Source organism: Lytechinus pictus, chromosome 14, assembly GCF_037042905.1.
Source record: "Lytechinus pictus isolate F3 Inbred chromosome 14, Lp3.0, whole genome shotgun sequence".
Classification (NCBI taxonomy): Eukaryota; Metazoa; Echinodermata; class Echinoidea; order Temnopleuroida; family Toxopneustidae; genus Lytechinus; species Lytechinus pictus.
The window spans coordinates 8485669-8557757 of record NC_087258.1 but is presented as its reverse complement, the minus strand read 5'-3'; the positions used below and the strand labels follow the sequence as shown (position 1 = coordinate 8557757).

Below are 72089 nucleotides of genomic sequence, written 5' to 3'. Positions count from 1 at the left end.
CATATGTAAAAGCTGTGGGTGTATGAGTGTATTTTGCAAAGCCCTACAGCTCCCCCTCTAACTCTCAGTATCAATTATGTTGTAATGTTCCAGAAATAGTAATACCTACCACAGATCACATGTGGAGACACATGACGCAGTCCTGATGAAATCCTGTCCAATATATCTTTGATATACCGTAATGTGTGTCTGTGCATATTTTTAGATTAATGATGGAGAGTATGTTTAAAAATTTCTTGTAATAATGATCTAAAAAAATTAGTTTGAACAGAATCCTATAAAAAAATGTGCAAAATGATTCCCTAGAAAACATGTAATTGCTGAGAAATGGACAAAATAAGCATGGCATCCCAACAGGGTGTTTGAAATCTTTTTCCAAGCACTGTCCCAGATATAGTTATCTGTGTTGGTTGTGAGTGCAATCAAGACATTATGCATGGCCATGAGATCTGAGGGAGGTCTCTTTGAGTGTGTTTGTCATGGATTTCCATGAAGCTCAGATTGTTTTCATCTTCAGTGCTGATTGTGTGGGCTTGTTCATACCATAGAGCTACTAACGGAGTAGCTCCATGACATACATGTACCTAAGGTATAATGTTCAACACTGATTGTGCGGGCCTGGTCATATTTATTCTCAGATTGAAGTGTTCTAGGCAATTGAAATTTTCAGCACTGATCGAGGGGGTGTTGTTCATACGCAATCCCCATGCACTCAAAACTTTTTTACTATCTTCATGAAGAAATATTGTGGAATGTTTGACAGTGCACAAACATGTAAACTGTACATATATGCACGTGTCTAGTTACTGTTGGGAAAACAACTTCAGTACAAAGTTTGGTGAGGTTAAGAATTTTGACTGACTACTGTATTGCCTACAATCATGCTCAACATTCACATGTACATGTATCAGTAGTCATTCCAGCATTTTTACTCGCAAATTGATATTAATCAATCTGTTAATACAAATAAATTCTAAGTTACAGCTTTTAAGCTGTATCATCTCTCTTATCTCAAAGTGTTGTGGTGTGATAAGGCGTGTTAATGTACCCTTTCAAGAGAAGCCTCTTCTACATGTTTTGAAAAGATGTGTTGACACCGTTCTTACTACCTTCCTAAAACTAGTTTACTGGAAACTAGTTTTAGAAAGCGTAATGAGAACGGTGTGTTACATGCCACTCTGTTCTCAACCCCAGCCTTTGAGACACTAGGAGATAAACTGTATCATCCTTATTTTGTCAAATAGTGTCGTTGCTAGAACAGCTCTTCTACAAAGAAGAATTGCTGTATTCATGTTTTTAAGAATAAATGTGTATTACGTCCTTATGCTCTTGAAGTGTGTTTGCAAGGTGAACATATTCCACTTTCACTCCAACAGGGCATCAGCCAATATTTTACTGTATCAGCATGTGGTTGCTTTATCAGTTAAATATTGATGTTGAGTTTTCTGCAAAAAAATGAAAGAAAAACAGAAGTCATACATGTTCATGAATATTCATTTTTTTAGCCCACACGGTAGGGCAATATCATTGATCTAATTTCTCTAATTGAAAATATTTACTGTAGTGCAGCTATACAGTATGGGCATGTATGTACTTTTTGATATTCTGAAAATCCTACAAGTATTCCATCTGTGCTCATTGACTTTGAAGGATAAGACACATAACAAAAGTGCAATGAGAAGAAGGGCTATATTTTACTATCTACGAATTTATATTTGTCCTATCCATGTAGCTCTATGTTGTAAATTGCAATATATAAATGCACTTCTTATATTTTTTTTTAGTAATAAATAGCTCAATCATTACACTTTAGTAGGAGGTTTTACACGACCTGTTCTAAATGGAAATCTTGACTGGTTCAGTTTAGACAGTTCAAAACTGGCCAAGTATGGAGCAGATGCTGTTTTCTTGAAATTACATTTTGCACTGTCTAATTTTGGATGAACAATGGTAAGTATAAAACTAAGAGCTTTGCAATGAGATTTGAGAAGACAAGTTTATTGCTTTGGGTTGATATGAAAAACCTCTGCCCTTTTGAGAGGTACTTATAGATGATGACACAAGTTAGAAATAAAACAGACCATGGCTTTCCACAGAGGAGTGCTTTCTTATATGAACTTTTTTTTGGTTATATCATCAAGCCAGTGTTTCGAATTTATTTCAGATCATATATTTTTTCATTATTATTATGAATACACTGTATCTTTCACAAATACCATTCAATACATTTTCAATATTTCAGTTTAATCTTTCATTTCAATTTATTTATTCAAATTCATTCATTGCTATTTCATCTCATTCAATTTTACTTTCTATCAAACTTTAATAGACATAATAATAATGATGATGATGATAGTAATAATATAATGATGATGATGTTAATGATGATAATAATAATAATGATAATAATATTAATAATAATAATAATGATGATGATAATAATAAGAATAATGATGATGATAATAATAAGAATAATGATGATACTACTACTACTACTACTACTACTACTACTACTACTACTACTACTACTACTACTACTACTACTACTACTACTACTACTACTACTACTACTACTACTACTACTACTACTACTACTACTACTACTTACTACTTACTACTTACTACTTACTACTTACTACTTACTACTTACTACTTACTACTTACTACTTACTACTTACTACTTACTACTTACTACTTACTACTTACTACTACTACTTACTACTACTACTTAGTACTACTACTTAGTACTACTATTATTATTATTATTATTATTAAAAAGAAAAGAATTGGCTGGCCAAAGTCTTTTTACAGATTTTCCCAAAACGATTGTTCAAGTTATTGTGACCATTGTAATATCATGTATATGCAAGAAGAGCCTGGCTTGGGAGGCTACATCTTGACCTTGACCATGCTCATCATTCGTTAGTCGCTTCTATGCAGGATTATACTTTGATCCTGAAGTTGTGTTTCTAGACCAGGCCGCCAATCAATATCATCAATATTCTGACACTGTCATGCTTTCAGGCTTGACCTGGGGCTCTTCCATCCCGCCATTCTTTTGTATTTCTGTGCAGTCTTATCCCTTGGGCTTTATATATGCATGCATTTTCCCTTCTTTCCCCTGGGGATCGGGATGCGTTGGAATTCATATTAGCAGCAATCTGATGGCGCTTTGATGGGAACGAAAACAACAAGGAAAAAATGAAGTATTTTCTTGTCCTTGAATATCTAGTCATTGCGAGCCTGAAGTGTATGGAGAAAATTTGACGCTTGAAAAACAAATTTGTACTGGTCAGTTCGTAAGCTGTTTGAAGTCAAGAAGACTGGAATAAATAATGATCAGGTTGTAGTTGTTTTACAGGTTTTGAACCATTTAAAAACATTTTTTACCAAATTTCCTAGTCTAGAGGTACACGTATAACACACAATATTCACAAACCAAATTGCAAACACAAAATCTGTTATTTTAGGAGAGCATTTAAACTTACTGTTTCCTCTTTTTTAAAGACCACCCACCACATTTCCCATATCAGTAAGTTGGACCCATGAAGTAGAGATCAACCTTGGAGTGTGTGTAATAAATGTCCAAACCGGAAGAAGGCCCATTGTAGAATCATGTAGGGTCCATGGCAGAATCATGATTGATGATCTTCGTTTTGCTTAATCGAACTTTTTAAAGAATAGGAAAAAGAGAAAATAGTTGAAAGACAAGTTTGGAGGAGAGAGCAGACTTGAATGCAAATTGATGGGCACATATGTTTTCTTTGAATGTGCACATGCATGCACAATGTGCTTTTCTTTTTAAAGAAAATAGTTGAATGTCCTTTCAAAATCCTTCTTTTTTAGAATTTCATATGTAGAAGATGTCTAATTTTATGACAGATGAAAAAATTGATCAAATGCAACTATGGTTAGAACAAAATGTCTTTGAAAATCTTGATTCTGTTGATGGTACACAGCCCAAAAGGAGATTTGAAACAAGCATGAACGTGTCCCCACCATTACATTGTGCATGCATGTGCACATTCAAAGAAAATATCTGTGCCCATCAATTTGCATTCAAGTCTGCTCTCTCCTCCAAACTTGTCTTTCAACTCTTTCCTGGTGAGGAGACTCTGTAGAGAGTTTGTTCTTTGCAAATGGTTCAAGTTTATATACAGTATATACTCTATAGGATTTGCAGAATAAATCTCTGATTTTGGAGAATTCTGGAGAGAGATTTTGTTCTTTGCAATGGATCAAGTTAGGATTTTTAGAATAATTCTTTGATTCTGGAGAATTCCCCTCTTGCATAAAAATTGTTTATAGAATTAGAAAGTACAGTTTCTCGCTGAAATTGAGTCGTTTTGTAAGCCAAAAGAGAATGGAAAGCCGGTTTGGAATCCCTTGTTGATTGTATCTGTAAACATTTCCAGCGGATGACTGATGATGGTTGCCGCAGATCATGGAAATTAATTCTGTATTTCAAGGAAACAAGGATTTAGGTACTAAATGCTACACATGAGGAGACAGGATTTCAAGTGTGGTTTAGTAATTGATGTGTCGAATAAAACAAATAAAAGGACATGCCATCCATCATGGTTTTCCAAAAAGCCATAAATTAATGAAGTGTTTTCCATTAAAGTGATTAAATATTCTACAAGCATATCCATTAGACTGTGCTGAAGCGACATACATGTACTGTATGTGGCAGCTCACAATGATTTTACAAAGTATGGCATAATGGATTTGAGTGCAGTGATACCAAATTTGGCATCAAATCAAAGCGTGATCTTTCTCCCTGTCATTTCTGCATTTATACTAACATGACTGTGCGGTTAAAATTGAATAATATTTTAGTATAAAATTCAAATACATGTACATGTAAATCAATACGAAAAATGATAATATGAAAATCATGAACAATTCCTGTATGAGATTACTTACCCTAGATTACCTTAATCCAATGCTTGCTTGCAGGGCATTAATCCTTTTGGATTAAGGGATAGTTTGCGCAAGCATAAGTTCTGAAACCAATGAAAGTTATTCGTACTAGATAAATATGCATAATAGGATTTTATCCATCAATTGAATCCAATCATCCTTCTTATGCTTGAATGGAAACATAATGGTATATCGTCTTGGAATAACCGCTTTGTTTGACAAATAAATTTCACAACAATACTTACAGTCAGCATACATGTACATTCTTGTATTTTAAGAAATCTTGATATATCGTGTTTAATTGCTGTTCAAATAATTTAATACCTTGGCCAGCCTGCATGATGATGAAATTTTAATAGATAACATACATGATGGATGCTTGTCACATGTACGTGTTTCAATTTCAATGGAAGTAAAGCTAATATGAGTCAGCAGGCTTGAGTCACCAAGTCCTAACTTCTCATTCTGGTCCTTGTTCCTATTAATCTGACGGTAATGAATCATTTTGGGTCATTTCAGTCTCGGTCTTAACATTCCTCTGAATTGAAGTTATATCATAAGCAGTAATGGTTCATGCCTATCTCTACCCAGGTGGCAAATGAGTTCCTTGTTGGAAATGAAATCCAATGTAGTATGCCTGGCATTTGAGCTTGCAAGCTCTTGCTGGATTATCCTCAGGGAGTGGAGAAAGTTGGTGCAGTAGTTTGTATTCTTTTGTGAGCAAGTAGGAATCTGATGATGTATCTGTATTGCGGGCTAAGGGATGTGGCCGTGATGTAGAGTACTTAATAAAAGCAAAATATCATCATCATCATCATCATCACCATCATCATCATCATCATCATCATCATCATCATCATCATCATCATCATCATCATCATCATCATTACCACCACCACCACCACCATCTCCACCACCACCACCATCATTGTCATTGGTTATTGCATTACTATTTTGTCACACTAATTATTAGTTTGTATTTTTTCTTCTTTGTAAATATATTTGTAGAACAAAATAAGATAGAGAAAATATATCCTTGTAAATTGTTGATGACGTCTTTTTCAGCTCAAGTGCAACATGACGCAAGTACATAGTTTATGAAAAAACACTTTCATATGACTGAGTGTATTGTTATGGAAATCGTTGTTATATAACATGATGCTGCACGTACATGCCATCTTAATCATTATCAAAGCTTGGCTGCTTCCATACAATATGTTTCCATGCCAACTATTTATGATCTATATCTCAAAATGCTTGCAGTGATCTTCATTTTTGGAGCTCAGCTGTTGCCTAGGCGATTTCAATGAATGGAAGCTGTAATCCTTGTTTGAATCTTTTATTATTGTTACATGGGGCTTAAACAGATTTGGGTGAAAAGAGATGAATAGAAGTATTTTCTATATGTTTGCAATATACGCTATTTGAAATAAAAAGGGACTCGTACAAGTATAAAATCCTTAGAAAAGTAGAATTGATCACTATTGAAAAAAAAAACCCCAAACAAACAGCAATTTATCTTGTATTAACATTTTTAACAAAGAACAATGTTGGAGAATGAGAAAGTGGGCCATAGTCATGTACATGGGTGGTTAATATGCTTTAATAACCAGGAGTAAAAGTTGCTGAAATTCACATATTTTCATCCATGAAATGCCCACCTCACATTTCCGAAAATGTATTTTGATTTAGTTGGAAAATACCAAGGATGTTCTCTTCCTTCGTTACTCTGAAAATTTATTTCTAGAAATTAAGTTCATATTACATGTAGTTAACTTTTACATTTTGGACAAGATACCATCCTGGTATTGCTCCACAATTTTCATCCTGAATCTCATAAAATACATCACGTAGGCGTAAAATACATTTTGTGCCAATGCCAGTGGTAAAATCCAAAAATAAGTTAGGGAGTCATTTGTTTTGAGCTCATGACCCTTTGGAAGTGTCCCCAAGATGAAACTGGACCAAAATTAGAAATTACCTTCACTTTGGAGCAAGTACCTTTTTTTATTGGTTTGCTTGTCAATTTTTTTTTCTGACCAAAATCAACTCCATTTTGCAGTGACACCTTTTTGTTTCATGTTTTTCCTCTAAACCGAGGCCCTGTTTGAGCTTACATGTATTTATGCTATTGAGCTCCTTTTTTGCAATTTTAATAGACAAAGAAAGATTTAGTCAAATTTAAGATGGGGACATAGGGCATTGCGGGTGTTAAAGTAAATGTTAATTGACTTGCCCTACGACTCCATCTCCTCAAATCCTGTGCCTACATTGCCCACTCTCCCAAGTGAACTGAACATTAATAAATAATTATTGTTTGAAACTGCAGTTTAGGCAGCTTTAATTACACTTTATAACATCTGAAAGGGGTCAATAATGAATGCATGCATTTGTCACAGGGCTCTTGCTTTTCACTTGCCATGGTTTGATATTGGCCACTGTCCATTTAACTTAATCTGAATAAACAATGAGACCGATTGGCGAGAAAGGACAGTCTCAACTCAAGCTATGGCAGCAAGTTGAGAGTTATAGCGCCCTGTGACAAAAACACACATTTATTGTTGACTCTTCTTTACCTCAGTGTTTGTACTGAATAAAAGCTCAGATATCATCAGCCACTATTTCAGACGAAGAATTAAAAATCAACTTTGACCTATGATTTGGAAAACTGTTCATCTTCAGTAGATGTGAAATTATTTTGGAAAGTTTTAATGATCAGCCTTTGTTGAAAGGATCATTGCTCCCCAGGAAGTGGAAAATGTGCATACACATCACAGTGTGAAGGCAAGCCTGTATCTGATGATAGGGGAATCAGTAAAGACAAAAGACATTTGATGTCGGTCACTACATAAAAGCGGAATTTCATTATTATAGTCATTGACCTACTTAAACTATCCTTTAATTCCTTTTCTTATTCTTTGATACCATGAAGTCCCTGATACTGATCCTCAAATTGGCAACAGAACTTTGAATTCATGGACATTGACTGTTCTGTCAAAAGATGTCTTGTACCTGGCTAGGAACCCTTTTACTTGAAATTTCTTGCCAATCGGACTTGCTCTATATTTAAATTAAATTAAATTCGAATTCAACTTCAATTCAGATTGAAATGGACAGTGACCAATTTCAAACCATGGCAGGCGCAAAGCAAGACCATGTTGGCCCTTTTGCATTGTACAAAGTAAATTGATCATAATTAAAGTTTTAAATAACATGCCTATGACTATTTTTAAAACCAATCTACAGTGTTGGAGGAAGCTACATACTGTATATCAAGCAGCAGCATTGGCCAAAAGACTCCTCTTTTGTTTGATCTTATTATTTTGTTGTATCCATGGAGGCCTCTTCTACCTCAGTTTATTTTTTCAACTGTTGGTATATAGGTACGGATCCAGAGTTGAGATTTTATGGGGTGCTACAGGATCTAGGAATTTTCAAAAGGGGTACCATATTTTACCCGTTGGAAATTTGACAAGCAAAAAAAAAAAAGATGAGGTTTTCACCTTTATTTATAAAGGTTAATTCGTCTCTCTTTTTCCTTTTCTTAAATCCTACGGAGGCTCGCGCACCTTCAACCCCCCTGATTCCGTGCCTGGTATACATTTAGATTCATCCAGTGTAAAACATTTGTGAGTTGTGTGCTGACATTTTAGCGATTTTTCACTTTTCAGGTTGCATTTTTCCGCAAAATATGGCCATGCCATATAAAACATTGACACAGTTTGTGCATAAAGTGGTCATGTACCTTTGTCCGTTGTCAGAGTCCTTTAACACAAAATTTAGCTATTGATCAAATGGCTTTTTTACGATTGATTTCATTAATATCTCTATGTGCAATCAATGTTAGAAATCAGCCCTATGATTAATCACTAAACCTTATGTTATGGGGTCCCGGTATTTATTCAACAACGTCATAATGAGGACTGCTTCTCACTCAACCATTAAAGGGAGAGTCCCTTCAGATGGAAAATGAAAGGGCAATGTCTGACCGAGTCCTTTTAGAAAAAAAGAAATCTGTGGTTTCTTCTTATGAAATTAGGGAATATCCCTTGTGGGGGATTTTCTTTAACGGTGCGGATTTCAAAGCTTTCTGTGGTTGGTGTTTACATATTCATGTATATTGTGGTATAAAATTAGTATTGATTTTCTGACGCAGCTGAATTCAGAGCACGGGCCCATAAAGGGCACTGTTTGTAATGTGATTTGAAAGCACCAAATAATTGTATGTAGCCTTCCACCATCCCAAATTATTTGTAATCAATATTTAATGATGTACTTTGTTCTCTGTTATTTTCACGTGCAGGTCCAACAGTGTTTGGGTTCTCGATGTACAAGATATGAGCTGGAAGGAGATAGAAACAAGGAGTCATGATAAACCAAGAGAAAGATATGGTCATGAGCAGGTCAGTTATGATCGATTTTATATTTAGAATTTATAACAAGCACATTATAATAATCAGAATCTAAATAAAGATGATGCAATTTATTGAAGATATTTGGCTAAAATGACTGATGTTTTGGTGAAAATAATCTGGGAGTTTTTGTACAGAGCAGAACAGTTTCACATTCAACAAACCAACAACCTCTACTCTTCTCACACCCATTCGTCTGCCTATGTGTGAAAACAGGCCCAGAAAAGAATCCTTGAGAAGGTTCCCAACACTTTGCTACCATAATGCCAGCCAAGTGAATGTTTCATGTACTGTTACGCGGATATTCCATAATACTAATGATGGTGACAAAAAGTCAGATTAGATTAATCAGCCTTCCCTCTTTTCTCGAGCATCATTTCCTTGTGGAGATGGCATTACAAGACGGTCTTAAGACGATCTGTTTAGCAGTGCTCAACGTAATCATGTTTGACATTTCTAAGATGCCGCTAGCTCATGCACATGACACTCTACCCATAGGCAAGCTTATAGCCTTGGGACCGAAAGAAAGAGCAAAGATTATAATTTGATTTACAAGTGGTTGGCTTCGTATTTGTGATGATGCGTGTGGGGGGAAAGCATTACTAATCAATATTTTATCTAGGACACAAATCTTGCTTACAGTCTTTTGTTTTGCTTCCCTTATTCCGAACCAGTTGACAGTGACATAATTTCATCTACATGTATCGTCACTTTGTACAATGTTAAAGGACAAGTCCACCCCAACAAAAATTTGATTTGAATAAACAGAGAAAAATCCAACAAGCATAACACTGAAAATTTCATCAAAATCGGATGTAAAGTAAAGAAAGTTATGACATTTTAAAGTTTCGCTTAATTCCACAAAACAGTTATATGCACATCCTGGTCGGTATGCAAATGAGGAGACTGATGACGTCATCCACTCACTATTTCTTTTGTATTTTGTTATATGAAATATTCTAATTTTCTCTTCATTATCAAGTGAAACAACGATTAATTCCTCCTTGAACATGTGGAATTAGCATTGTTTAATATTATATGGTTTAGTCAAGTTGGTCCTTATTGTCAAATCTGTGAAAAATGGAATATTGTATAATTCAAACAATAAAAAACAAAAGAAATAGTGAGTGACAGACCTCAAATCTCTCATTTGCATGCCAAGTTGTGCATATCACTGTTCTGTGAATAATAAGCGAAACTTCAAAATGCCATAACTTTCTTATTTTACATCCAATTGTGAAGAAATTTTCAGAGTTATGCTACTTTGTTTTTTCTCTATTTATTCAAATTAACATTTTTCTGGGGTGGACTTGACCTTTAAACGTACCAGTTGTGTTATACATGCACGTGCATGTACAAAGAAAAGAGGAACACATTTATTTTCTAGAATATTTCATTAAGTTTATGTGTTAACAGTATTCATTTAACATGCCTATGTTTTATATCATGGGCTTGACTAAAACTTGATAATAATTGGATAATTTGCGAATATTTTATCAATTATTTTTTAGATGGTAATCAATGACTGTCATGTTCTAGTAATCAGAGGCTAAACTCATAATACTGCATAATCAATCTTTTGTAAGAAGCATGTTCTATTAATTGGAGGCTATATTCCACAATACTCTATGATCAGTGTTTTAGTTGAAATCAATGACAGTCATGTTCTAATAATTAGAAGCTACATGTAAACTTACAATACTTCATGTTCAATCTCTTGTGGGAAGTATTTTCTATTCATTGGAGGCTATATTTCACAATACTTTGATCATTTTCTTAGGTTTTCAATGACAAGCATTTTCTAATAATCAAGGATCTAATTTTCACAATACTACATGTATATCATGATAAATCTGCTTGTAATCGATGACAAGCATGTTTTGCTAATTATTGGAGGTTAATTTCACAATACACAGTCAATCTTTTTATTAGGTTGTTAGAAGAAAAAACCAACAAACATAATCTTATAATCAGAAACTACAGTAACTTCACAATCCACTATTAATCAGTTTTTTGAGGTTGTAATTAATTACTTGAGGCAATTTTCACATTACTCTATGATCAATATTTTGTAGGTTGTAATCGATGACAAGCATGTTCTAATTATTGGAGGCTGTACCTCGTCTCAGGAGGTAAGTCATAATCAAGTAAGTATTCTCAAAGACTCTCTTGTAATGTCTGCTCTATGTCATGTCTCTTTGTACTACAATGTATCATAGTGTCTATTTGTCTTGTGAAGAGTACTGTTTTGTCTTCCTGTTGATGCCCGCAATTAGAAGAATTATTTATTATTATGGCAAGTTGATTAAGGAAGAGTTATGTCCCGCAATTGCCCTCTCCTTCAAGCTAGATCTAAATCCCTTTTATTTTTTTTATCAAGTTCATTTGAGGATTTGTCTTTCTTGTCCTTTCACTAATTTGTTCTTCTTGTCAGAATGCCTATCCAGTCCATTTTGTTGTGTTTGTGTTGTTTTCTTGTTTTTCCTTATTCTATTTATTTGTCTCTATCTGGAGTATGATTGTAAAATGTATCTATTTTATTTTGTTTTCCCCTCCCTCCCCTTTTCTTTTTCTACATTTTGTTTATGGTGCCAGATGACCTACGTATCCATCTAAGTTCAAAATTTTATTTTGTGTTGTTCTCTTATCTTGTTGTTATTCATCCAATATTGTGTGTGTATTGTAAGTGTTGGCCTACATGTATGTGATCTCTTCTATTTTAGTGTTTGCTTTCTTGTCCTTTCATTGTGCTTGAAACCTGTCAAGTGATTCACTTTAGTCAATTTTATGTGTTCTTCTATGGTACTTTTTCTTTATTTTTATTTCTCCCTTTTATAAAGTAAAAATTCTACGTACATGTAGGCCTAGGTCTTGCCCATTTATTTTTGGTGTCCATCTAAACAAGTTAATCTAAACAATTTCTTGCAATGTACTGGTATGTGTGTGATTGGGTTGGTATGATTGTACATGTATACCTTTAGCGCTCTGGTTTCGGGGGTTACCACGTATGTATGGAGTTATATATTTCATTGGCTCCCTGTTTGGTGTAATGGAAGAAAAATGCACTGATTTTTTTTATTATTCATTGGCTAGTCGCTGATTTGATGGGATAGTACCCATTTACTGTGAGTGATGGGTTCTCCCATTGGGTTTGGTTATGTAGGATAATAGTCGTTTTGGGGGTTGCTTATTGGAGCCGATTGTCTACGATGAGAGACATCCACGGTTATTTCATTGCAGGATTCAGTCTCCCAAAATACTGTAGTATGAAGGAGATCTTAAATTTGTTGGAAAGGTTAAAACAATTATGAGCTTTCATGCTGTTTTGGTTTTAGGTTTTGACTTTAGCTCATTGTTGCCTTGGCTTGGATTAAAAGAGAAATGCTCATATTGTTCCCCAATGTCTAAATGTAAATGCCAGTTGTGATAATGATGATCTCAAAATGATTTTGAATGAAATCCAATAGAATAATCACCAACGTGTTTGTATAAAATTAAAAGTAATAAAAAAAAAAAAAAAGGCCCAACGTCTGGCTGAAATGTAATGCTTATTTGGTCTATTTTTCATTAACTACTTATTTTCTACAGAATCATTTGGCATATATTTTTTATTCACACATACAAACATTTGGGTGATCAGTGCCTTTAATAGTGATCACTTATTGGATTTTGTTTGAACACACTTTACATTAACACCACAACTGGCATTTATCTTTAATGACGGTTAAAAAAAAACTGTGCCTGTATTCCCAGTGGTTCGGAGAAAAATCTAATAATTCTGCGACCGTACAACTTCATCTTGTCGGCTCTTTTCCCAAGAGATGGGAGGCGGTATGGTTATAATCACTCACCTTACACTCAAGAAGCAGATAATGGGCACTGCCCAAGCCACTTAGAGCAAACCCTCCTCCAGATTTATGTTAATTCAATACAATTCAGACAGGTAGCCAATGCCCGGATCTGTGTTTATATAGGACTCATTTGTCAGTCAGCGCTTCAAAATTGTTCAAAGTGATGTCAAGTTTGTAAAAGAGCTATTTGAGAGGTTGGGCAAACGTGAGCCGAGCATGCGCCGCCTGAATGTGCAGTTTGCATCAGGACTATTGAAATTATATACAATAGCTAATATGGGGCTGTGTTTATATAGGACTCATTTGTCAGTGAGCACTTATGAAATTGTTCAGAGTGATGACAAGTTTATGAAAAGGCCATTTATTTGCTAGGTTAGACTATTAAACATGAGCCAAGCACGTCCTGGCGAACACCATGTCAAATATGCAATTTACATCACGGCTATTGAAATAATATAAGGAAGAGTAGGTCAGAAGATTCAGATTTACCGCGGCACATTAAAGAGAGGTGTGCGTGCTGACAATGGACTATTGCACATATCACATTATAGATGTTGTCTCAGTCGATTATGGAGTACAATACATGATTTTCTTTTGCATCTGAATAGTCTGCACATATACTAGTGGTCTTCCTTTCCTGCTAAGTAACACAAGCTCTTGCATACATTTAACATCGATAAATAAGCCGATTTTGATGAAATTTTCAGCATTATGCTTGTTTGATCTATCTCTGTTCATCTGTTCATTCATATCAATTTTCTTCTGGGATAGATATGGCCTTTAAATGAATGAAAACAAATTAAAGGAAGAATGATATTAAACTCAATACTTCATTGTTCATTTTGATATTGTTCTGCCTATCATGCAGTTAAATGGTAAACAGTGGTATTAAATTAATCATGATACATCTAATTCATCATTTTTAATACTTTTTAATACATTTAATACTTTTCCCGTAAATCTCTTCCTTTTTTATTATGACCACGCAAATTAATAACTAAAAAGATTACTATTCCCATGAAAAAATAAATTCCTCTGTTCCTGTTGAAAAATTCTGCAGTGCTTTCACGAGTCTGCAAGCATTCCTTTGAGGGGAAACAAATTACACTGTGTCTCGGGCGATTTTGGCACGAAATGCTTTAAAAAAAGAACACTTCAAAATCCCCATTCACAGCAATTTTAAAGCTTGTCCAATGTTGCAGATTTAGGCAGATGGTTGTGAAAAGTAGCCCCTGAAAAATGAAAGATTTATTTTTTGCCTGATCCCTTGTGCAAGTGGGGTCACTTGTGATTTGCTCTTATTTTGTTTGCAGTTATATTTTTATAGTCAAGACTGCAGTGGTTCAGTGGATAAAGAATATAATTATTATTTTATTTGGCATTTCAAAAAACAAAGAATACAAACAGATCAGAGACAAGATCAATCAAAATTGTACATAATAAAGAAAATATTAATTGATTGTGCATCAATAATGCATACAGTTCATGAACACCTTGCTGATAGTGCTCTCTACACAAAAGCTATTTATTAGTAATGGAAACAGTATGACCTGGAAGGGATGTGTTTGTGCGAGTATTATAGAGTCAGACGTTTTAGGAATTTGATCTTGTTAGGGATTTACGAACGAAAAGTGAGATATGAAGTCTGATTTGATCAACTATTTGGATGGAGCGAAGACACGTTTTATGGTAATAAAGTGGATCATGATACTTCTTGAGATTTTATTCACCTTGATATCTGTATTATTCATGAAGATGTATACTGTGTCTAAGCTGGACTCTCTATATGCATTCTCTTCCTCTATCTCGTATTTAGACCCCTATGGGATGAGGGGGGCGGGGGTCTTTTCTCTGTTCTAAAAGTGTGATACAAAGTATGATTTTTTATAAATTTTTAAAGCTACATGTATACTCCAGTAGTTGGAGCAGAAATGGTTTCATGAGAAAATCTTTGAAATCAAGGTGAATCATTGTCATATTGTCTTTATTTAGCATCTTATGGTAAACCTAACTTTGTTAAAAAATAAAATCTAAGTTGAAATGCCAACACAGAAACACACATGTGGGCACATTTATAATTATGGCTTGAAATCCAACAAATCAAGAAATTTAGATCAAATGTATAGTAAGAACATTCTAGAAAAACTAGGATTAAGCCTGACATTTTAATTTTTGCTTTCTCAGTCATTAATATTAAGAAAACTTGCATGAACCAAACAAAGGGCGGGGTTGGGGTTTAATTTTGGGTTGAAAACTGCTTCACTCGGTTTCTTTAGAAACTTTCATATTTTCTTATTCTTGTAATATCAAGAAAATATCAGCATTTTCTTTTTTGGAGATAGAAATTTTACTCCCCAATGTTCTGAATTGTTGTGCTTCAGAGTTGGCATGCACACTTCTTTCCCTTGGAGATTTACCAACAAAAAATTGAGATTTGAAGGCTCATAAGTTGATTAACTCTTCACAGACCCTGTAACATAAAGCTTAGAAATTGATCGTGGGATGATTTTTGCAATTGATCACACACAATAATCAATGGAATCAGTTGTAAAAATCGGCCCATGGTCAATTGTTATGCTTTGTGTAATGGGGGCCAGGTCTTTGAGTGCTCTTGAGTTACTGGAGAGGGTCCTATGCAATGTGAAACCCTTCTCAGACTTCCTGTCTTCCGTCTATTTCATTATTATCTCCCGCTTTGCTCCATCTCACTTCATTTCTCAGAAATTATGGAGATCACCATTCTCCACTTACCCGTCCACAGAGAGGTCGTCCTGAAATTTGAAGGAGAAAAATGAGAAGAGATTTGGAAAGTGAACAGACAGTTCTTCCCCTTCAATTGGGTTCAAGATATTGAAAATATTCCTTTAAAGATTTTCATATATCCTGTTATAATTCTTAAAGCATTATTTCAAACATTTTGATATTGTGATTCTATGCATTCCTACATTTACATTGATAAATTAACTTTCTTTATTTATTAACTCATTGCAACCATGACAGTTGGATTATTGACAATGCAAAAATTAAAGTAGTACAATCAAATACACTATTACATATCAAATAAATATTTAAAAACTAGTGAGAAATATGTAACAATATACACTGTACATTAATATCAAAACAAAAAGGGAAATAATCAGTATAATGAATAAAGAAAGACCAGGGAAGGCATGCAAGGAAAGAGGAATATAATTTAAAAAAAAGGAAAAAAAAAGAAGGAAAACGGTATATGAAGAATAAGCAGGGAATGAAAAAAGAATATCTATTCAAAGTAGACAAAATACTCACATGAGACAGGGGGGGGGGGGGGCAAACAACCTGAACCGTATTTCTTAATCATCACCAGTACTGTAATGATCATCATCAATGTTACTGTCGTTAACATTATGACCATTACTGACATCATCATCACAATCACCACCACCTTCATCATCATCATCATCACAGTCATCATCGTCATCACAGTCATCATCGTCATCACAGTCATCATCATCACCCTGATCATCACCATGATTTTCACCATGGTCATCATCATCATCATTGTCATCATCATCATCACCATCATCGCCATCTATATGCATTGCGAATGAGTGATTTGTTGTTTGATGATCGATCGTCAATTACTCAATTTCCTTCACAGAGAAATTTAGGCCAGGACTCCTCCTCCAAACTCGTGCTTGTGCATATACACTAATAGCTGTACAAGTTTAATGTGTATAGATTGTAATATTTTGGGGTCTGAATCTGAACAAGGAGGGTTGGTAACATGATATTATTGATTTATACCTTTCACCTGCGAATCAGCCACCCCTATTTCTTCCTCGTCCTCTTCCTTCCCTCTCTGTCCTCCGTCTCCCTCCCCATCCCCTCTCTGAGTGAGTTGGAGCGATTTTCATCAACTACACAGTCAGAGGCTGTAGAGCAATTTTGAAGGGCGGGGGGGGGGGGGGGGGGGGGCTACGTCCGAAGATAAAATCAACTTGGTAGTTTTCACGTTTAAACATTTACTGAAAAAATATAGTCCCAGCTTCCTAGTTCTGCGGCCCAAGACAATTACAACGATCAGTATTTTCAAACATCAATCATAACTAGACATTCAGCCACAAAAGTTGGTCAATGATTATTGCAATGACAATAACTACATGTAGATTTATACTACTAATGTATGGTGCCTAAGTTGAGGATACAAGACACTGTTGCTATTAGAGCGTTCTTGCGATTCTCATCGAAACAGATACTTACATTTTGAGATATCCCACTGCACAAGATGGTTCTGGGTAGTTTGACCAAGGCCAGCTTTGAGTGTATAGAATACATGTTAGAAATACTATGCTGCTACAATAACTTGATAAAAACATAATTAAGATATATATTGTGGTCAATTGAGTTTTAATGACCATAGTTCTGCAGCCATAAAGCCTCACTTTCAAGGTTGTTATTTAAATTGAATTAAAGCTTTCTCTGATTGCATTTTGAAAGATGTACATTTTTACTACCGATTAAATGTTTGAACACACAGCCTACCAGGGTCCCATAACACAAAGGTAAGCGATTGATCGTACGCTTGATTTTCATGCTTGATTGTACGCTGTTGTCTATGCAATCAATCGTAAAAAAAAGGTTTACGATCATTGCTAAGCTTTGTGTTACGGGCCTCTTGTCATCTTCATTCTTCGCTATCTCTCTCCCTCTTACCTCCCCTCATTTCACTCTTGCCCTTTGCGCTCGCTATTATCTTTTACGTGATTATTTCTTATATCATCTGATCAGATAATAACCTTGCTGGACAGGAGATAAAGCTAATGAAGTCGGTATAAAAGAAGTGGACTCCTCTTGAGACTCCTCTTGAGAGAGATGACTGTGAGACTTTTTATATAACACGTGGATATTATAAAGCATCATCGTGTAGACATGTGCAAGTGATGTTTAAAGACCTATAGATTTGATATGAATTGTGAAATATTGTGTCACACATAAATTTTTGTGGTGAAAAGAATCATTTGGGGTATGTTTCATAAAGACTTTAGACATAAAGACAACTTTGGTAACTCTGCCATCTTGGCAATAACCATGGTAATGGGGATCAGCAGCCAATCATAGTAAGGTTTCTATGATGGTAACAACAATGACACAGTTACCATAATTGTAAGTCTTCATGAATGGGCCGCCTGGGCCCTGTCTTACAAAGAGTTACGATTGATCCAATCAAAAGGTGGTTTCAAACTGCCTCGATCACAAGAATCCCCGTTAGATTACGAGAACTTTTTTCAGGCAAGTAAATACCTGTTAATTATTCCCACATTCACGCCGCCCCAAAACATACCCTTCGGGATAAGTTCCTGAAGTTACAAGCATGCGCAGAATACTGTCTGATAAGCAAGCAAGGCGCGAGATTTAAATCGCTAGCTCAGCAGCCACCCACGCCGCCCACGCCCTATACTACACGCAGTGCTAAAAGTTCCTGTAATTTGCTTTCACATTGCCAAAATACCTGCGTCCTTGGAAACCCCCCGCGAAAGATCTCGTAATTTTGACAAGTACCTACTATTTAGCAGGTATTTTCTTTCGGGGAGATTACACATTATTTGCTTTCACATTTCCAAAATATCCTGGTATTTTCTGATCGGGGTAAATATCCCGATCAAAAATTCCTGGAACTGACAAACTTCAAGGCGTTCTGAAACCACCTATTCTCAACTGTATGAAAATCCATCCCTACCATAATTTTTTTCTACAGGAAATTTGCACAATCTCCTTGGTAAACAAAGAGAATCACACTGACTCTTCAAGAGAACAATGAATGTATGAATATATATCATATCAATAAAATATTTTGAACAAACATGCATTTTTATATGATGACATTGCCGACCATCCATAGTTGTGGTTGATCGGATCAATCGCAACTCTTTGTAAGACGGGGACCAGGGCCCTGTCTTACAAAGAGTTACGATTGATCCAATCAATCGTAACTCTATGGAAATCCATCAGTGTCATTTTTTTTCTACAGGAAATTTGCAAAATGTCCTTTGTAAACAAAGAAGAACATACCAAATTGTCAATAAATCAATTAATTTATGGATATACATCACATCTAGAAAATATTTTGAACAAACATGCATTTTTATATGATGACGTTGCTGGCCATCCATAGTTGTGGTTGATTGGATCAATTGCAACTCTTTGTAAGACAGGGCCCTGATGTCCACTATCTGTATACCCCTTCATGGTTACCCCAACACTTGTCAAGATCCTGACCAGAATTCTACATATTTAAAAAAAAAACTTACTGGTATTACAAACATTTCTCAAGCATCAAAAAAGCTGATGTAGGTGCACTTTAATCCCGGACTTTTATGCTTCGTATTAGACACTTTCACACGCTTCCGTTCGTACCCTCCTCCGTTGTCCCAATCCTTTTGCGATCATCAAATCATCATCACAAACGTCCCGTGGCACAACAAACATCAAAACTTCAAAGATGAAACCTCACTAAGTAAATTTAGTTCGATGGTCTATAATTCTAGTCATTCTGCAGGGTTCCGTTACACATTCATCGATCCAAAAATACACAGAATCAATCAATTAAAGTATTGAAAGGGAATCAAATTCGGAAGGTTGAAAAATCGTATGCCTTTGCCGGGTCCCATCTTGTACACGTTTTTCTATAACAAAATACTGCCCCAGCCCCTCGATCGTCAATTTTAAGCCTTTACCAAGTTTGAACAAGAGATGGCGCTATTTCACTTCTTGGCAGTAACATTTCCGGCCCCTTAATTTTCATAAAACAAGTTTTTTTAAATTACTTCACTTACTACGCCCCTGAATACTAACAAATCATCAATCAAGAAACAAACATTCAACAGAAACTCGGTATAAAGAGGTTTAGTAAACAACACTCCCAAAAACACAAGAATGATTAATCCTTAGTTTTAACTCTTGTGTTAAAATACATGTATAGTACATGTTAACACCAAAACTTTGCCAAAAATGGGAGATAGTTTTAAAGACCTCATTAATTCGAGTTGCCACTATAACACATGAAGATGAAATACTCGCATAAATCTAATTCACTAAACTAAAACTACTAGCAAAATTATGTAAACATATCAACCACATCTAAAAGTTAATTGCTTTAAACACTTGCGGAGATAATAAACAAACACTTCATAAGTAAAAACTGTGCTGGTAATAATGATTTCTCCAAGCTAATTGTGCTAAAAATTTAACTACGTTTAAATATAAAAACACATTTACATGCATAAAGTGCAAAGGTGTGAGAACCAGTGTGAATATATTTCTTCAAGACAAACACAAACATTAATTTCTAAGCATGCAATTTGCAAAACGAGGTTCTGAAATGAAATTGTGTTAAATTTAAGAATTTTGAATAAGAAAATGTTCAGCATTCTCACATCCCTGAAATATTGTGAAGGTTATAAGAAAACTGTTTTTACTCAAATAAAAGAAGAAAATGTTATGTTTCCTTGGTATACATGTCTTGTATATCATACCAATTAAAAGGGCAAAGTCTAACATTAATGCGCTGCATTTTATTTCCTTTTTATTATCATTTTTTAAACCAAAGCCAATTCATGCTTTTATTTGGCATACCTGACAGACATGTACATGTATATAAGGCTCAACAAAACAAAAACATTAGTTACCATACATTTCAATCATCAAAAGTTTAGTCATTTATAATAAAGAAAATTGACAACAAATTTAGATCAAGATATGATATGAATAATCTAAAACATCATGAGACATTATTGATATTACGTACTCGCATTTTTGTCTTATTTGTTTTCTATGAAGTCGCCATACTAAAACATTTATCCAATATAAATACCATATGGAATAGGTAAAATGGCTTGTAGATAGATACAACTGACTTAAATTGGCTATTGTATCAATCTTTTGCATTGTGAAAAAACTATGGTAATTGAAATCGTCTCAAACTTCATGAGTAAATACGCTTTACATATCAAAACAAATTTCGCTATTTCATAAACTATTGTATATTCTTTATGAACCACCTCAATGTAAAGAGGAAACATTTAAAACTTTAAAGTTTGAACACCTTGGGACTATTAAATATCATAAAATATTTTACCCTGTAAGATTTGTACTTCATAATAAAGAGAATACTACCAGCAAAAAACAAACGTAGCCTTTTGGTAGTTATAAAGGCCCCGTAGACTTTGTCAAATCAATATACATATATAGTAAGTATTTCAAAGTCAAATTGCATATCCTTATAACACCTTTAACCCTAACTCTCCAGGGGGGTTTTAGGGTTAATACTAATGTATTCTCGCTCTGAAAAATATGTGCAAAAAATAAAAATGTGATATACTGCATTTAAAATTAAAGCAAAAATATTCATTTTGTAATGTTAAACTATCAAAGAAATACCTGCCATCTCTTCCAATTTAGTTCCTAAAATATTAAATACAATTTTGACATTTCTTCATATCAACAAAGTACTTATATAACTGAGAAGAATCACACTTTTACAAACATAAATCATTATTGTGAAAGTACCCTTATACATGTAACTCGTATAACATAAATCTGTAAGGTATGATTTCCTTTTAATTTTCCACTTTCCATTTATGAACGGACATTAAAACCATTTTCCAAATACATGTACATGTAAATATTTGTACTAAGCCTCTAAAAGCATGTATGTCTCAGAGGCAGATTTTCAATGGAAAACCTAAGCTTAAAACCATGGCAAAAAACAATTTCATATTTGCAACTTAGGTTTTATAAAATCTTATTAAGGCAAGATTTTGAGTTACACGTATAAGTGCATCAAATAAACACATGATCACAACATAAAACAATAGCAAAATGTTCATTATCCTGGATATCCGTTCTTCACTGAGTTCTTTCAGTTTTAACGTCAGAGTTCTTTAGAATGAATTCAGCTCTAGTCTTTTCTCATCATAAACATATTGAATGTTCCCATTGTCCTGCTTTCTGTTGCTGAATATTCAGTAAGCGTTCATAAAGTCTGGTACATGTATGATGCTTCAAAATGCAGCGAAGGTCTGCTGATCGTTTGGTAGGCGAAAAATGAAACATATGTTCGACACTCGGCATCCTTTCTCAAGAGCGTAATTATTTCTCACAAAAGTACAACAAAATCTTGAAATGGATAACATGAAGTAAATGATAATCGTGGTTGATGAACTTCTGATTAATGATCCAACTGTCGTATGCTCAGCTGATCAAATTTCAAATATCATATATTTGTGACGGCGCTAGGCTCGCATCACATTATGCATAAAAAATAAATCGATCCAACAAGGTATCCAAATATTTCACATTGAGCTTCATCGCAAAGGTGTATCCAAATATTTCACATTGAGCTTCATCACAAAGGTGTATCCAAATATTTCACTGAAGTAACTGAAATGCTGACAAATTTTGTGGTGGCGCTAGGCTCGCACCACTTTAAGCAGAAATAGATCACTTCAAGAAAAACATCAAAATATTTCTTGCTGGTTGTCATTAAAGGCATTCACATGTCCAAGTGTCGCTTATTGAAATGATGAAACAAATTGTGGCGGCGCTAGGCTCACACCACATCATATTCATATAAAACTAATCCTGTATCTGTTAAATTCTCAACGCTCCAATAACTATCAATTTACTAGTATATGTCTCCTTCTAAGATGAAACACAGCTTGCTAATTGGCCTTAAGTAGACACCCAACTTTGTTTTCACCTCGGCTTTGCGAACTAAGCCCTCGTCATCCGCATACACTTGAGTAACTCGTCCCAATAACCAAGAGTTTCGTGGTAACGTCTGATCTACAACAAGCACCAAGTCACCTACTTGAAGGCTACGTTGAGGCTCCACCCACTTCTGCCTCTGTTGTAGTTGAGGTAGATATTCTCTCATCCACCTTCGCCAGAATATATCTGACAAGTACTGCACCTGCTTCCATCTCCTTCTAGCATAAGTATCAGTCTCTCTTGTTAGCGTCGGAGGTAGTACAGGTTGAGACTTCATCAGGATCAAATGGTTAGGCGTTAATGCTTCCAAGTCATTTGGGTCATTTGAGGCCTTTGTCAAAGGCCTTCCATTAATGATACCTTCAGCTTCACACAGCAAAGTGTGTAAACCTTCGTCATCAAGTCTTTGCTGCCTAACCAGATTGAATAGCAACTGTCTGACAGTACGAATTTGGCGCTCCCAAACGCCACCGTGATGAGAACCACCTGGAGGGTTAAAGGTCCACTGAATGTTACGTTGCAACAGTGTGTCGCTGATCTGTACTTGATTCCAGTTATCAATTTCCCGTTTAAGCTCTCTTTGTGCTCCTATCAGATTTGTTCCATTATCAGACCTCATATTTTTTACTGTTCCCCGTCTGGCAATAAATCTCCTGATGGCTGCGATGCACGAGTCTGTGTTTAGACTCTCAGCTTTCTCGATATGCACCGCCCTGGAAACTAAACATGTGAACATTACTCCATATGTTTTAACTACAGATCGCCCTCTCTTTACCTCTAAAGGACCGAAGTAGTCTATTCCAACTGAGGTAAATGGAGGTTCATCAGGTTTGACTCGATCAGAAGGTAGATTTGCCATCTTTTGCTCCATAATCTTGGCTCTATGCCGTCGGCAAGGAATACATCTGCTAATCATTTTCCTGATGGCTGCGTCGGCACTTGGCATCCAGTATTTCCGATGTAGGCTTGACAGAATGTAATTCCTTCCCATATGTCCTGACATATTGTGTAAGTTTTCCAGGATCAAATTTGAGACGTGCTCATTCTTGGGAATGATTACCTGGTGCTTAGCACTGTCTGGCATTGAGCTCCTATGCAGCCTTCCTCCAACTCTTAACAAGCCCTCATTGATCACTGGGTCGAGTTTGTATATTCGACTTGTTTTCCTGATTCCTGAACTTCCTCTTCTGTTTTCTCCAACAGCAGATTCCTTTCTTTCTAGACATCTGATTTCTTGAGCAAAGTTGTCCTTCTGCACAAACTTTAGGATCATACTCTCTGCTACCTCCATTTCCTTGAGTGTAATCCTGGCTTTCAAGCTGTTGTCTTTAGATACATCTTTGGCCTTGTTCTTAGACTTCAGTACTACCCATCTTAAGAATCTCCTGAACCAGCACACTGCCCTTTTTAGTCTGATCCAATCTGAATAATAATTCACCAGTTCTCTTGTTGGATTATTACATTCTTGGATTGCTTCTGTTGCTAAGCATTTTCCTTTAACTTCCAGCTCCACTGTAATGTCATCGGGTAACACTTCACACTTGTTCATCCATTCATTGTCTGGATTCTTCAGGAATTCTGGTCCATCCTTCCAAGCTTTCCATTGAAGGAACTTGCTAACCTCGACTCCTCTTGAACAGCTGTCGGCGGGATTCATTGATGACTCCACATAACGCCATTGATGTGGTTCTGATCCGTCCCTTATTACTGCCACTCTGTTAGCGACGAATGTCTTAAATCTGGCTGTTTGATTGGTTACATATCCTAAGACTGACATACTATCTGTCCAGAAATATGTTTGGTCTATGGGAAATTCTAGCTCTTCCCTAATCATATGATTAATCCTGACTGCTAGAGTCGCTGCTGCGAGTTCCATTCTTGGGATAGAGACTTCCTTCAATGGTGTTACCCTTGCTTTGCTTGTTACCAAGCTCATCTGAATCTCGTCGTCCCTTTGCCATCTTAGATAGGAGACTGTCCCGTACCCTTTCTCACTAGCATCACAAAAATGGTGTAAAGTCACTGCTTCTGCATCAAATCTGCTAGGCTTAAGGCATCTAGGCATCTTAAATTGCGAGAGCATGGGTAGCTCCGCCTTCCACTTCTGCCACTTCTTAGACATGTCTAATGGGATCTCTTCGTCCCAACCTAGCTGAGATCGGCACAGTACTTGGAGCAACTGCTTTGCTGGCAATATCACTGGAGACACACATCCTATAGGATCATATACCGAGCTAACTGTGGATAAAATGCCTCTTCTTGTGCAAGGTCTATCCTTCAGGTCGACCTTCACACCTATGGTGTCGTCATCAGTGGACCACTCAATCCCAAGAGCTCTTTCTGTCACATTATTCTTAATATCCAGATCCAGCCCTCTGATGCTCTTCGCTCTTTCCCTTGATGGGACCGATTTCAGCACTTCTTGTTGGTTACAAATCCACTTAGTCAAATGGAATCCTCCACCTCGGCATACTTCTATTAGGTCAGACATCAGCTGAACGGCTTCTTCTACACTGGATGTAGAGCACAGGCAGTCATCTACGTAAAAATTCTGATGTACTGTTCTTACAACTTCTTCAGGGAATCTGTCTGCTTGGTCCACTGCCGCTCTTTTCAATGCGTAATTGGCACATGATGGTGAGGACACAGCGCCGAACACATGAACTTTCATCCTGAACTCTGATAATGGTTTCTGAATATCACCTTGGTCCCACCACAGAAATCGCATGAGATCCCCGTCATTCTTCGGTACTCGAATCTGCGAGAACATCCCTTCTATATCTGCCATGAGTGCTACCCTGTCCTGTCTGAATCTGGTTAACACGCCAAACAGTCGGTTAGTTAAATCCGGCCCCTGTAGCAGCTCCCTATTTACACAGAAACCTCCATATTCTGCCGAACAATCAAATACGACTCTCAGCTTTTTCTTGTGAGGATGAGTGACACCATGGTGAGGGAGGTACCACAGTCTGCCATCATCTCTATCTCTTTCCTCTTCAGGTACCTTTTCCATGTAACCTTTCTTCTCCATCGAGTCCACAAAGGCAGTGTATTCTTTCTGAAATTCAGGTTGTCGTTCAAACCTTTTCTTTAAGTGGCCTAACCTTTGAGCTGCTTGGGGTCGGTTGCTGGGCAACTTGATATCTTCTCTCTTAAGAGGGAGGGCGATCTCGTAGTGACCATCTTGCAATTTGATTGAATGCTCCACCTTATTCATGAAGACTTTATCTTCTTGCGACTTCTCCTGTTTCTCTTCAATGATCCTTTCATTGAAGTCTTGATTGAAGAGCCTTTCAAATTGAAGGTCAATGTTTGCTTTCGCCTTCACCCTGTGGGACTGAATTCTGCGAGCACTATTTGCATGTTCCCTAACGGCTCCATAAATCAGCCAGCCTAGCACGGTCTTGCAAGCAAAGGGTCCGTTAGGGGTTTCACTGTTGATTACCTCAATTGGCTCCATTGCCTTTGGTACATTGCTTCCTATTAGTAAACCAACATGAGCTTCTTGGATGGCTGGTAACTCAATACCTTGAAGGTAGGGCCATTTCTGTATGTCTTCCTTTGTTGGTACGTCTTCCATGTTCACTGGTATCTTTTCTTGTGAATACACCTCTGGAAGCTGGACAATGTTTTTGCCTGTCAAATCTGAGACTTCCATACCGGTGAATACCTGGCTGCGTACCACCTTTTCATCAGTCATGGTAGACACATGGAGATTTATCTTCTTTTTCTGAAGATGAAGGGTGCTGGCAAGCTTCTCTGTGCAGAAAACCGCATTACTACCAGAGTCAACAAAGGCATATGTTTTGACTTCCATTCCAGTCTCACGTGACCTCAATATCACTGGGATAATGCCTGGTAGAGTGTCTGTCCGAGATGAACTAGCGAAACTACACTTGACGTGAGTTTCCTGGTTAATGTTTTCATGGATTGTCTGCCGACTCTGACCAGCATGTGTAGTCCCAGCAGCTGATGCCTCTGGCTCCAGTGACTCCTCCGAGACCTGCCTATCCCTACTGATGCTATTGTTCGTGGAAGGATTATCTTTCTTCTCCCTGTGTAGCACTGTAGGATGAGATTTACCGCATACACTACACTTCAGCCTCCACTTGCAGTCTTTTGCCATGTGTCCAGTCTTGCGTAGACAGCCGAAACAAAGACCTTGCTTCTTACAGACTGTTATTCGTTCATCATAAGGCTTGGATGCTAATGCAGGGCACTCCGCAAGTGAATGGCTCCTCTCCTTGCAAATTATACAAGATTCCTTATCCTTAGACCCCTCAGGAGTTGCTGATACACCCAAACTGGTTCTGTGTGTGTTTGACGCCTTACCACCAACAGTTCCAGATTTCCCTGTCTGTTTGGTCTGGTACTTCAGGAGATCACCATACACAGGGTTGGTGGCGATTCTGGCCTGTTTTGTGACAAATTTCACGACATCAGCAAAAGTAACATTCCTTTCCTTCTCCTCCAAGATATCATCAGCTAAAACTCGCCATCTTTCCCTGAGTTTGTATGGGAGTTTTCCTATAACCTGCTTAATGCTTTGTGAGTGATCAACTTCACATAGCATTTGGAGATCCTTTGCGAGATTGTGTAGCTCAGTTACGAAAATTGAAAAACGATGCAGTTCCTCTCCATCTTCAGGCTTTATATCCTGCCACTGGAAGGCTCTCTTCATCATGGTTTCGATGATTCTTTGGGTATTTCCAAACTTTCTCTTAAGAAGATCCTTTGCCTTCTTGTAAGCCATGGACTTGTCTTGGCCATACATGCAGCTTTTTACAATGGCATTCGCATCTCCTGTGGTATACTGGTCCAAATAATAAAGCCTGTCGACATCGTTACTGGTCTTGGCCTCTACTGCATGTTCGAAGGCACTTATGAATGAGTAGTATTCAATTGGATCCCCATTGAAGGGCTTTATGCGCTGAGGAGGCAGAGCAGCCTTCATGTTACAATCAACAAGCATCCTCATCAGCTGGTTCTGTTGTTCAAAATAGGACATCATTGATGCACTGTCCATCATTCTTGTACCTGGAGCAGCATGGTATGGAGCTGAAGGTGGTTGGCTCCCATCCATGGCATAAGCTATATATTCCTCTTCGCTTGTTCGGCTATCATCTTCCATGAACAAGCCTGGACTAGATGCAGGTTGACCTGCTTGCGACATTACTGGATCTTGTAAAAGTTTGTGCAAATCAGCACCCCGTCTCACCTCATCCATCTTGCAGATAAAAGTTAACTTGTGCAGGTCTTACATCAACGTCTTAGCCTTCATATACACTACTCAAAAAAAGTTAAGGACCACTTTTTAAAACGTACATAAAGATTTTATACAAGGTGTTTTATTTCTGGAAATACCTCAGTACAACTGTCCTAAATGTCCTTAAACACGCTGTAATCAATTTCACGCATGGGTGGTTTCAGTTGTTGCACAATGTCTCTCGCATCACTGCACATCCTGAAAAGTGGGCCCCGAGGGGTATCAGCTACCGACATGAAGTGGTAAAAACGAATGTCTGAGTGTCTTTCAGGCAGTTCAGTAACGAGTGTGACCACCTCCTGCAGCAATAACGGCTTCACAGCGCTGTCTCATGGAGCTGATGAGGCGATTGATGTCTCTGACGTCCAGTGCATCCCATGCAGCCTCCAGAGCCACACCCAGCTGCTGCAGTCCAAGTGGATGGGCTTCGAGCTGCTCGAGACTCCTCCCCATCATGTCCCAGACGTGCTCTATCGGGTTTAAGTCCGGGGACCTCGCTGGCCACTCCATACGCTCAATCCCCTGGCCCTCAAGGAACTCGGTCACCACCCTAGCTCGGTGGGCACGGGCATTGTCATCCATGAAAATGATGTTTTGTCCCACATTTTCTGCAAATGGCACCACTATAGGTTCAAGGACCTCATCCCTGTACCTCACTCCTGTCATTGCTCCCCCTGGGACCACGTAGAGACGAGTACGGTTGGCGTAGGTGATGCCTCCCCACACCATGACGCTGCCTCCCCCATAACGGTCATGTTCTGCAATACAGGGGTCTGCAAATCTCTCTCCTGGTCGCCTCCAGACTCTCGAACGTCCATCATTGTGGTCAAGGGAAAATCTGCTCTCATCTGTGAACAGAACTCTACGCCATTGCTGTCTGGTCCATCTGACATGCTCCCGGGCCCAGTTGAGACGAATTCTTCTGTGAGCAGGGGTGAGTGGGACACACTGAGCTGGCCGTCTGGCATGCATATTGGCTCTGTGAAGTCGGTTACGGATTGTTTGAGTGGAAACAATCACTCCAGTTGCTGCAGCGAAGTCATTGTTGAGGCGGCGTGCACTGTGAAAGCGGTTGCGGAGGCTGAGATTCGTCAAGTAGCGATCATCTCTAGGGGTTGTCGAAACTGGTCGGCCACTGCGGGGTCTCTCGGAGTATAGCCCTGTCTCTCGGTGTCTTTGATTTGCTCTGCTAATGACACTGTGTGACACGCCCATCATTCTGGCTACTCTTCGCTGACTGAGGCCAGCTTCCAGCATCCCTAGGGCTCTGGCTACATCTGTTTCACTTAGGTGGTGTCTTGGCATTGCTATCCAGCTGTCCAGGATGCCATCAAACACAATGAAATCAATTTCACACATGCAGTTCTTTCATGTCTCTTGCATCATTGCAATGTGCCCGTACAAAAGTGGCTTCCAAAGCATTTTCTGTCTTTAGTCTCTACAATCAACAACTTGCTGACAATAGCAATGCCAAGATACAGCTGTCCAGAATGCCATCAAACACAATGACATCAATTTCACACATGCAGTTCTTTCATGATGTCTCTGGCATCATTGCAGTGGGCCATAAGACAAGTGTCTTCCAAAGCATTTTCCGTCTTTAGTCTGTACAATCAACAACTTGCCTACAACAGCAATGCCAAGATAGCTGATACCCCTCGGGCCCCACTTTTCAGGATGTGCAGTGATGCGAGAGACATTGTGCAACAACTGAAACCACCCATGCGTGAAATTGATTACAGCGTGTTTAAGGACATTTAGGACAGTTGTACTGAGGTATTTCCAGAAATAAAACACCTTGTATAAAATCTTTATGTACGTTTTAAAAAGTGGTCCTTAACTTTTTTTGAGTAGTGTATGAACTTCTGCACTTTAATATGACAAAGTCTTAGAATCTTGAGTATTCCTGAGGATCATGTACTTGAGATTGTTGCAACTCAGCTAACCTTGTACTACTTGCAGCATCATGATCTGTGGTATTCCTTCTTGACTTGTATCATGAACTTCTCTATTGATTTTCCAAAGTTTATTCAAGCCTCCCGAGTTTCAGATCCACTGTTAACTCTCTATAGTGTGTTTTAATTTTCTCCTTCTACTTTATTCTATTCCTGTTGTTGTGTAGGCTGATTGTTAATTAGTCCTGGCCTCATTAGATCTCTGTCTTAATCTCGAACATCTAGCTCAGAGATCTACCTCAAAATTGATCTGTTTTTCCAGCACCTTACAACTACGAGTTACGGCCCTGGCCTTCATTTTATTCAGATCTTTTCCAAGACTAAAAACATCCTTTTCACTGCCTTGTTCATCTTCAGGAATGTGCTTCTCATTTTGATTACTTCATTTCACTAGGATGCTCAACTTCATCTACGTTCCCGTTTATAATATAAAATCTAGCTTAGATTCCATATTGAAACTCTAATTGTTAGGGTTGACTGCATTCATCTCATTAGCAAAACCAGTTTTATTCCACCACCATGTCATGACTGGTAATTTTCATTTCCTTTTGTCTCAACTTTGTTCATCTAGTCTAGTTCAAGTCTCAAGAAGCAGGCTATGCATGTATTCCAGTACAGAACGAAATATAGTCTATGTTCTATAAAGCTTCCCTGCTTATATAGTTATAGTTATAGCGTCATCAATCACGATTGTTTACTCACATACGGTACTCAGCTAGTGTCCTTCTTAACTGGGTGAAGAATCCTCCATCCTTGTTTGATTACTGAGCTCAGAACAAATCCATGTTTACTACAGTCCAATGTTGAAGCGAGACCGATTTTTCAACTGATGTAGGTGCACTTTAATCCCGGACTTTTATGCTTCGTATTAGACACTTTCACACGCTTCCGTTCGTACCCTCCTCCGTTGTCCCAATCCTTTTGCGATCATCAAATCATCATCACAAACGTCCCGTGGCACAACAAACATCAAAACTTCAAAGATGAAACCTCACTAAGTAAATTTAGTTCGATGGTCTATAATTCTAGTCATTCTGCAGGGTTCCGTTACACATTCATCGATCCAAAAATACACAGAATCAATCAATTAAAGTATTGAAAGGGAATCAAATTCGGAAGGTTGAAAAATCGTATGCCTTCGCCGGGTCCCATCTTGTACACGTTTTTCTATAACAAAATACTGCCCCAGCCCCTCGATCGTCAATTTTAAGCCTTTACCAAGTTTGAACAAGAGATGGCGCTATTTCACTTCTTGGCAGTAACAGCTGAAAATGTTAAGATTTAAAGCTTTATAAATAGCTTTCTGATATACAATCACTAAATTTAGGGCTTTTATTTAATAAAGAAAATGTGTACTCTAGAGGGCTGTGAATATCTTCAAAATATAAGAATTAAATAATTGCATATAATCAAGGGTTGAGAAAAGATTCAACGGTTAATTCACTTTTGTTAGGTTAGAATGTTTGAGGATTATGCTGCAATATTTTTCCTTTATCAAAGCATAGTTAAGACAGACTTTAAAACTTTCTGCAGTCTAAGAACACCCAGTTTTCTTTTGAAAATCTTTATATGCTGATGTTGGAAGATGATTTCACCGATGTGAAGCACTGTTGAGTACATAATTTTAATTGATGTTTTCACCCATCACCGTCTACAAACAGATTTTAATAACATTTTGTCCTTGAAGGAGTAAAAATAAAAATAATCTTCATAATGTAACAATTTTTATCATTGCAATCTTGTAAGGTTTCCCTTACCTACGGTACTCATTTCCTGTCTCATTATTCACTTGTAATTTTCCCTTAAACCTTGGAAAATATCAAATATTGGAAAGATGCGGAAATAATCTTCATGTACAGCCAGGAGGTTGTTTCACACCCACCCTTTTGCAAAAAATATTAATTTTCTGATCAGGAATTGCACCCTGATCTGAGAACATAGGGTATTTACAAGATTTTCACTTTTATCCCACAGAAGATACTTTTCCCAGATCATGGGGGAATTAACAGGGTGAATTAAAAGCCTCTAATTATGAGAAATTTTAATGCAAGGCAAAATGAACGTGTACTATTTGCAATAGGAAGGCATCTCTTGTTGCAGGCATGTTTCTATGAGAACCTATCTAGGTCCCGGTTCATAAAGACATGTTACAGACTCAATGTAAAATTTCTGTAACAAGTTTATTATCAGCCAATCACAGTGCCTGAGTTCAGTGGCTTTTAACTGTTTTTGCAAATTTGTTATTATAACAGGTTTTATGAAACAGGACCCTGATCCAGATAGGTGCAAATGCACAAACTGAATATTGAGTGTAGGGGAGCGTTTCATGAAAGGACTTGTTGGATGTTTTATCTCGGGTTCGTTTACTTGTTGTAAAAATTGCAATAACAGGTTAAAGCTACTGAAATCCTTCAATCTGATTGGCTATTAGGAAATTGTACATATTATAACAAGTCTTCATGAAACAGGGACCCTGAAGTTTTATCTGACAGTTACCATAAGAGCTGTGCTTCTCAACCAATAAAAAATCAAGGAAAGTTATTAAACAAAAAATGATGATAAAACATCCTCCTGAAGAAGGGATTTTGTTGACCCCCCCTGTCATTTAGTTGTGGGGTTCTTCAGAAGATTTATACAGCAACGAAGTATTGTGACACCACAGTAATGAATGAATTCATATGTAAATGTACATTTACAAGTTCTATTTCTTGGTGTGAAAGTCTCTCTTCTGTTTAAATGTCACTGAATATAATGTATACATTTCCATGGTCTAACATGTCACTTAAGTCCATATGTCTCTTTTCATGGTCAAGATATTTTTCTCTGTATGCCACTTTTAATACATATATCTACATGCTGTTTCGTGGTCTAAATTGTCTTTTTAAATGTCACATAGATGTATCTGTTTGTGGTTCTCTCTCCCCCCTCTCTAGTTGTCGCTTGTTCAGTACCTTTTCCATGTCTATTTATTTCCTTTTTCTTTCTATGACTATTATTATGTCAATATTGTCTACAGATGTTGATGAATATTTTCTTTTCTGGGGTCTGTTTCATAAAACTTGTTATAATAAAAAATCTGCATTAACAGTAAAAAGCTACCGAAATCACTCAATCTGATTGGCTGATGGTAGATTTGTTATAGAAAAAGTGCATTGGTTAGTATAACAAGTCTGTATGAAACGGGGACCCTGTTTTGTTAATGATTTCAGACATGATCACATTGATTTGTAACAGTTTGGGAGGAAGAGTACTCATTTCACCAACTGATATAATATATTGTTGTACCATTGACAGGTTTACAAGAATAAACAAATAAAGAACAGTTTCTATCAACTGGACTGATAAATATTAAGAGAGTGGTTTTACATCCATTTCTGAACTCTCTTTGAGGTTGTCTTTGCTAGTGGCAGAAAGGACTGTTGTCACCAATTGGCTTGAATACTCTTTGCTGTAGTTCATAGTACTCCAACAACATATGATTGTGCCCCTAATGGCAAGGAAAATTTCCTACCACTAACCGTGGAGGATCCATGCACTAACTCGCACAAACCGGACAAAAAAGAAAATCACAGATTGCTTTAAGGAAACATTCTCTGCCAATAGAGCTTAACTACTAGTCCAGTCGATAAGATTAATGAACATAGTTGCAGTTTTATGTCATAAGAAAGTCTGTAAAACCAAGGTCAATTGTCACTATTCTAGATCTAGCTCTGGTTCATGATAAAATAATAAAATCTAAGCTGAAAATTGATCACATTGAAGATCACCAACACAGATAAGCACCTGTGGGACAGTGTATTATCGTTTTGAAAAAGACCCGACATTAGGATGGGATGCCATGCTTATGTACTGAATGGAAATTCACATCATTCACATCAGTTTTATTTTTTTTCTACAGGCTCCTTTAGAGATCTTATCAGATGCCTGGCTTCTGGATATGAGTGGGCCTAAGTGGAAATGGCAAGAGATGAGAGTTTGCAATGAAGAGTTTGCAGCGCCGCAAATATGGCAACATCCAGCCTGCAAGGTGAGATTGCGCTCCTCGTGACTTGAAAGTTAGGGGTACAGATGACTGAAAGTGAAGTTATAGATGATGTAAACGATAATGATATGGATGAAGAGAAGAGGAGGAGACGGAGGATGATAATGATGATGATTGTGATGATAATTGTGATGATGATGGTGGTGGTGATGATGGTGATGATGCTGGTGATGATGATGACGATGATAATGATGATTATGATGATGATGACGATGATGATGATGGTGGTGGTGATGATGGTGATGATGATGTTGGTGATAAGTTCTTATTAGATACATATTTCTGACTTGGTTCTTAGAAAAGGTACATGTAGTATTTGATAAAGTGAGATATTGATGGTGGTACGAGATGAGATGACAGTGATGATGGTGAAGAAGATGAAGAAAAAAAGACAATGATTGTGATAAAAACAATAACAGCAATTACGTTTATGTATTGATGTTAAAATGATGATAACGTCATTGATTATGATGCCAATAAGTATTGGTTGAAGGAGAGGGTTACCGATGAATGAAAGTGGGGGTAAATGATGATGCAATGATGATGATAGTGATCAATGTCAAAGAGGTGAAAGATGAAGAAAAGGAGAAAAAGAAGATGAGGAAGAGGGAGATGATGGTGATGATGATTACAAATGACAACAATGATGTGAATGATAATGGCTATGATGATAAACTCATGTTGATGACATTGATGGTGATTATTTAACATAGTGATGCCGATGGTGAGGAAGATGATGATGAAAATAAAGTTTTTATCTTAGATGTACCCCCCTGATTCATTGTCAATTTTATTGACTTTCCATCTTTCTTCCCTCACACAGGTTGGAGACACAGTACTAATCTACTCCACACCCAGACATCATAAAGCTTACGGTGTCAATCGAAAGCGGAACCATGTGACCAACACGCCGTCCCCCACCAGACCGCATATGAAGCAGACGCACAAGAGCAGTCGAGACCAGGTTCAGAGCTCGCATCGCGGTCAGAACAATCTCCAGAGTTTATTCCGTCGCGGTGATGGATCGGGCGGGTCGGGCCGATCAGCCGTGTCGGGTATCAAGGATAGTATGAATGGGTGTACAAATTGCGGAGTGAATAACAGCCGTAAAGACGCTACACCTGAGACCGTGAAACCTAAATACCATGGTGGTGCCAGACCAAAAGTCAAGGTCATAAACGGATTGAAAGGACTCACGAAGAGTGTGACGTTATTTGATGCAACGGTAACGGAGAGCACATCGGACATGGCTTGCTTGACGCTGCTGAAGTGTAAATGCAGACCCGAAGCGCAGGCGAGTCCGTACCCCTGGCCCACATCGGGACCACAGCCAAAGAAGTCCACCTTACAACTCTATGTGCTAGACATCAGTCAGGCCACCACACAAGGACAGGTTAGCTGGCTTCCCGTCCCCGATTCTACCCATCCAGATTTTCACGAAAGACCGATATCGGGCGTGGTACCAAGTCAGCACGGTCCACCTCCGGATTCGACCATCATGGCTTCGTTGACAGCTGCACGTGGTGAACTTGTGATGTTTGGTGGACTGGTTGAGAATCGAAGCCAGACTTTGTTGAGAGGAAGGGGTTCAAGCGCCTCCTGGGATTATAAAGCCGTCAATAAGATCTATTTCTCTTTCTAGTCAATCAGGTGACAAGAGATCTCCCTTCCTGTTGGACTTGTACATGTACCTCTTCGTAGCTCATGCCTTGATATCTTTCGTTATAGGCATTTCAAAGTATGAATCAATTATATATGAAAGAGTATTAATAAAAGGTAGATTTTGTCTGATGCATTGCGACAACTCATCTCTCTTTACAGTGATGAAGATAATATAAAGTTTGAAGATTGTTTATTTTCTAGGACTTGATACAGAGTTCTAGGCTGGCATTTAGTTTGTCTTCATAAATAAGCTTTTCACTTTCAAAATTCATAAGAAAATAACTTACTGACATACAATTCTTATATTTAACCATATTTACAACTTGAAATTTTATTTTTGTGCATACATAAAATGACAAATATTAGAATTAAATTCTAACAAATAAATTTTAACATTACAAGAACTTGGAAGTTTAAAGAGAACGATATTGAATTGCTTTTAGGCATCAGACTGAGCAATTTGTAAATTAAAAATGTTACCGATTGCTTTAAGTTAGTATGAATGTTCCTTCATGTCAATCAATCACTATGTTCATGAAAGCTGACACTGCAATATTATGGTAATGTACGAGGCACATTGATATTAAAGCACTTTCCCTGTTCATATATATAAATCAGAATGCTACAATATTGGGGTATTTTGACTCAACAGGGGTTTAGTCAGAATGCTGTAATCTACATGGCCTATGTAATACCTGTCTCCAAAAGCAGACCATTGTTCATCTACACGTACATGTACATTACAAGGATTTTGTGTAATAATATTAATGAAATTATCATGCACATATAATATTAAAAAGGTGAGAACATTTTGTAAAAAAAAAAAGAAGTAATGTATTGTTTTTGCTGAAGCAGTTTATTTTTAAACATAAATTTTGTCTGGCTTCCTATCTGAAAAAATAAAAATAAAAGGAGAGAGCAAAATACTGGTTCATTTACTGAATCCTTTTCATGCATGCCATCAAAAAGATTACAGTCACGGAATAACTGCAACAATTCTGGCTTTTAAGCATAGAGCTGGCATTTACATGTTCATGTGTGAATAGGGTAAATGAGAATACATTAGTCTGCACTGGGAGATATTTGAACCCCAAATTGGAATGTTAGGGGTTAAACATTTCCAGGTTTAGGGTCTTTTAAATCTGTGCCATTCGATGATATTGATCTGTGCAATTAGCGGTTGCCAACCTGTAATCAGATCCTGCTTTCGCCCTCAAGAATGAAAATAGTGGTTGAAATGTTCTTCATTCTTGCTAGGTCCTCTTAGCTTGCCTTTTAAAAACTTCTTTGAGATTTACACATGTATGTTTCTTTTTTTTATTGCCTTGTCTGTTCTGTCATTCCTTTGTCCTTGTCCTTTAAGGGCTATTATGTTTTCTTCTTTATCTGTCACTTTGCTTCTAGTATTGTTGATCATGGATTTTTTTTTGCTTTTCATAATTTCTCTTTGTATGTGTATTTCTCTCTTTCTTCCTTGTGTAGTGTATGAGTCTGTATATCTGAACACCTAGCAGCATACTTCTCCACATCTGCAAAGAAACTGTGTTCACCTACATAAAAAATGATTAATTCAGGCTTTTTTTGTTCAGATGTTGCACGGCAAATCTCTGCAAGTAAGCAAAACTTTTTGTGTACAAAGTCAATGTGATACCAGCCTTTTAATCACAGAGACAAACAACTTTTTAAGTTGCAAGGTAAAATAAAATGCATACAAAACAAATTCCTTAAAACTTGAGTGAACAGTACTGCCATGGTGGGTGTATCATGAAGTAAGTTATGAATGACTTTATGCGAGACTGGTAACCCTTTCTTGTGCTAAATGCAGTTGACGTAGCCCCTATAAAGTAAGAACATGTTCTTCTTGTGGGTATAGTCATGCATAAACTTACAACTTTATGAAACGCCCATGAAAGTTAAATGTACAACTATGGGGGGGGGGGGGGGGGTAGGAGAATGTGTAGGGTACATGTGTGAAAGAAAACAATATTTAATAAAATGTATATTTATATATGTATTGTGCAATTTATCAATTACACAATTTAATTCGATCATACAGATATTTGATGAGTTAGTATTGCACCACGGAAAAGTATTATTTCTAAAGAGTTGCACCAAGTATTAATCATACTATAGAATGAACCTTACATGGTATAAAAATGTGTATGGATTGATGTTTCTGTATCATCAAAAACAAAATTGTAAACTTAATATTACAAAGAAAATACAATAATACCTTGATTTTGCTATTTGTAAAGGATCCACTTCAAGCACAAGAGGTATGGCATGCAAAGCACAACTTGTCTTATAATCGAGAAAACATGTAAAGGCATTGTTAACATCGATTTGACTTGAAAAAAATCTGAGCAGTAAGGACACACTTGTCACTTGTGTCTGTGGTATGTGTCAAAGTGAAGCCCAGAAAAAAATGCACCTGAATATCAATATTAACATGTAGTACTTCAAAAGAGCGGAAAATAATGTGAATGGAAATATCTCAATTTTATATCATACACTACATGTGTATTCAAAGACTCTCCATCAGATGTGCTAAATGATGATTTTTCAGTTACAGAGATCTTGAAAGTCTCTGCAGGAATTCGCTCTTTTCCTTTATTTTGTAAAAACATTAGCAAATACAACACACATTAACAGTTCAGGATTTTTTTTAGTAAGACCTTTGTAATGCTAACGAATGCCTTTCAAGTATATCAGTATTTTTGGATTACACAAAGATAACAAAAAGGACATTATGTATATTCTAATACGTTTGTCAATTAAGATGTCTCTACTCTGTGTTCTGTTGTTCTTTATTTTTTGGATGTGTAATTATAAACCTCTTTTATGGTAATTTGACTCATAAAGCAGTGTTCAAAAGGTCATTGTGTAACACTATTATGAATTGTTTTTCCTGGGGGTGTTTCACAGAGTTAAGAGTGTCTTAGGACACTTAAATTCACAGTTGCGAGTGGTATAAAAGGCTCATGGCATAGGTTAAATCAAGAGGATGCGCACTTCTATACGATTGTGCGTTGCGTTTTCATGTGCTTGTCAGCCTTTAAGCATGACTCTAAGTCACACTAAACTTTTTTTTCATGCAACCCCCTGGTTCATGAGGGAGGGGGGGGGGGGAGTGGCTTTGGTTATATGTTTACTCTGTTGGGTGTTTTAACGATGCATTATATTTTGGTTTGCCTGTGCTGTACGAAAGCGTAGTGCACAAAGCACCCAAATCTGAGGATTATCTCGTTGGCTGATATGGTATGTATTGCATGCATGATCTCCATGAATGAGCGAAACAGACTACATGTGCAGAAGTAATCAATGCAATGAAAATGTGCAGTGATCCTCCTAATGACATAATTAGCTACATACAAGTCACATTTTCATGATCAAAATGAGTTTAGAAAGTGGTGCCATTTCTAAAGATTTACAACGGTTGTAACTACATGTACCATGGAAACTGATTGCGATTGTCTGCTGAGCCCTAGCTGCTACCATGGTGGTTGTCATAATGGCAGAGTTATCATAGTTTTTCAGCTCTTTATGAAAGAAGGCCCAGGTTTAATGTGCCCTGTGACCATTGTCAATGTATTTGGAACTTTGCTTTATCTTGCCAAAACATTTACGGGAATTCAATCATTGTGTAGAGTTATATAGCCAGGGATACCAATTTTCAGAATAAATACCAAGTTATTACTTTTTATTATACGCCCCTCCTAGACGGACGTATTATGGTATCACGCTTGGTGTCTGTTAACTTTTCCTTGTAAACGCGATAACTTCAGTTTAGCTTAACCTAGGCTCATATAATTTGGTGTGTATGATACTAGCATGGATCCCAGGATGCCTCTTGATTTGGAGGTCAAAGGTGAAGGTTGCACTGACATGTTTTCATCTTACTCTTCTGCAGTCCTTGTTAACACGATAATTTGATGTGTAGCATGGATCCCAGGAAGCCTATTGATTTTGAGGTCAAAAGGTCAAGATCACAGTGACATGTTTTCATCTTACCCTTCTGAAGTCCTTGTTAATGCGATAACTTTAGTTTAACTTAATCTAGGCTCATATAATTTGGTGTGTATGATACTTCCATAGATCCCAGCAATTCTATTGATTTTGAGGTGAGAAGATCAAAGGTAAAGTCGCCACCTTCCACTTTTCTTGCTTGACCAATAACTCAATTTTCTGTGTTACAGGCGGGCGTATTATGTGCTTGCATTAGCGACACTCTCGTTCAACATATTTTTAGCCGTACAAGACACCTTTTTCATGTAGGAAAGGGGTCATTCTCAATCGCACAAAAATTGAGATATATATTTTTTTTGGGGGGGGGGGGGAGGGGGCTACTTTTCACAACTCATTGCCGAAATCTGCAACATTGGATAAGAATTGACATGGAAAATTTTGGGGGCTTGTGTTGAGCATTTCAGGGGCAAAATTGCCCGAGCTCCCCATGTAATTTTTTCCTGTTCTAGATTTTAAGACATTTCAGTATTTTCTAAATGGCATCCCTGTGTAGCATTTTACATTCAATCCACTATTCCTAGGCTATACTACTACCAGTTTATAATAGCATTTTATAAAGCACTGCATCTGGTTGTCTCTTCACTAGATATTACCATTATGGCTCCTGCTTTCATTTCCAGTATAATTTATTTTTTGCAGTGATGTAAATTTTGATTTGCGCCGAAGTAAGGCATGACTGTAACAAATGAATCCAGATGCCAATATGTCATAATCCTACAAGGATTGCATTAAAATCCATTTCAAAACACATTTTCAGTAATTTACATTATAGTTGTTTAATAAACACTTTTCAGTATCAATTCTCAAGCTACATTAATTTCATTGAAAAGGGATTTGCAAGTATGTTTACTAACTCATGTAGGATTATGACATTGGCATCTGGATACATTCATTGCAGTCATGCATTACTTTGGCATTCATGGCATATATTTTCCTTTAATCGGGGATTTGTGAGGTGTCAAGTTTTTATTTTATTTTTTTACCCACACAGTATATAGTGAAGGGGTATATGTACATGTATGTACACTATGCATAACTTGTGGAGAGCACAAATATATAACCTGTTCTATTTTTGGGGGTTATTTTTTTGCCTGAAGGAAACCTGTTTTGGGTCTAATTTCCTTTTATTAAACCTATTAGATTAAAGTCCAATTTTGTCAGAATACACAGCTAAAACTATAAAATAAATAAATTCTGGTGATTTAAAGATTTTATTGAAAAAGGGAAAAAGTATCAGTCATGCTTATGGAATAGGATTGTAACAGATTTTGAAAATGTGTATATTTGGATTCTGTAAATTTCTATAAACATATATGTGCAAGAAGAATTTCATATTGTTGGAATTAAGGAATTTATTTGGTGCATTATGTGGACAGTTAAGATATCCTAAACAAGAAGGAATTATTAAAGTCCATCAGTCTTCTTTTGATAGAGGAAAGAAGGAAGAAACATATGTAAAGACAATTTATATCTCAGAAAAAAAGTGTATTAAATGTACATTGTAAATCTGTGTATTAGTACCAGTACACTTTACTGTTAAATTATCATTATTATTACATATGTTAAAGTGCTGTTTTCAATAAAATTTCTAAATGTAACATAAAAATAATTTGGCAGCCTTGTTTGTAGTGTGTCACAATGATTTGAGAAATATGATGCATCTGTATCCATTGATGTATTATATGATATATGTATTGCTTAAACACACTCCAAGTCAATTCAGTTCAATTAAGATTTATTGCAAAAACATGATTGACTGTCAGAGACTGAATTGTTCATGTTTACACAATGGCAATAGAATATGATTTAAGAATAATGAAAAATTGTGATTCACAATAAATATACAAAAATGTGGATTCATTTAAATTTACATATGTGCAGTTAAAAATAGAGATACAAAGAGATACATGTAGTTACTTTTAGTGTAATTTCGCCATCCAATGGTAACATTCATGGAGTCCCTGATTTTGATTGGCTGTTAAGTATTGTTACCATGGTAGTTACCATTGGATGGTAGAGTTACCATAATAGTAACTTTTACGCAACGGGGCCCTGTAGCCTGTTTCATAAAACTAATAACAAATTTGTAATAACAGTTAAAAGCTATAGAAATTGTGTATTTGTTATTATAACATCTTTTTATGAATCGGAGCCCTGGTCTGAAGAATTGCCTCGATTTGGGTGAATATTCAACTTATGGAAGATCGACCTGTGCAAGGTTCCCTGTATGATAATTTGCACTTTTGCTTTAGCCCGAGGGTCAGCTGTGGCCATGATGCACTACCGTACCCCTGCAAAATAAAATAAATTTATTTGACTGATTCTTTAAGAGAGATATCTCTGGATAATATCAACATTAAAAACTTACAATCCCATTAATTATGATGTGAAATGTTTTTTTTTATGTACCAGAACTTTCCATAAATTTTCAGAAGGGGCCTTGCTCAGACAATATAAACTGGAGACGGATATGATACTGAATCATGTTTTATAAGCTTTGTGTCAAGTATCTGAATACATAATATGAAATCAGAACTTATATAATAGGCATGTGTATGTACTTTTCATTCGTGTTCACATATTCTGGGATTCAAAATTCACCTTTGAGAAAGATGTATTATACATTTTTATGTAACTGAAAATATGTATCTTGTTATCATCATCATCAATCATCATATTATCCCTATCATCATCATTATAACCTTCTTTATTATCCTCCTTATTATCTTCCTCATCATCCTCTTCCACACCACCATTGGCATTATCATCATCAATAGTGTAGTTGCCTTTATCATCACCTTCAAGTATGTCATCTTTGACATGCCTTCTTCACAATCAAGCAAGGCAGACACAGACAATTATCTTTTCAAAGCATTTAATAGGGAAATGTAATTGGGTACAACTAATTTGAAGAAAATAGACACAATTCCCCCCATTGCATGTTACAAAATATCAGTAATTTTGTTGTTGAGAAACTGCATGTAACAACATAATTGTACAGTACTAGTATTTTACTAGCTCACCATCATAGAAAGTTTGCATGTTACAAAATATAAGTAATTGTGTTGTTGAAAAACTGCACAAGGACATATGTAACAACATAATTGTACAGTATTGTACTAAGCTCACCATCATAGAAAGGTTGTAAGCCAACCAGCAATATTTTTTATTAAAAAATAACCTCCCACTGACTTACATAACAAATACAATTTGTTGATAAGAAATAATTCTGAGACAATCATTTCTTTCAAGGGTGAATTATCAAGAGAATAATACGTAGATACAATGATTTACAATGTAAATATGATATTTCTCTCAACATCTCTCAGCTCAGAATGCCAAAATTAAAATATCCTGAATGAAAAATTATTCCCCTCCAAGTATCTCATCGATTGGGTGTTAAATATTAGTATCTCACAATTCATTTCTTGTTCGGACATCTTAGAAAAGGCTTGATTTTTCAGTGAAGACATATTGGCCCGAAGTCACAAAGATGGTTTTAAAAACCTTGGTTGAACCCATGGTTTATGCAGATTTCCTGTATATATTACCCTTATTTAGCGCATATCTAAAAAATGACCAATACTGATGTGCGCTTGTGTCACAGTGCACCAAATTGACGTTTGTTGCCTTGGTTATCCACGCCATTTTATTCACAAGTCTACTGTTTTGAGTTATTGAGTCAACTCTTCAAAACACTGGACTCATGGATAAAATAGCATGCTTATTACCATGGCAAAATGCATAAATTTGGTGACAAAAGCGCGCATCAGCATTAGACAATTCTTTTTTATAAGCAGTAAGCATAGTTTATACAGGAAATTTGCATAAACCATGGGTTCAAACGATGGTTTTCGAAACCACCTTTGTGAATTCAGGCCATTAAAGTAACAACCTTCTTTTGCCATGAAGGTTCCTCTACAAGCACGGATAATATTTTCAGATGAAATGTGGTTGCCAACAGTTTCATATTTCTAAAATACTGGGGAGCGATTCATCACATCTGACAACTTTCCACAATATTGATTGGCTGGCAAGCACTGTTACTATGGTAACTGTCGGATAAAACATCCTCCAACAAGTCCTCTCATGAAACACTCAACAGTTTTCTCAGAGCTGCCCACAAACTGTTAAGTTGTGAGATTTTAAGGTTTTACCCCTCCCCCAACAAAAACTTGGGCATGCCAAATGAGATGAGAACTGACAATTTCGCCAGTGTGGTGAGAATATACAAATATTTATAATGTATATCTTCTCGGAATGTAATCTACAACAAAGAGGAAATCATGATGACGATGGGGTTGTCACTATGATGCTGATGGCTGACGGGACATCTTCAACTTTCCTTCGTTTGGCAAAATGTTCTATGCGATTCTCCAGACTCTCTGATAAAACAAATAACAAAAAGGCGGGAGAAGGGGGGTGGGGGTTATCATTGGGGTTAATGTTAAAATTCCACAAGGTTACGGTGTCTTGTATTTCATATTGTTTATTTGGATAAAAAATGCCCCAAATAAAAAGGAAATCAAATTTATGCAGACACTTTCAAGATATCTGTGACTGAAATATTCATATTATATTGGACAGCTCTGAATGGAATACCAGAAATATTCCAAGAGTTTGGGCAAATATTCCATGAATCAAAGATGAGTGGAATATTTCTGGTATTCCATGAAATAGAGCCATCCAATATAATTATTATCATCTATCCCACCCCTAGCAATCAAAAAGAGAGAGAAATTTGATTGAACAAGTCATATCCACTTATCACATAATGGCATCATCACTTCATAATCAAATTTGGTCGTTGACATGTGACTCGCATGTAGTTCATTATGACGTAATTGAGTGTCGTTGTGCTCTTATGCTGCGCATCGCATTGCATTCTTGTTGTACACGTTGTATATTTCATGTGCATGCGCACTATATTGTTGAATATGCTCTCCTCTTCAATAGCAAATTTTGTACAGGAGCCTACAGGATAATCTTTGGATTTTGGTTATTCTAGGGATACGCTCTGCTACTGCACAGGAAATTGATGCAGACCAAAATACGCGTTTTTAATGTATGGCTAAAACGCTCTATATAGATGATGTCTTTTATTTTTATGCTAAGGATCTAATGGCAACACATGTACGCCCATTGTGTATGTGTTACATCATGGACTTCCTCATTTGCATACTGTAACGCCCAAAGATTCTGGACGGAAAGAGTATTAAAAAAAAGAAGGGCGTAAGAAACAAGCTTGGAATACAGAGAAGATCGGGATCACAGATAGAAGTTGGATATCCAGATTATTATTGGTAAACTGACATGTGTCCTTAATTTTTCTTATTCACCATTGAAATGTCTGAAAAATATTGTCAAAGCTTTGAACTTAAAACCAATTGAGGATTGTTATTTAGCGTGAATTAATTGTGAATGCATGTACCATATGAGCACGCGGCGAAGTTTGGGCATGTACGAGATTCGAAAGTATGGGAGAGTTACTATATCATTGTGTTGTGCATATGACTATTTTTTGAAAAATATGCAAAATGTTAAAATGTTGATTTAAAAAAAATTAAAATCTCCTTTCTGTTTGGGTGGACTTGCCCTATAAGATGCTTGAGGTTGTTATTTTTTAGCAAGATGTAATAACAATGATAATAACTGGATTTATACAGCGCTTTTTGTCTGACGAAACAGCTATTATAATCCCGGCTTTAGCTGTGGTGCCATATAGGCGCTGAAGCATTCAAAGAATATCTTCCTACCGTACCCATTCACCTCACCTAGGTTGTGTAGCACAATGTGGGCAAATTTCTAGCTGAAGGAAAACACGCCATGGCTAGGAATTGAACCCACGTCCCTCAGACAGAAAGACGAGTCATAACCACTATTCCACAACGCCCCTACATAATTACAGGCCAAGTTAGAATGTGGTAAAAGAAAAATGTACTTTCTGGCCAGTATTCTGAAGTCGGGTTTAACTTAGACCACGGTCTATAACTCTGTGCTAAAATTATGGGGAGCCAATAAAAATTCTGTTTATATTGTATATATTTTGTTTACAATTTTGTTTTCTTTTGCTTTTATAATTAAGAAATATCCTTCAGTTATCATTCCCAGACAATTATGAACATTTTGAGTGTCAAATGAGTTAATAAATTGGATGTGTACTATTAAGCATTTGTGCCCCAATTGGCTCTCCATACTTAAACCAGGGTTTAATTTAAACCCGAGTTCAGAATACAGGCCTCTGTGTTTTATTCACCTGCTCTCTGTCTATCCAATAATGGTATGTGTTGTTTAGATGGTAAGCCTGCAACAAGACTGGATGCCTGCCTCTTAATAGGTTGTCTGATATCATACAGACGAATAGCCACATCTATAAGAAATAAGGTAACAATCTTTGATAACAAACTAGACTGGTAGCCAGCCTTTTAATAGGTGGTCTGATATCACACCGAATAATAGCCACATCATAGAAATGAGATCATAATCTATGAAAGTTAACTAGAATGGTATCCTGCCTCATTTCAGATGATCTGATATCATACAGACGAATGGCCACATCTATAAGAAGTGAGATAACAATCTCTGTGAATCAAGCACTGTCTTAACAAGTTTCCAATCACTATATCAAAATGATGTTTATTATGCACCCCTGTCCTTTACAATAACATTTTCACAAAGATTTTTAATTTGCATTAAAAGTAATACAGTGTATATTGCTAGAATTGTTTGACGATCAAATCTTCTGACTTAGCTTTTTGACATGCAGTTACTGGATTTGTTAGATAAATGTTTTAAGGGCCTTTATTAAGGAAAAAAAAACACATCAAACAAACACTATTACAAAGATCGCTAAATCTGATCAAAAGAAGAAAATCAAACATTTTTGTGAAGAATCAGTCCATGAAAGTGATACAATGGTCACTACACATGCAAAGATTGGACCAATAGAAGAAAAGTTCACTATATTTAGCATCAATGAATCTCTACCAAATCTTTTATCAAAGGAGAAGCTTATCGATTTTCAATCCATTAATCATCATGATCAACATGACGATCCATGGATACTTATGTGTTCTACATGCTTTCTGCTTTCGATTGATTATAATTTGCAATATTTTGAGATTGCTTTGAACTTCTCCCTGACCCTAAAAGGAGTGGGCTATTTGAAAGATTGAGGACGGGGTTGGGGGGACATCTGGATAAAAAAATAAACAGACCTGAGCAATTAGATTCCTTAGCTTGAATAGTACACGGAGCAGAGGTTAAACCCTCGAGCATTGACCGCATCATGGAGGCTCTGTCAAAGAAAAAAAAAATTTGAATAATCAAAACCTCACATCAGTCAAAAAATAACATTTATACCCTTTCCAAAGTAAGCTCTATTATATACCGCTCAAGTTAACCAGCTATAACGCTATGAGCTTGCATCCCTCACTTCAATGCCAGGGAAAACAAGTGCACTCTTTTTAAGACTGCCTTCTCTTCATCGGCGAATGTGAGGCGTGCAAAGGAGCCCTGCCAAATGTGGAGAAGACTGCGGTCCCAAAGGGTGTATGTTTTTCTTAATTTTCCAATTGCAGGAAGTTGCGGGTTGATCAGACCACTGACATCATTGAGCGGGGTAAGCCGCTTCCCCGCTTAAGGACCAGACCTGTCAACCTTCTACAACAAAAAAAAGTAAAAAGAGTATTTTTAAAAATTTGTCTCAACGTAACAATCGTCAGCCTGTTGTAGTGAGATCGGTGAAAAAAACATGTGAAATGACTCTACTTGAAAACTTGATAATTCACCATTTTAAACATGTGCTCGTAGGCAAGAATTTACTTGTTCTTTTCATGCAACAAGTTACTGGACAGACAGTCATTTTTACAGGTCTGGGACCGTCGGACTGGCACTAGTGTCGCGCGCTGTGTATAATTCATACTCCTGGATTGGAAATTTCTAAAAATGCAATAAATCACACACAAAAAAGTATTGGCGTATTCATAGCAAAAAAGAGGAACAAATACTCTAAAAAGGAAATATTTGGCATGTCTGAAGGACGTTCAAAACTTATGTTTGTGCGAATCCGATCTGCGTATATTTTACGCTATGCGCATTGACGTCACCATGGATAAAAAATGGATAAACAGGTGCGGGGGTACAGATCTATAACATACAGATGTGAAAAATCAAAACTTATAATAGTCATATAATAATTTATATAAAGAGAAAAAAAGTATTTTAGGATCACATACCTAATCATGTGACTAGTCCACATTTCTTGGAATAGTGTTATGTTCCTATCATGGATTGCTGGAAGGAAACAGATAAAATAAGTGAATCACAAATATAACAAGTGGAATGCCTCTGGCGGTCTCACCTGCATCGCGCGATTCAATATAGCAGCAGTGCTGACTTTGACACTACTATTGAATAATTATTCACAAAAAATACCATTCATATAATGATACAATACTACGTTCATTGACAATAAATGACATTTGACCTTGATCATGCGACCTGAGACTTGTCAGTGATACTCGATTACCCCTATATCCACATTTTATAAACTTTATCTATAAACTTTGAAAGTTATGACAGCAATCTAATAATTACCTCCAAAATGGCCAAAGTTCAGTGACCTTAAATGACCTTTGACTTTGGTCATATGACCTGAAACTCGAATGAGATGTTCAGTGATACTTGAATACTCTTATGTCCAAGTTTCATGAATCAGATCCATACACTTTCAAAGTTATGAAGGTAATTCAACAGATACCCCCAACTTGGCCAAAGTTCATTGACCTTTGACCTTGGTCATGTGACCTGAAACTCGCACAGGATGTTCAGTGAGACTTGATTACTTATATGTCCAAGTTTCATGAATCAGATCCATACACTTTCAAAGTTATGATGGTAATTCAACAAATACCCCCAACTTGGCCAAAGTTCGTTGACCTTAAATGACCTTTGACCTTGATCATGTGACCTGAAACTCGCACAGGATGTTCAGTGAGACTTGATTACTCTTATGTCCAAGTTTCAAGAATCAGATCAATAAATTTTCAAAGTTATGATGCTAATTCAACAGATACCCCCAACTTGGACAAAGTTCATTGACCCTAAATGACCTTTGACCTTGGTCATGTGACTTGAAACGCAGGCAGGATGTTCAGTATTACTTGAATAACCTTATGTCCAAGTTTCATGAACTAGGTCCATATATTTTGTAATTTATGATGACATTTCAAAAACTTAACCTTAGGTTAAGATTTTGATGTTGATTCCCCCAACATGGTCTATAGAGTTCATTGACCCTAAATGACCTTTGACCTTGGTCATGTGACCTGAAACTCGGGCAGGAAGTTCAGTAATACTTGATTAACCTTAGGCCAAGTTTCATGAACTAGGTCCATATACTTTTTCTAAGTTATGCTGTCATTTCAAAAACTTCACCTTCGGTTAAGATTTGGTGTTGACGCCGCCGTCGGAAAAGCGGCGCCTATAGTCTCACTCTGCTTCGCAGGTGAGACAAAAACAAACATATAAAGACAACGAATGTCCTATCCCACACCATGCAAATATATTTGGTTTCACTTATACTTTTCCACGCTTAGCACAGATGATTCTAAGAGCATCACATTATTACCCCTGGTTATAACTGCAACAAGGAGATACAGCATTTCAAGGAATGAATTACTGCTGGGTACCCATTTACCTCACCTTGGTTCAGAGTGGCAAAATTAGATTGATTCCCTGCCAAAGGATAGAAGTGCCAATGTGGGAATTGAATCCTGAACCGTGTGAATATTGAAACATTAAAACATGTACAGAACTGCCAACCTTCGGAAGAGTGTGTGTATTTGAGTTTTGTCAGACGTGTATCAATCAGATATGATTATTTACGTCTGGGACCGACCTTTAACGTCACCATCCGAAAGACGTGACCAGGGATCGAACCTCGAATCTCTGCATCAATTTGTAACTTCCCCACATAGCTTGGATTACAGGCGCACGCCACAACGCCCAGAGTACATTTGTCTTGTGTGATATACTCAAATTAGCATTTTTCCATCAAAGTTTGTATTTTTTCAATCGAACCTATTTATAAAATTTTTCTCATAATTTGTTGACTGCTCTCAAGTAGTACTTTTTGATACGCAAGTTACTCTAAAAATTATTATTGTTTTTAAATAAATGATAAAACTTAAATATGAAGGGAGATACAATTTATAGTATTTTATCTGTTTTCACATTACCAAGAAGACAAAAAAGAAATTTTGTTGAAGTCTTGCCTAATGTTCCTGTGCTACATGGTGAGTCTCCCTTCATATTGCTATTCCTGGTCCCATATATATATGTACATTTATCTATTTCTTTTTTAAATTATGTTTTTTTTAAAAAGAAAACTCTACCTGTTTTTCATGGAATGCATGTTATTATAGCAACCTGTCTATAAAGACTACCTTCTCAAACAGGCTGCTTGTTTTGTTTCCCGAGTGGTCTTTAAAGGAAACCAAAACCCAAGAAGAAAAGCAAATTTAATTGGAAAGAGTAAAATGAGAGGAATAATTTGAAAAATGTTTCATCAAAATCGGCTATGAAATAAGCAAGTTATGGACGTTTAAAAAGTCTTGTTGTACTTTCTATGGGGATCCTCAAATTGGCAAACGTGCTTCAAAATTGCCGATTATGTGGACAACTCTCCATTTGCTTTGTACACAAATTTTCATATTTTTCCATTTATTTTACATATTTCACATTATCTCCTCCTGACCATGACATATGTGGTGCGAATTATATCTTGTGCTCAGAAGGAGGCAAGATGCAATTTGATAGATACTGAGGAAAATCTGAAAATTTGTGTACAAAACAAACGGTGAGTTGTCCACAAAATCAGCCATTTTGAAGCACATTTGCCAATTTGAGGATCCCCATATAACGTACAACAAGACTTTTTAAATGTCAATAACTTGCTTATTTCATAACCGATTTTGAAGAAACTTTTTTTTAATTATTCCTCTCATTTTACTCTTTCCGATAAGATTGCTCTGTTCTTGGGTTTTGGTTTCCTTTAAAGACAGGTTTGATTATGTATACTACAAGAAGCTTGATACCTTCATCATATATCCATGAGATTCCCTCATAGGCACAATCATAAAGAACAAGAGGAAAGTCCATTGCCATAGGATACTGGGGTTTACACGGCTCATTCTCTACATCCAGTAGTTGATCAATTATCTGCATAAGTCAAAATGTAAGTCAATATATTTAAAAAAAAGGTCTACTGTCAATGATTGAAAGGATTATAGTGAACAGGTGTGCTAAGCCACTTACAGTGAACATCACCCATAGTGAATTAAGAGGCTTTTTTATAGGAGGAAATTATAATTTATTAACAAATTTTCGGCATTACTCCTATTTTGTTTAAGATCAGTATGATCGATCTGTAATGAAAATCATAAGATCAGTATGCTCGATCTGTAATGAAAATCATAAGATCAGTATGCTCGATCTGTAATGAAAATCATAAGATCAGTATGCTCGATCTGTTATGAAAATCATAAGATCATAAGTCAGAAAAAATTGGAACCAGTGGGATTCGAACCTGCCATTTACTGCTTTCCGGGCAGCGACTCAACCACCAGGCTATTCTGGTTCACGGCTAAGCCACGATGAACTGGAATTCAAATACCCTCGATCCTCTTCTTTCTGACTCATTAATATTCAAATGCCGTCCGCCGTGGACAATAGATAGTGAATTAAGAGGCTTTTTATAGGAGGAACATCACCCAGTTTGTATAACTCATATATACCAATTATTATTGCCTCATGTTTTATCTTCATGTTGTCCAATCTAAAGAGAATAGCAGTCCTAAATTTGACGTGATGATAAAAAACCCCTCAGAGCCTTAAAGTGAACAGGTGTGCTAAACCACTTACAGTGAACAGTAAAGATGTTTTATGAGTAGTATATTCTCACCTTACAGTTTTTCTTGATGTCTTACAATAATTTACACAAACAAATACAATAGCAGTCTGACTTGGTCAAAAAGGAATGTTAAATGAAATATAGTGAACAAGTTTAATAAAAAACTGAACAGGTGTTATTCTCACCTCTATTTTTTCCAATTTAGAAGAGAATAACTTTGATATATCTGTTGGTATGAACAGAATGCTTTCAAAGTATAGTAAACTGGTGGGTGTTTCATAAAGCTTTTCATAAGTTACAAGCAATTTTATATACGACTGGTGATCTGTTCTTGTGGTATTGATACACATAAAATTTCCATTGATGTTGATTTAGTTCCTAAGAAAGGATCACCAGCCATTTGCAAAGTCGCTCGTAACTTACAAACAGCATTATGAAACACCAGACAGGGCCTCATTGCATAAAAGTTACTATTATGGTAATTTTGCCCCCAAATGGTAACTACCATGGTAACGCTGATCAACAGTCAATCAAAATCAAGGATTCCAAGCAAGTTACCATTGGATAGCAAAGTTACAATAATGGTAACTTTTTATGCAACTGGGCCAAGGTGTTATATAAAACCACTTTAATAGTGAATAGCAAACAGGGTTCATTCTCACCTCAGGTTTCTCTTTATGCTCCCCAATCAAGAAGAGGATAGCTGTGATGCATCTAACTTGATGATACAGGAAGGCTTTACCACTGATAGTAAACTCGTACATCTGATAGCCACTGGAACTGATAATAAACAAACAATACTGGGGATAAAGTGGGTACCTTGACCAGTTAAAATTCTGCAACTCTCATTGACTTTGTACAGAAACCATCTGGTTTAATAGCCAATGGGTTGAACAATAGACCACTCCTAAACATTAAATGATAATTACACATTCCATTGCTTGTTATATACCCCTATTACTCAATTGATGTAAATTCTTCTCATTCATGCAGTCATGTTCAATATTAAGAAAAATATATGAAACAAATGAAATAACAACTCATGTCAGAACAATGGGTCGTTATTTCAAGTTTTTGAATGATTTCCTTCATAACCCTATTACTAATTCAAGTGTCAGACAGCTAATATCTGCTGACTCAAATTCATGAACATAATGGCCCAAATTCACAAAGGTGGTTTTGAAAACCCACGGTTGAGTCCATGGTTTATGCAGATTTCCTGTATAAATTACGCTGATTTACCGCATATATAAAAAATGTCCAATGCTGACGCGCTCATTTGTCAGTGCGCGAAATTGACGCCTGTTGCCATGGTGAAGTACGCTATTTTATTCATGAGTCCACTGTTTGAAGAGTGGACTCATTATTTCAAAACAGTGGACTCATGAATAAAACAGAGTGTATTACCACGGCAACAGGGGTCAATTTCGCACACTGTGAGAAAAGCGCGCATCAACATTGGACATTTTTTGATAGACGCGGTAAATAAGCGTAATTTATACAGAAAATCAACATAAACCATGGGTTCAACCAATGGTTTTAAAAACCACCTTTGTGAATTCGGACCAATGTCTCCAGCATTGTCACTATGTGGTCTAGTCTGCAGCCACAGACCCTGATTGAGACTTTGATCAACAGGTGGGGCTAAACACAAGACTAGTACAAATACAACTTGCTGTTAGATAAGGGGACCCTTCTGTGCAGTGTAAGCACTTTTTCAACTCCCTGGGGAGCTACCAAGCTCAGATGATTACATTGCATTGGTTGATAAAGAAAAAACACCTTACCTGTCATCTAACTTTCTGACCTCAGCAGATCGGATTGTTCTGATATGCATCACGACCCCGTTGCCGACATCCATCTGCAAATTCAACGTCAACATGAAAAATAGAATAATAATAATCCATAATGAATTGTTTGAAATAGAAATCCTCTGAAAATTAATTTTGCACAATTGATCGTGGGCCTGTCAGCCACTGAGCAGAACCCGATCGACATTGCTCTATCCCTTACATTGCTGAACGCCAACAAAGGTAGCAGCAACTCACATCTTATCAAGTCTTTTGGTCTGATGTGGCCGGACACACTACCTACTGATGCACTGACATCAGTGTGAGTAACAGATATGTTGTGGCCCAGTGGATTAGTCTCGGGACTTTGAAACAGAGGGTTGTGGGTTCAAATCCCAGCCATGGTGTGATTTCCTTTACCAAGAATTTGATCCACAATGTGTTGCACTCAACCCAGGTGAGGTAAATAGGTAAATTTTTATAAAATCTGGTGTGAGCACCAGAATTAGTAGCCAGGGTAATGTACAAGCGCCTTGAACAACTAACAAGGTGGATACATATGCTATACTAATACCCTATATTATTATTATTTTTAGATACAGTTCCTCATTTACAGAAAATGTGATTTTCTGTAGGCTTCCTTTTGGCAATGTAAGAGGAGCATACCTTGCAGAAGTTCCTGAAATCAAAGGTTCCAACAAGCTTTTGTGAGGCCTCATTCATCAGCTGTTTGTCCAGATAAGAGAAAAAGAAGGAAAAAAATACTACTACATGTATCATGATGGAACTTTGATAAAATGCCCTTTGATATATAAAATGCTATATGCGGTTGACATCCAACAGGAAAAGAGGTCCCAATGAAATTGTGATGCATGATGGGAAGGAAATCTGGGCTGCTGTTAATATATATCGGGTTACACCTTTTACATAAATAGCTCACAGAACCCTATTAGGCGTATATGTACTGTACATAATTATATAATTCCAATACAGATATATTTCTGTAAGGGGATCACAAAATACTCGCTTAAGCTTTGGTAAATTGGAATGTCAGATGATACACCTATGTCTTTCAAAATCTTGAACTTTTAGCAGAAAGATTAAGACAGGCTTTTGAATTAATAAAGTCAAGTAGTCACTGCAAACATAAATTTCATTCTAACGTTTCCATTGTCACGTATCGTGGATGCAATCTTTCTAAAATCATTTAGAAAGATTTTCCTTCATGTTACTTTGTAAAATAATGAAATCTATTACAGTGAGCACTCTGAAGACCACCAACACAGATAAGTGAGATAAGTATATATTTGTGATTTGATATCTAACATATATTGTTTCGAAAAAGGCCTATTGGGCAGAAGGAATGCCACGCACATTTTGCTTGTTTTCCAGAAACTGCACCCTATTATACTAGAATCGTTTGCCATAAAGTAGTTATTCATACATGAAATACTTGGGTGGTTGGGTGGTCACTTTGTTGGATTCTGTTTGAACTAATTATTGAGATTGTTACCAAAGCTTGCATTTATGTTTAAGAGTAAAAGACTTTTGCTGCGTACCCTTGTATCAAGATCTCCAGCAGGAAAGAAATACTTGTATGTCCTGTGTAGGGTGTCAAATCTGAGAATGAAAAACAAAAAACCCTTAAATATTCAATATTTGATAGCATAAAACACCTGCACACACTACAGATGGTGAGTGTGTGAAGTCATATAAAGCTTATTCATATGCATATTGTATTTTTTAGTGTATAAAGCAACACTTAACAAATTTCAGTTTAGTGCATATTATATTTTCCACTTTCTTAACATCAATATCATGTTGGATGGACTTGACCTTTAAGACTTGATCCATTTGTGTGCTGCCCAAGTAATCACCACCCTCTTTGTTGAAAACAAAATTAAATTAGATACAAAATAGTCATTCCTTTTTTACTTGCTCATCTATATGCAGCTTTAATTGTGCGCGTTGTGGTCTAGTGGTTCTGACTCTCGCCTTTCAAACAGAGGGTCGTGGTTTCGAGTCCTAGCCATGGCGTGTTTTTCTTCAGCAAGAAATTTATCCACACTGTGCTGCACTTGACCCAGGTGAGGTAAATGGGTACTGGCAGGAAGTAATTCCTCAAAAAGCTGTGCACACCAGAATCGGTAGACTAGCTTAGCCGGGGTAATATAGGAGCGCCTAGAGCACCTAGCAAGGTGGATATGTGCACTATACAAATCCTATATTATTATTATCACTATTATTATGAATTACAAAGCTGTGTATAATACTAGTAGATGCATCATTGTGACTACAATTAATTCAAATGAGACCAAGCTTGTGGTCTTCATAGGCAGGTGGACTTTCTATACAGTGGGACGCTATCAGGTTCTACTGTATCTATGAGCAGGTGGTCATTATAGACAGGTTCATGCAATATATGCTTCAATGAGGAATAAAAGCAAAAGAGAACCAAACTAATGGGCCCGTACTCTGAAGTCTAGTTCATGTGAGACCATGGTTTAACTCTGTCCTAAAATTATGTAAAGCTGAAAATGTTAATATCTTGTTAGCATTGTATGTTTCTTAAATTTACGGTTCCCCCATCCTGTTATGTTAAACAAACAATCCTGCTAGACAGTTATGAATGATATGAGTGTCAATGAGCTGATAAATTGAGCAAATACTTTTAAAGATTTGTGCCACAATTGGCTATCCATAGTTAAACCAAAATTTTAGTCCAGATTTTGAATAAAACCCAAGTTCAAAATACGGGCCATGGTCTTTCTAGACAGGTTATCCTTCAACACAGGTGGCCACAAGCAAGTTTGTCTCTATCCAGCCTTGCAATCTCAACACATTACCTTGCACTGAAGCCTGGTTCGACTGGTGTCCATGCAATGACTCGTATTTCATTTGGTAGAACACGGTTCAACATCAAAAGGTAATTGAGCTCTTCGGTTGTGTTTCCTGCTCAGATGAATGAGAAAAATACCATCTTCAATCTCAATTCCTTTTAACCATAAAATACAATAAAATAAAACATAAAATAATATAATAAATGAAGCATCAAACAAATGGTTAGGCTACCCTTTAAAGCTCTGGCTTGTGGTAGTTGCCAAAACATGTTATTAGCCTTAAAATATATAACATAAGAAACAATATTAAATCAAACTTCAGAAAATAATGACAATAAAATAATATTCCACATTTATATAGCGCTTAACACATCAGAATGACGTCTCTAAGGACTTTACAGATATATTATTATCTCGGTCATCGGATCCTTGTATGCACCTTCTCTATGCCCTGGGGAGCATTCCAACAAGAGTTCCAAGACTCAATTGCTAGGCATACTACATAGGCTTTTGCATTATATCGGGTACCCATTTAACACCTGGGTAGAGAGTGGCAAATTGTGGATTGACGCCTTGCCAAAGGATGCTAGGCTATGGTGGGATTTGAACACACGACCCTCTTTCTTAAACAAAAACAATTCATGAAGAAGTGAACTGGCACCTAATCAACAAAATTCAAGCTGACTAAAGGTGGCAAAAATAAGGAAAGTTATTGGGCAAAATGGCATTGCTGTTGATGGACAAACATACTATGAACATAATGGTGCGCATGAGCTGGATCTCCTGTACTTTTGATTGAATTATGAAAAAAAAAAATATATATACATAAACATGAGAAGTATATCTTCTTTGATCATAGGTAAAATGTTATGACTCAGACCTACCTTACATTAAGGTTTAATATTGTACTCCAGCTATTAATGAAGCCAAGTCGTTAAATATTTAGAGGTTTAACCGGTCACTTCACATTATGAATACAAACCTGTTCTTTCGTGGGCAGTACCATCTGGTCTCTGGATGACCCCTAACCCTTGGAGTAAGTTGGTGCGAAGGTCAATGGCAATGACCTGGCCAAAGGCACTGACACCTTTATCTGTTCGACCACAGCGAGAGTAGTTAGATGTCTGACGACTCTCAACCAGCTTCGTCTTGGTCAGGGCTTCAAACAGGTGATTCTACAGGGAGAATAATGATAAATATCAGTAACTTACTTGAACGAAAACAGCTTGATTTTCAATTATGATGATAATATGCAATATTCATATAGTGTTTAATAGTACACTGTTTCTAAGTGCTGTAGAGTACTACCCCAGCTATAGCATGGCTATCCTGATCATTTCCTTAAACAGATGTAGTGACCGGGAAAACAGGCCACAATCTTCTTCCCATAACAGATGATGATGATGATGATGAAGGAATTTCTCCCTACTAGGTTCCCATTTACTACACCTGGGTCGAGAGCGACAAATGCAGATTATAAATGCCTTGCCAAAGGATGTGCGCACTGTGGTGAAATTTGAAACCCTGGACATTGTGGTTAAAAGTAAAGAGACTTATCCACTGAGCACCAGCATCTCTTGGTTTGCACATCATAAAGGCTAGTTCAATTTAATTTTAGATTATCTAACGCAATCACCCTCCTGGGGTACATGTAAGTGAGTACAATCCATTCAGACAAGAAGAAGGAATCAGGGACTCTGCATGCTGTAACAGATGAATAACGGACTTGTCAATATTAAAAAAAATGAGCACGTCCAACGGAATACATGATCTACAACCGGGGAAAACAACAACAAATTCCACCAACTTCGCCACAGGACAGGTTTTTGTTTCCAGGATTCCTTCTTTGTAATCACTGTAAGGGACTGGAAAAACTTCCCCTCCTCAATTGTAAATAATCCCTGGATACATTTAAATCAAAACTAATACAGCTCCAATAAGTCATTCCACGTGCAGTGCGCAAATTTTTCCATCAAGTTAGCATGGGTGTGTAATCATGCAACATTTTGCTGACTATTCAGATTTAGATTCAACGAAACAACTCTGGCACAAAATAAGCAAGAACAACAGTGTAATACACATGAATTACATACGAAATGGAGATGAACATACATGTGGTATATTACACAACAGACACTGTGCCTGCAAAAAAAGGTTGGTTACATAGTAATGTCATGACACTTTTGTTCAAATTTATCATGGATTACAAATGTATTTTTTTCTGAAAAGATTTGTGTTGCTTTTTGGAGAGGGGGGGGGGGGAGGGGGGGACCCAGTTGCCTGTATTCTGAACTCCAGTTAAACTTAAACCAGCGGGTTAATTCAAGTTCAGTGTTGACCTATTGGCGTTGGTGTTAGGTCAATTTTTACACGAGTATAACACCAAACATAAAATGAAGATGGTCCTGAAAAGTCACTCACTAGTTTTTGAGATGTCAATAATGTGACCTGGATCAGTTTTACGAACTCAGAATAGAATTTGGAGTTAGGGGAAGCATTCCAAATTCCAACACCAACACTGGACTTGAAATCACCCAGTGTCTACTTTGTTTAAATATGGGTAGCAAATGCTACATCATCTCTATAAATAAATGATTAATTCATAATATTTGGTAAATCAAATCAATAATAATTTTTCAGAACCTAGGGAGGATCCCAGTAAAACAAAAGAAGCATTACTGTAAAAAAAAATTCTTGGCAGTTTTAGCTTCCCATAATTTCATCCCAGATTTAGACCATGCTTTAAGTTCAACCGTGGTTCAGCAAATGGGCCAGTATGTCCACTATGAATAAGGACCTTGTACATTCTACTGAAACGCAAACAACTGAAATGGTGTTATCATTATTAATCATTATTACAACCTACCTCTACTGTATTTTCGGAATCCTCCTGCACGACAAACCCATGATAATCCCATCCGAGATAGGTAATCTTCAAAGCTACATGCCTTGTATTGTATCTAAGGAGGGATGCAAGAGGAAAGAGATAAATAATATCCAAGCCAAGGTAAATAATTAATTTGTTTTTGATGAATTATTGGAGGAAAAAAAATGAATAATACCTTATGTCCACCAGATCAGATTGAATTCTCACCAGTGGCGCATTTAGCTGGATTACATAAATACTTTGGACAGGTCCGCAATTGTTCAAAAACATTATGAACCAGAAAATAGTATTTTTCTTAACCGGCTAGTTCCACATCTCAAAATTTGATAGGTTCCAAAATATAGGCCTAATTGTTTTCTTAAATTTTCTTTCTTTCTCATTCTACCATTTAAGAGTGTGGCAGAGTGCTAAGAGACTTGACTTAATTGGTAAATAAAAAATGAAAGCCAAGTATTATAATGAATTATGATTATGTAACAATAGACATTTTATCTTGACACCAAGGGAGAGGGGCTTCCCACAAATTCCTGGTAATCCAATAATATAAAATTATAAGCTACATGACAAATGAGAGAGTTGTCCTTGCAACTTGTAACAGCCTATTCCACAGTTGCCAATTTTAAATTTGTCAAGAATTCATAATTTCTCATTCTTCTCTGATTCTTTCAGACTTTCTCCTTTCTGTTTCTCTAACTGTTTCCCTTCCAAACATTTTATTACCAATGTTGGATTTCCTTTTAACATCGTACTTACTTTGTAAAATCAAATGGTCTTGGAGGTTTTGAGCTTCTTCCTCTCTTCTTGACTTTCTTTCTCTCATTATCAATCACTACTTCTGGACTTGATGGTGAACCCTGAGACTGTTCGATGATACCACTGACTTTTCTCCATTCTTCAGCACTCAACTTGTTCTTCAACGTTTCAACAAGCTCCTGAAAAAAGAAAGAATTGTTTTTCGGTTATTGTTTTTTTTTCAATTCAGAAGGAAAGTGTAATGAAGTTATTCATTCAGTTAACTAACGAGCAAACAGAAAAGTTTTTAAAATGTTATAAAAGGCCTTGGTTAAAAATACACTGTACAGTGTATGTTTTTCAAAAGGTCTAGGCCTATATGTTTAGACAAGGTTTACTACCCCCAAAAAAGTTGTGCAAAGGACCCTCAGCTGCTTGTCATCTCCTACTCCTATTTTCTTATGCCCATGTGGTCTAGTTGTGGTTTCTTTTTCCCCCCCTTCTTGAAAGTTGGTCTCTCTCCCATCTCCGAGTCTCATCCCTGAAAGATTTATCCATTTTTTTATTTAACCTCTTTTTATTTCTAGGTTGTTCCACGATTTTGATTAATCTTGTAAATCTTTTGTAAACATTGTGATTTTTTAAGATTAATTTCAATAAAAACCTAAATATAGAAAAAAAATCGCATAGAAAAGTTAGATTTGGATAATCATTGACATTAAGATCTAGTTTAAATAATAGTCATCGTATGTTTACAAGGTTGAAGGTGTCATAAACCATCGGGAAAGGGATTTCCATGAGATGCCCAACTATTGAATAATGAAGGAATAATTAACCACATGTATGAAAGCAGTCAAGACTCGCGGGGGCAACTATGGTCTCTAGTTTCAAATTAAATCAATACAAATTAAATTACAGTTTGCACTTTTTTTGGTCAATTTCTTACTCTTTAGGCCTATCTTGCACATTCAACCCATCAACCTGCAATTCCAAATTCTTTTCCATGAACAAAAAAAATGGAATGCAGATTGTCAACACAAAAAGTGAATTGCAATTAACTATTAAAGGACAAGTCCATCCCAACAAAAAGATGATTTAAATAAAAAGAGAAAAGTCCAACAAGCAGAACAATGAAAATTTCATCAAAATCGGATGTAAAATAAGAAAGTTATGACATTTTAAAGTTTTGCTTAATTTCACAAAACAGTTATATGCACATCCTGGTTGGTATGCAAATGAGGGGACTAATGATGTCATCAACTCACTAATTCTTTTGTATTTTATAATTTGAGATATGAAATATTCTAATTTTCCCCTCATTGTCAAGTGAAACAGTGATTAATTCCTCACTGAACATGTGGAATAAGCATTGTTTAATACTGTATGGTTTAGTCAAGTTGGTCCTTATTGTCAAATCTGTAAAAAATGAAATATTGTATAGATCTAGCCCTAAATCATGTACATGGGATACAACTTCATTTCCGACATTTCTACGATATTGATATCATTTCTAAACAAGAATTCATTAAAAAACAAGAAAAATGTTATGAAAAGCGCAGTTTGTGTGCTGTCGCCAAGCGAAAGACAATGAAATCAAGATGGCGAAGTAAACACGGTGGCAAGTTTTCTTCGGCTTTTCATAACATTTTTCTCATTTTTTAAATGAAATTCTTGTTTAAAAATGAAATCAATATCGTAGAAATGTCGGAAATGAAGTTGTATCCCATGTACATGATTTAGGGCTAGATCTTTTAGAAGGAAAGTAGAAATCTCTGGGGCGAAAGTTTGAGGTTTTTTGGCGGTACGTGTAGATGAATGCAATAGAAACCCTGGCCTGGCTCTGTGGAGAGTAAGCATACGTTAGTAAATGATTTTTACTCTCTAAGAGCCTCCTGGCTAACTGTGAACGCTGTAAAACCCAATTTCCCACAGACTATAGATAGTTTAAATAATGATTTTTTTTAAATGTGTGTGCAGTTGTATTATAACACACAATTAAAAAAATCATTAAAATATCCCTTTTGTAACCAAAAATACTCATTGCCATACAGCTGCAATTTAATCCATTTGACATTGACTGCCTTGGCGGCTTGGCTGTAACTTCTATTAAAGTCTAACTTGTCTTTTTCATTTGAGTTGGGCCTTGGCTTGGGGATCATTTTTGTAGGCCTACCAGTACCAGAGCGCTCAAAAACTTGAATTTTGGGCAAGATGATAGAAATAAGAATCTACTTTACTGCAAAGTTTTGTCTTATTTGTATTGATTTAATTCAATAAAATAAAGTTATAGACTCTATAGCTAAATACCGTACCGCGGCGCGCGTAGCCTGGAGGCGTCTGGGGAGTAAAAGTCATCTACTCTACCTAGGCTTACTCCCCATGACGCCTGACACGGCAAGGCATAGGGCCACACGAAGGAGAGTTTTTGGAGAAAACAATGTTGCTCCAAAATACTTGAAAGTCTTGATTTGTTTAACTTGCTAGCCACACACTTATGTACATGGACAACAAGTTCAAATCCCCCCATTATGTACATTTAATACTTAAAAACGATAAATATTAGAAATATTACAAAAAATTATGTAAGAAGATGAGCAGATACTCACCGATGATCTTGTCGCCATTTTCCTTCTTTGTTCGTAGCCTAGTTACAAGACGCGTATAAGATCGGCGACGATATCATGAGCAGTGCCAATTAAAAAAAAAAAAAAATCAATCAGCTGATGAATATCGTGAATTGTAAAATACTTGCATTAGCTAATAAATATCTATTGGCTAATGCAAGTATTTTACAATTCACGATATTCATCAGCCGATTGATTAAAAAAATATATATATTAGGGATCCCAAAACGAAAATCTAATTTTTTAAATCTATGTTTAAAAGCATTGAAAAGTACCTCACCTGAATCAGCATATTAAAAAACCCCAAGTGAATGACTTTTAGTGTTCCAAAGAGATCTAATTATCTGTTAATCTGAGGCTAAAGTGGGTCCGAATTGTGACAGATTTGTGTACAAATTTCATTTTGAAATTTCGTCGACACGTATTCTCAGAGCTCGGCACTGAACGAGGGATTGTGGGCGTGTCCTTTCTCGCCTCGGCGTATTGTTACCCAAATACACAACTCGAACGAAAGTGCGTTCACCGTCCCAGTTAGTCTCGGATCCGAGCTTATCCAAATAAACAATGATTAAATAACAACCAAAAATAGAAAGAAGAGAAAAGAGAAAATAAATGGCTCAAATGCAGTCGTTTGGTGACGGATACTGTATGCTCTGACCTCTTGCTGATATAAGGATTAGATATGACATAAGTTTTATGCCATGATAACTAAAGCATGGGGGGGGGGCAGGGGCACTCTGACTTTCAAAATAATTAATTCTTTAAACATCTATATCTAGGCAAGGGAGGGTCCAGGATTTTCCAAAGGAGAGGGGGCACTATTAGCGGCGGCAGTCAAAAAAAAAAATTAAGGGGGGGCACCAACATTTTTGACAAAAAAAGGGGGGGGGACCGAAAAAAAAAATTAGCCAAAAAAAAACCAACAACGACCCCCATAGGCAGCGGGGGGGGGGGGGGGAGGGTCGTGTCCCCCCTAAATTTGAGGTGGGGGGACAATCGCCCCCCCTAATTTTTTTTTTTGATAACCTTTTGTTTTTTTGCTTGTCATTTTTTTTCCTGCCTGCCCCCTAAATTCCAGTGGACCCCCCTAAAAATTTCATGTGGTCTCCCCTAAAATTTGGGTTGATAAACTTTTTTTTTTTTTTTTTTTTGGGGGGGGGGGCTTTTCACAAAATTTTGGTGGTCCCCCCCCCCTAAATTTTTGCTTTCCGTTGCCAATGGTCCCCACCTCAAATTAAGGGGGACAGGGCCTATGGAGGCACATTTTCCCGATGCAAATTTGATAAGCATTACAAAATGTTTTTACAAAAAATCCAAAATTTCGTCCCTAAAAATTGACAAGCAAAAAAATTGGGCCTATATATATCCTCACTTTCAAGGGGCATGCTTGGGTAAAAAGGGCATGTTTATGTTACAAATTACAAATTTGGCTCTCGATAATTATGCCCCTTGGATCCACCAGTAATCTAAGTGGAATTTTTTGTTTTGAGTTTTGATATGGCTACCTTCTCGGAGGGCGTCCTCGCCGCGGTAGCTGGATAGTGCTGCAAAAGAGTAGGCCTTATACATCTTTTGCAGCATTAACTGACACTCCGAGACTTATAATTTTACCTTATACTTAAAAAATGAATAATACAAAATAAAACATAACACTTGTTTTTGGAGTAAGTTGATGTCAAAATATATTCAGTCTGGGGCATGAAGACTTGGAACTCTGCCCCATATCATTGTACTTGCCTCGCTCGATTTGTATCATAAAATTTTTTTTTAAATGTTTCCACATTAAAATATAGATCTAAGTACAATGGCCAGAAATAATAGTACGAATAAGCTAGCAGAATTTGTATCATACCACCCATATTATTGAACGCCAACGAAGGCAGTTTCTAAATCCTGTTTGCTTTATCCCACTTTTCCACTAAGATTTATCCCTTTTGCGTGTCATATGAAAGCAGTTTTGTGCGCAGATCTAGCGTTCCGGTAGGACCACATGCAGTCATTAATAGCTCTCTTTAATTTTTTTCAACAAATGATGTCTCATGCTTTCGTTAAAATTAATAAATTAGAATCCTTGTATATGGCCCTGGGAAGTGGGGTGCTCGGGTTGTGACCCCCAAGTTTTTTTTTTTTTTTTTTAGCTGGTGGTGCGTTTTTTGTACACGTATATAGTTTAAAACAGGAAGAAGAATGACATTGATTTTTGTACCGCATTATTTTCATTAATTTATTGGTAGAAATACAAAAAAAAAGTTTTGAAAAAACATTTTTCAAAACTATTCCGCGGCTCCTGGAAGAATGGAGAGATGGACGGAAGGAGAGAAATAAATAGGATGAAGGGGTGGATCCAGCTTTCGGGGGGGGGGGGGGGGGGCAAATTTTTTTTCACCATTATTTTTCCCCAATCGGCCGCGCGAATATGATTTATATTTGTTTCTTTGAAGAAATGTCACTTCTTAGCTTTTGTCTTATAAATCAACATAAATATATAATATCATAACCCTTTTTATATAGTGCGCGCTAATTTATTAAAAAAAATATGTTTTTCCCCAAAGTTTGAAATTTCTGGGCAATGTTTATCATGAAAAAGATGTGTATGCAACTAAATAATTACTAAGAACGCGAAGTGCGAACAGAATTGAAATCATAGGCACTTTTTGTAACTTAAACAGGATAGGTATATAACTTAGCAATTGATGCTAAGCGCGAGCACAAAATTGGAAGATTTAGACCTAAAAACGAGACATGTCTAGTCATGTCTTTTAAATCATCATGGAAAGGATGTTAAATTGCCGATCTTTGTTACTTTAATAATGCTCGCGCAAATTAGCGCGAGCATAAGATTTTTGTATACGTTTTGAACTGATCAAAAAGGTACCTGTTAAGGACTGCTTATTTCACTTAGCCATGGAGACGTTACATATTTCAACAATAAAATAATGCAAGCGCGAGCCGATATTTTTTTTACACTTCTACATAAAGAATGGAAAATTTTAATCAATTATTGTGACCATGAACAGGATCGTCGTTATAAAACAATTAATGCGAGCGCGAAGCGCGAGCGGAAAAAAAATCGACATTTAGACCTAAAAAATGGGACACTCTATTCCTGTTTTGTATAATAAGGATGAGTAATAGGGGTTCTTCCTACATAAAAAATGCGAGCACAAAGCGCTAGCAGAATTTTGTTTTTCAGAAACTGGATAATGGTTGAAATACTAACAAGTTGAGTATCTAGATAGACATGCGCTCGCGTGTTTCCGATTTAGGCCTACAATCTAGGCATTCTGAATATATATTTTAACATGAAATTGAAAATCAAAGCGAGCGCGAAGCGCGACCTTAAAATATTTGACATTCTGATCTGAAAAAGGGGTCAATTTCAGCTCAAGTACTTTGTGAGGTGGATTTGGATCGCACTTAATAAAGAGCTGATAGATTTGACAAAGGACCGGGACATGAAAGTGATGAATATCTTCCTATTCCTCTTGCTAAGAGCGAGATGAAACAGAAAGGACAATTTAACCATTAAAATTAATATCTGATCTATAAATGCCTAATGAGGCGCGAAATCTGATGATAACATGGTATGAAAACTGGAAATTTCAAGCACTTTTGTAATTATGAATATGATGTATCAGGTAATATTTTTAACCGTTTATGCGAGCGCAAGTCGCGAGCCAAAATTTTTATAAGGCCAAGTCACAAGGATTACCCTCCTTTTAACTGCCATTATCAATATGTTACTACATTATAACCATGTATTTACTCTACATATGCATTAAATTCTGTGAATCCCATAATCTTGAACCATTAATGCTTCTTTCTTTGACCCATGCTATTTCTGCCCATATATCTCTTGAGGGTTTTTTTTTTCTCTCTCAAGGTGTGTATGGCACATTGAGGAGTATAGAAGCATGTTGGAGATATTGAAAGGGGTAGAATAATTGAATGAAATTCACGAATGGGAGAGATGCCAAGGGGGGGGGGCAAATATGTTGAGACAGAAAGGGGGTTTGAGAGAAAAGAGGGGAATTAACTATAAAGGAACAGCAGTCATGAGAGGGAAAGAGAGAGGGGGGAGGAAATCGAAGGAAGATATGCATACGATAAAAGAGTCCTCGTAGAAAAAGTGAGAGAGAGGGGGGATATGGAACTGAGAGATCATAATGAGATAAGAAAGAAGTAGTAGTGCATGGGCGGATCTATCGCCAATAGGGGGGGGGGTGCCAATTCGTCTGCGGCCAACTTGTCCACTCATTACATGGTCTACTTTCATTTAGTCTAATGCCAATCTGTCCATCAACATTTCGTCTAACAGCCATTGGTCCATTAACCATTTGGTCCAATCATCACTTCGTCTAATAACCATCTCGTCTATGACCATTTAGTCTCATAACCGGTTGGTCTAATACCCATTTTATTTTCATTCATTTTGCACAATAATACACTTATAGTCCAATTAGATGAAATGGTATATGGACCAAATGGCTTTTGGGTCCACTGGTCATTAGACGGAATGGCATTAGACTAAATGAAAAAAAAAGACTATGTGGTGAGTTGACGAACTGATGGACCAAACGATAGTAGACGAGTTGGCAATTAGACAAATTGGAAATAAACCGGGGAAGGGGCCGAAAAATATTTGCACCCGTATTTTCCACAATCAGCCGCTCAAAGTTAATAGGGGTAGTCCAAACAGTCACTTCTTTATTCTCATTAAACAGCATACACAATATACAATAATCTCATAGCCCCTAAAGTGCAAGTGCGAAGCGCGAGCTAAAATATTTTTGAAATTTCATGTTTTTTATCCTCAAAATTGAACATTCTGGGCAATGTTTGTGAAATTGAACAAGATGCGTATTTTACTAAAATTGCTGCGAGCGCGAAGGAGCAAAAAAAAAAGTAAGTAAGAAAAGAGAGAAATATACGTTCTGGCCTGATCGAAAAGGGACTTGCTAATGGCGGTTTACAGTTAGCCAAGAAGACGATGCATATTTCAATCAAAATAATGCGAGCGCAAAGCTCGAGCTAAAATGTTTGAAATTCTGACCATAAAAATAGACATTCCAAGCACTTTGTGTATGAACAGAACACAGTGGGAGCACGAAGCGTGAGCGGATAACAATTGAGATTTATAGACCTAAAAAGGAACACTATTTTATATTTATGTTTTCTAAATCGTGAAAAGGGTGGGTAATTGGTTACCGTCTTACATTATTTTCTAAATCGTGAAAAGGGTGGGTAATTGGTTACCGTCTTACATTATTTTATAATGCAAGAGCGAGAAGAATTTTTTTTATATTCTAATCTGAAGCGAGATAATTTAAGCATGCTGTTTTCAATAAAGGATAAGCAGCCCGTCTCAATAAACATGCGTGTTCTAGAATTTGTGCATTCTTAATACACTTTTTATCACAGAAAATCAATAATGCGAGCGCGAAGCGCGAACTGATAATATTGGATATTCCGATGTGAAAAGGTCAAATTAAGCACTGCACTGTGCAGGAAAATAATCGTAAAGTGGACATGGATTGCTCTTAAAAAATGAGGCGAATGCAAAGCATGAGCTGAAGTTATTCTGGCCTAGGACCGGGACATTCTAAGGACATTTTTTCATCATAATTATGAATGTCTTCCGATTCCTCTTCCCAAGCGCAAAAAGAAACATGTCGATCTTCCATTTTGAAAAAGTGACAACTTAATTACGGTATTAGGAATTAATGAAATGTTATTATTATCTTATTTACTAATCTAATAAGCCTAATGAGAGCTCTAAATTTGTTGATATTAAAGTGTTAACCCTGGACATTATAAGCACTTTTGTAATTATGAATATGATGCATTAATTACCGGTAACGTACTTTTAGAAATTAATGCGAACGGCAATTGCGAGCAAATTTTTAATTTAATAAACTTATTATTAACTAAAAAAACTGTCATGAAAAGGCGATTTTAAGTACTTTGATTTATATATATTTGAGGTATACATAACTCACCAATTTAAGCACGTGCGTGCAATGCTAGCTGATAAGATTTGACAATCAGACCTTAAAAAGTTATATTTTGATAAATTTATGGAATACGGCCTACATGAAGAGGATAGGTACTCCACAAATGAAATAATGCTAGGGCACAGCGTGAGCTAAAAATGTTGATACTCAGATCATAAAACGAATATTTTACAAAGCACTTTTTTATTGATTCGTTATACCTCAGTCACACTTTTAGTAGAAAACAGTCGTTTAAACATTTTTTTGTGCCAGCTAAATATAGGTGGTTTGAATAAAAATGAATAAAACGGCTGTTTCGACTCTCCGTACGGCCGCCGCAGAGCAAATGTGACCGAGGTATAAATAAAAAAGAATAATGAAAGTTCAATGTCCTAGCTGACCGTACAGTATATGTTTTGTATTTTGACTGCAAAGCTTAAATGTCAAGCTCATATATATCAGCCTATTGAGCAATAATTGTGTACTCATCGAAAATGAGCAATGCGAGTGCGAAGCGCGAGCGAAAATTTCAATTTTGCATGTTCTTTTAAATCATCAAAGTCTCCCCTCCCTAATTTTATTCACTTTTCTCCCTCCCTTTTCCCCTCTTCCTTTTCCACTCTCTTTTCCTTCTGTTTCTTCTTCCTTTCTCCATTTTTTGGTCTTTAATCCGCCAACAGGGGGGGGGGGGGGGGTGACCGCCCCCTGGATCCTTCTATGGTAGCGATGGTGAAAGCATTTGAATTATTCACCTCACAGTGTTAAACGGGGAAAAAAGGAAATGGCTAAATTTTGAAAATCATTAATGTGGAGCCCTATTCAAGTTTAGTTTCATCTATATACACTTTGACAGGGGCTGATCCAGAATTTTCCAAAGTGGGGGCATTCAAGACCTAGTATGCTAGGAAAAAATCATTCCATACACAAAATTCCTGGGAAAAGTTGAAAAATAAGTCCTCACTTGAGAATGAACGACAAAATCATGCACTAACAAATATTTGATATATTAAGGGAGGGGGCACCTTTATTTGTCTCCCCTTTCCTTATTCCTCATCCATTCCATAGGCAGATCCAGGTGCCGGACCCAATTATGGGCGGCGGCAATCCCACCTACTGGCGGTGCGATTTTTTTTTTTTTTTTTTTTTTACGGCGCAGATCGGGGAGAAAAATTGTAGTCCCCCCCCCCCCCCATTAGCAAAATTTTGATCTACACCGGGTATTTGTCTGTCGTACCTTCCAGTAAATGAAACAACAAAATAAAAAAAATCACCGTTGCACTAGTATTAAAATTTTTGCGAGTCTTTATTTTTCAAATATTTTTGTTTATAATGGTATTCATTAATTATAATTATAGTGGAGGTTCGCATCCCGAGAATGTGAAATGAAAAAAAGAAAACAAAAATTGCACTGAACAGGAAACACTTAACGTCCTTTTCAATTCCAATTTACTTAAAGTCATTCAAATACAAAAAATAAGCATAATTTTTTTATACCTTAACTTGTTCATCACGAATACAATGAAGCCGACAATTATTTAGGTTTGTTTTGGATTAATCTTTATAATAATTCACTTCAAATAAAATTCATACATTAACAGGAAAATATCACAGAAAAAAAAAAAAAAAATTAATTGCAGTTGTATAAAACATCATAGAAAATAACATGACAGATAAATTTTATCTCGACAGGCACACTGTTCATTCGATCATAAAACAATCGCGCTGTTTCACTCCTTGTACACGCACAACTCTATTTCATCTTCATCTGTCCTCAATGGCAAGGACACCAGCATGATTCATTCACTTCAAATAAAATTCATACATACATATACAGGAAATATCAAAGAAAAAATTATATAACAAATCAATTGCAGTTGCATAAAACACGATAGAAAATAACATGACAGATGAATTTTATCTCGACAGGCACACTGTTTCATTCGATCATGAAACGATCGCGCTATTTCACTCATTGTACACGCGCAACTCTATCTGAATTGTTTCATCTGTCCTCAATGCGGCAAACACCAGCAGTGCAGTGACGATAATAAGTTGCAGTTGCACGTGCGCGGAGAATGAAGTAAATTCGGCGGCTGAGTAAAGTCTAGCGAGAAAGGTACGTCACCAGCGAACTTCACGATAGACCACGCCTACTTGCCGAGGTAACCAACGTTGATTGACGGCCCATTTAGTTTTTTGAGTAGTATGAAAAAGTACAGGCATGTATAAACTTCATTTTAGTTTGAATTCATTAAAAAAACACATTTTTCTTCTAATATAGATGTTTCAAACATATTCCATGTGGAAAACATAATTTTTAAAACATTTATTGCTATATTTTTATCATGAAAAAAGGATTTCTTACGCAACAACAAGTATGATATGTGTGGGCAAGAGAACTACCGTTTTAGCCATAAAGCCTATTTTTTATGATTTTATTGTGAGCCTACTCAAGGATTTTTGTTTATTTTTTATGAATTTCCAGACCAAGTTCAACAGCGCCGTCTCGAGCTTGCAATAACGCATGCGATCGCACGCATTTTTCTCCATAGCGAATACACGCGACGAAACTCTGTGGATTTCTCGTGGATTTAACCTCCAAACGTCACTTTCGATACCACATGAAGGTAAGACACTTCATCCCACATAAGTCAATTTACATATAGAAAACACAGGGCCTAATTTTTTTCACTAAGATGAACTAATTTGCTGAGGAAAAGCATTTCAATGCTCATTTTTGCCGTCGAGAACAGACGATGGTGGCAATGCACACTGTTTACGCACTTGCAATTGGCTTTTCATTTGCCCATAGCAATTTTGCTCAGTGGATCGGCCGACCTTTTGGTAACTCTATATATATATTTATTGGCTAATGGGGATTTTAACTTGTTGTCCATGTACATAAGTGTGTGGCTAGCAAATCAAGTATTTTTTTGTGTGGCTAGCAAATCAAGTATTTTGGAGCAACATTGTTTTCTCCAAAAACTCTCCTTCGTGTGGCCCTTTGCCTTGCCGTGCCAGGCGTCATGGGGAGTAAGCCTACGTAGAGTAGGCCTAGATGACTTTTACTCCCCAGACGCCTCTAGTCTAGGCTAGGCGCGCGTGCGGCGGTATTTTTCCCCGCGAGTCGTGACCGTATTCATGCCTTAGCTCTGAACTCCGCCGCCGCCGCCGGGCTGGAGTTCTTTGAGCTAGGGCCTGCTGCCTTGGCCTTCAGCTCAGCTACATTTTGAATAAGATTGCATACAAATAAAAGGTCTCCTATTCTCCGGGGTCACCTAAGTCTAATGCTTCTATCTTACCTTACTAATCAGTTGAGATGCCATCCTGATGACTGTTGTCAATCTCATCAAATTATTCAAAACTTTGTCCGTAAAAACAAAAGATTTGCATCTGACCGATCAGGCAGGGTATGGAAAGCC

The 72089-nt window shown here is 36.7% G+C and overlaps 3 protein-coding genes across 3 annotated transcripts; 1 reads left to right on the top strand and 2 right to left on the bottom strand.

The window, feature by feature from the left end:
- Positions 1-22850: 22850 nt before the first annotated feature.
- LOC129253569 (uncharacterized) lies at positions 22851-28163 on the bottom strand. Its single transcript, XM_054892000.2, has one exon. The coding sequence runs from the start codon at positions 28161-28163 to the stop codon at positions 22851-22853; it is 5313 nt and encodes a 1770-aa protein (XP_054747975.2).
- A 4629-nt stretch (positions 28164-32792) lies between these two features.
- On the top strand, positions 32793-38643 carry LOC129275932 (uncharacterized). The gene is made up of 2 exons (XM_054912393.2): positions 32793-34184; positions 35023-38643. Exons 1-2 carry the CDS (start codon positions 34011-34013, stop codon positions 35839-35841), a joined length of 993 nt encoding a protein of 330 aa, XP_054768368.2. The 5' UTR covers positions 32793-34010; the 3' UTR covers positions 35842-38643.
- Positions 38644-42745: 4102 nt separating this feature from the next.
- Positions 42746-62739, bottom strand: LOC129276687 (tRNA pseudouridine(38/39) synthase-like). Its single transcript, XM_064109086.1, has 14 exons — positions 62657-62739; positions 60072-60250; positions 59298-59391; positions 57414-57606; positions 56438-56543; positions 55151-55211; positions 54258-54317; positions 53589-53662; positions 52464-52581; positions 50987-51110; positions 48125-48182; positions 47105-47184; positions 46144-46257; positions 42746-44272 (listed from the first exon to the last, which is right to left on the bottom strand). Exons 1-14 carry the CDS (start codon positions 62672-62674, stop codon positions 44172-44174), a joined length of 1380 nt encoding a protein of 459 aa, XP_063965156.1. The 5' UTR covers positions 62675-62739; the 3' UTR covers positions 42746-44171.
- Between the last annotated feature and the right edge of the window lie 9350 nt (positions 62740-72089).

Bases quoted from the DNA above. Each gene is read 5' to 3' on its own strand.
- LOC129276687 (XM_064109086.1), bottom strand. The intron at 59,392-60,071 runs GTAAGTACGATG...ATCCCTCCTTAG, and splicing joins AGACCATTTGATTTTACAAA to ATACAATACAAGGCATGTAG. The intron at 54,318-55,150 runs GTACGCAGCAAA...CTGGACAAACAG, and splicing joins CTGGAGATCTTGATACAAGG to CTGATGAATGAGGCCTCACA.
- LOC129275932 (XM_054912393.2), top strand. From the start codon at position 34,011: ATGGAAATTCACATCATTCACATCAGTTTTATTTTTTTTCTACAGGCT. The intron at 34,185-35,022 runs GTGAGATTGCGC...TCCCTCACACAG, and splicing joins GGCAACATCCAGCCTGCAAG to GTTGGAGACACAGTACTAAT.
- LOC129253569 (XM_054892000.2), bottom strand. From the start codon at position 28,163: ATGGATGAGGTGAGACGGGGTGCTGATTTGCACAAACTTTTACAAGAT.